Source organism: Tursiops truncatus, chromosome 13, assembly GCF_011762595.2.
Source record: "Tursiops truncatus isolate mTurTru1 chromosome 13, mTurTru1.mat.Y, whole genome shotgun sequence".
Classification (NCBI taxonomy): domain Eukaryota; kingdom Metazoa; phylum Chordata; class Mammalia; order Artiodactyla; family Delphinidae; genus Tursiops; species Tursiops truncatus.
This window is the reverse complement of record NC_047046.1, coordinates 58,714,020-58,786,108: the sequence shown is the minus strand read 5'-3', so window position 1 is coordinate 58,786,108 and position 72,089 is coordinate 58,714,020. Positions and strand designations below refer to the sequence as shown.

At 41.0% G+C, this 72,089-nt stretch overlaps 5 pseudogenes; 1 reads left to right on the top strand and 4 right to left on the bottom strand.

Moving 5' to 3' along the window:
- Positions 1-21,894: 21,894 nt before the first annotated feature.
- Positions 21,895-27,908, bottom strand: LOC109547114 (uncharacterized protein C2orf78-like; annotated as a pseudogene).
- A 3,646-nt stretch (positions 27,909-31,554) lies between these two features.
- Positions 31,555-58,213, top strand: LOC117307618 (RNA/RNP complex-1-interacting phosphatase-like; annotated as a pseudogene).
- LOC109552116 (RING finger protein 11-like) lies at positions 43,097-43,849 on the bottom strand (annotated as a pseudogene).
- On the bottom strand, positions 51,624-53,528 carry LOC141276125 (uncharacterized protein C2orf78-like; annotated as a pseudogene).
- On the bottom strand, positions 54,779-58,411 carry LOC117307617 (uncharacterized protein C2orf78-like; annotated as a pseudogene).
- Positions 58,412-72,089: the final 13,678 nt, after the last annotated feature.

Below are 72,089 nucleotides of genomic sequence, written 5' to 3'. Positions count from 1 at the left end.
AGCACAGAGCCAGAGACATTCAATTTTGACTTGTGACACATAAATCCACCATCTGCAGGATTGGGGTAACTTGCATGATTTCTCTGATTCTTGATTTCCCTCAATGTAAAATTAAATTAATAAAATCTCATAGGTCTATGTACTATGTAAAGTAAAGTAGGTACTATAATAGAGTAGGTGCTGAAAATTGTTTGGGGGCTATTGCTTTCCAGTATTGGTTTATATTTTGTTTGTTTTGGAATAGCAGTCATGTTGATGTGATTGTTTTTCTTCTTAGCTTCTTAGTAATTATCTGACTTAGAATACTACTTTAAAAATACATCTTTTTCTATCTATTCTCATTAATGGTTTTCAGAGCCAACATATTCTTCCTGATTATGGGATCATGAACTTTGAATTTCAATTTCCCTCTAGTCAGCACTTCTTTACATTTTGGGAGCTACAACCATCAGTCATCATCTGACCTTGTGTCATTTTCATAAATTAAAAGTTATAGAATAAATCTTTATAATGAAAAATGACAAGTAACCTGCAAATAACTTTTATTTTTATACTAAAAGAAAAAAGCTGCTTCATGAGTAGGTAAAATCAGCAACTTTAAAAGAGTTTTCTTCTTCAACAGAAATATTTCCCTCACTGACCTCCCATGGTGCCTGAAATTCCACCATATGCTCTCCTCCTTAAAACGTCATGGACCCAACATGAGCACATTGATATGATTATGGCTTTCATGGGCATTATATTCTCTAGGAAAGGTAACACATTTACAAGCCAATACACCAAAAGTATATCTTTCATCTCATATTGGTCACCCTGTTACTCTCCTCTAACATCATGGAAGTGCTTCAAAGGTGGTCAATGACAAAATAAGAATTATAGAAAATACCTATAGTACTTGCCATATGCCAGGTATGTAAAATTCTTATAACATTTTTTGGAGATGAGTACTAATACTACCCTCATTTTACAGTCAAAATAACTGAAGCAGAGAGAGATGACTAAGTTTAAAAAATAAGTTACAGGACTGGAATTTGATTGAACTCAGATCCTTTGGCTTTAAGTCTAGTGCTTAACCATTGCTTGAAACTATCTTGATCTATAAAATGGTTGCTTATTTCCTCCTCCATGATCAATGATGGGACCTTTTTGGGAGACATGAGGGAAATAGAAGTAGATCTGATGACAGAATTTTTTTTGCGTCTATAAGGCTTCGTCAATAATTGTGTACATCTGTGTTCCCTCCTCCTCCACCTTTGGAGATTGTAATTGCCATTTCAGGGTGGCTTCACCTGCAAAGCTTTGTAAGGCTATCAATGCTTATCTTTACCTGATCAGGGGAAATTAAAGTAGTTGCCTTCTTATGCCTGGCCTTGTTTCAAAACTTTAAAACTGAAAAGCAAACGGTATTTTATTAAAGTTTTTACAGTACACATTCAAGGTCTCCACAGCCTTGTATAGACTAAATTCTAGCCAGCAATGAAAAGCATACATTCTGTTAAAGTACTTGAACAAGGAGGCCATTAGGCTATTAAACAAGGTGGGTCTTATGACTTGGCAGCATAGGTAAGCAAACCAAAACCTAAGCTAGTCTCAATTCTTATAAATGCCTCAAGGTTAATAAATCAAAATTTAAGAAAAACTAATCACAAATAGCCAATTAGACTTTCCCAAATAGGGCAACAGCTTAAGTTATAGTCAATCAAATCATTTCCCTGTTTGCTTGTTTTGCTTCCAGTCTGCCCGATAAAAGTCTTTCCCTTAGCTCCTGCTGATGGAATATTTCTAATCATTTTTTGGCTTGTTGCTGCCTGATTCAAATAGATCTTTGCTCAAATAAAATCTTCAAAATTTTAATGTACCTCAGTTTACCTTTTAACAGTCACATTATGCTAAATCTCCTCAGAGTCTCATTTTATCAGCAAAGACCTGGGAAGATGTATATAGAAAAAGAAAGGAAAATGTCCCACATCATGTATGATTACCCATCCTGACAGAATGGAAACAAGATCAGATAACTTTGATAGGGGAAGAGGCTGAAAGAATGATGCTCAAAAGAGCATGAAAGCTCAGAATTTTTCATGAAGTAGAACATATAAAGCAGAAAGAGATCTAAAAGACAAGGCTGTAATATATGGAGGATTTGGCACATACTATCTGAAGCTTAACAACCCAGAGATTGCATATCAATAATTGTGGAAGATTATATTTTCCAATGATGACCACAACAGTATCTACCATTCCTTTGTTCTGCAATGTGACTTTGCTGCTCTTCCATCAAGAGTAAAATCTATATCTCCATACTCCCTCTTTGAATCTGTATGACATGGGGTCAGTGACTGTTATCTAATATAATCTGGTAGTAGTGACACTGAGAATCCAGTAAACATGCTGGGACATCCAAGGTGCATGGAGTAATCATGTATAGGTGTTCCCATAGACAGTCCCAGCTTCCAGCTAACAGCCAGCATAAACTACAACCACATAAGTGATCTTAGTTATCTAAACTAGTCCATTCTATCAATGGTTCCAGCTCCAGCTGTTGTCTGACTGAAGCTACGTATAAGGCCTTGAGCAAACACTGGGCTGGTAAGCTCAGTCAACCCACAAAACCACAGAGATAATAATAAATTGCTGTTTTAAACTACTAAGTTTTAGGATGACTTATTATACAGAAATAAGATAACCAAAAGAATACTGCAACCAAAGGGGGCAGAACATAATACTACCTAAAGAATTCTTAATATCTAAGAACTAAGCAGAAGAAATTCTAGGGTACTGATACACCAGCATATGACAACCACACTAGACATACCTTCCCCTTTATTGAGGTCCTATGCCCTAATTCTAATGAAGACCACCATTCTCACTTCCTTTAGCACAGAAAAGACTTAATTTCTTCTTGAGATTTTTGGCCTCTTTCTTCTGAATCAATGTACTGCAGATTTACACTGGAGGTTTTATCTCTAGGTCCTGCTGTAGTTCCTATGAGAAGTAATTCCTCCCCTGAACCCACCAGACCTAATAATAAAGACCTATCAGGAGATGGGGAGTAATGGACAGAAGATCACTTGAAACTCAGAAAGAGGCCAATAATTCCACTCCCATCTTTCATTCTTCAAATATCAATGAACATTTTTCATGAAAAAGATAAAAATAAATACAGCATTGACCAAAATAATACCTCCTGCACCAGTGAATTATTGGTGAGTTTCTCTATTTCCATCTTCATCTTCCAAATTCCTTTCAAATCTTCTGCAGGTGTGTCATGAAAATTCAAACAGGATATCTTTGAAATACTCTGGCCACTTGCTGTTGAACTTGGGCCTCTAGAACCTCCATGAAGTTATTATACTTCTTCCTATTCTCCTATGCTTTTGATGTGGCTGCTTGCAGCTTGTTATCTGTGTTCTACCCTCTCAGGTTCTACCCTTTCAGGTCTGATAGTTTCACTAGTTTAGTCAATTTATATGTATTTGATTTTTTCCTGCTTTGATTAAATGTCAGTGGCACTTCAGTTGGTAGCACAAACACATTAATGTTACCAGTAAGCTTAACAAAAAGCACAAGTTTTTCTCCAGCTTCTTAAACTTCCATTTCTATATATTATTTTGGAGAAGATTACATCATAATTCTAAGATTTTCTTTCTTATCGAAATAAAGGTACAATAATAGATCCTTTCCTGAACTCATCTATTAATAGAACTCAAAGTGTTCCTAGATACCAAATGCCAAGGTGGCTAAATAAATCACATTATTTAGATATGTAATAGATTAACAACTATCTACTTGAGTATACTTTGCTTTGAAAAGTCTACTGTGAAGTGGTCCAGGGGGTTATAAATCCCTGAGAAGCGCCTTTTTAGGCATGGTGATTCAAAGTAGAGATGGGCAGTGGCAATCAAAGAGTTGGAGCTGTCGCTAGGTGATAAACTGAGCCTAGAATTAATACAGTTCAGGAGCGAAGGCACATTTCTGCCTGGATTCTTTTCTAGCAGATAAGGTAGGCTTGGGGTTCATGAGCGTGGGTGGAATTTAACAGCAGTATAATTGCTAGTTCTCTGCTGTATTAGTTTTGGTGAAGATTGACCCTATGCTCATGTCCTTGCAAAAAAAGTTGTCCTTTTATTAAAAGCTGATGCTTGAAGAAAGTGTCCAAATTTCCTTGTGCATAGCATCATTCAGTGGCTGTGTCCACCAAGAAGAGTAACTGCTCCATGCAACTGAGAGTATGTAGAATATTTCTGTCTTGGCATAATTTGTCAATTTTATTTTTTAATCTCTTAGTGTGATCTGCTAAATAAGCTGCTTTAAAAACTAATATAAGACCCAGAAAAAAGATCATTTCATAAAATCAATACAGATTTTTAGCTCCAAAGGTAAATCTAAACAACAGATTGCCTTCAGTAAATTGCTTTTCCCACTGCACAGTATAGTTTTTGTTTTGTTGCATGTACAAGTGTGTGTGTCTTTGTGTAGGTCATAGGTCATCATCATGATGTTTTTCTTTCACTCATTAATTTACTATTCTTTTTTAAAAAAATTTGTTCAGCAAATGATTGTAGAGTACCTACTAAGTCCCTTGCTCTCTTTAAGTACTGGGATATGATATTGAATAACACGCTCAAAACCTGATCAGAGAGACAAAGGAATAGTAACAGTAGAGGGTAAGGGCTGAGAGGCAAACATGGACCTTGTGTTAAAGGAACACAAATAAGAGGGTGACTTACTTTTCCTGGAAGTGTCAGAAAACCTTTGCAGGAGTGGGAACTGAAGCGAATATTAAGGGATTTTCCAGGTTGTAAGCTATATTTTTAAAAAGTGTACATTTTAGAAAAAGAAATAGAAAAATAGAATGCACAGTGCACTTGGGGTTTAGTATGGCAAGTAACAAAGCCCCGTGTTAAAGAGGGTAAGCACCAAGCAGGCTTAATCCCTGGTCTACCTGGCTGGTTGTGGGAACTTAAATAAGCCTCTGACCTCCCTGTGTCTCACTTTCCTCATCTGGCAATAATAATTATATCTACCTCATAAGGTTGTTCAGCAGACTAAAACAGTTAGTTCCTGTCAAGTTCTTACAAAAATGAATGACTACATAAATGTTTTATTGAAACATGGTGATTCAAAGTAGAGATGGAAAAGTGACAATAAAAGACTTGATTTTTATAGATGAAATTAAGGGTCTGATTTGGGAAAGAGACGGGAATGAAATTAAACTTAGGAAGGTATAGAGCATAACTGAAGATTGTAGTATGAAGTTTGGATTTTATTTCTATCCAAGATCATGCCTTAGAAGTGCTTTTAAGTAGAATGATTGCCTAATTAAGTACTCATCTATAAAAAGTTCCTTGATGGTGATATATAGGAAGGAAACTCAATTTTGAGCTCCTTACAATAATGCAAATAAGATAAATACTTGAGCTAGAAACAAGGGAAGTGGAGGAGTGAGAATGTATATTAAAGATTATAAAGACAACCTATAGCTTTTGGGAACTATATTTTGGATTATAAGTAGCCTAAAATAATTGACATTCTTGTTTACATAACTAGATGTACAGTTTCTATTCATTAAAATAGAAAATTCAGGAAAAATGTAAGTTGAAAATAGTATGATGAGTTGGTTTTCAGACATGATGAGCTTGAAGTATTTAGGGCTATCACGGTAGGCAGCTATATGTCCTGATGTCAGGTGTTGAATATTTATTCAATATGAATCTTGAAATATAGAATTAATAATCCCAAGCTTAAGTATGGTTAAGCCATAGAAACAGTTAGATAATAAAACTAGAATTTACTGAGTACTTATTATATGCTAGGACACAAACTAATCTCTCTGCATGGATAATCCTACATGTTATAAACGTCAAAGGGAAGAGTCTTTAAAAGCTTAGGTAACTTGCGAAAGTTCACATAGCTAAAAAGTGGAGAACAGGAATGAACAAATTGCTACTAAATTCTTGTGAGTGACAGATCCCTCAACACAATAGTGAGTTAAATAATGTTAATGCATTTCCTTTTCATCTCAAATAAATCTAAAGGGACCCAATTTCCTTCTAATTTATTTCTCTGCAATACTTAGCATCTGGTGTTCTTTTCAAATTCCATTGTGTCTGTATTCCAACCAGCAGAAAAGAAGAAACTAAAGTATGTTACTCTGGTATGAACTCTCTCTAGAAGTTGGACCCAATGCTTCTTCTTACATTCTACTGGTAGTACTTAGTCACATGACATTCTACCTTCAAAGGAATCTGGAAAATGCTGTGTTTTAATTTTTCCTCCTGGGGAGCTATTGCTCAGGTAAAAATTGCAGATTTAATTACTACATAGAAATTGGAAAATAGATACTAAGACAGAAATAACAACCTCTACTTCAGGGATCCACTAAAAAAGGTAAAGTTTAGAAAACTTAACTGAATACATCAGTTAGATTCCTGGAGAACTTCAGCATTAAATGGAGAAGCTGAAGGAAATGAGTCAAAAAACATACTCAGATATCCTAGCAGACTAGGATAGGTCTGAGACTTATCATTGTTATCATCATGAGTACATTAATGGGATGAATATTGAGGCCTAATAGTAGGTTGGGCACACTGAAAAATGAATATTCTTGATAGGAACTTGGTGTACGTAATACACACAACTCTGTTGAAGAGAAACATGGAGAAATCTGGAGAGCTATAACTAGATATGTCAAGGCATCAATTTAGTTCAACCCTCACTTTAACACCACTACAAATAAACCAAGCATAATGAAACGATGATTATTTACTTATTAAATGTTTGCTCAAATTACAAAAGGATTTATCTCAAGGTTTCTGTAAATAATGAACTCCCCTAGTGCACTTAAAATATAATTCATTTTAAGACATTGAATTTGCAGGAACTTTTCAGAAACATATTTATGAGGTAAGCAAGATGTACCTAAATCTCAGGAATAGAAAGGAGTGATTGGCGCAAAGAGGATCATTGCAGGTAAGTATTTAGATTTGAGGAGAGAAACTAAGTGTTTATGTTCTGAGGGAGCTCCTTTAGGGAGAGAGGTTTTTATATAAGATGCTTACCTTGAATAGTTTTTCTTAAGAATACCTGAAAAGAATCTTCAAATAGAATTCTCCTGAATGTTCTTGGTTCTATGTCAAAGCTAATTCTCAAATGTATATTTCCATATAATTTTGAAAAAAAAGTTGTGAATGATGAAGAGGTTTTATAAATTGCCTCACAGACCTGACTTATGTGAGAGGAGAATAGAGAGGCAAATCATCACACTGTCCTGCCTATACATTTCCTGTTTTTCAGGGATACATAGATACATAAAAACATACATACATACCATTCACCTAGAAACATTTGCAAATTAAAATTGAATCAGAGATTCAATAACTGGCTTTGAATCCTTAGGATGTGTACGACAGTCCTTACATTTGTAAGTCAAAGACAGTGCCTTTTGCCCCAAAGGTAACCTGGTCTCATCCTTAGTCTAATTCTGTGTTTAAACTTTTTGCTGAAATCTAGACACATTGATTTACTACAAAAGTCTCTTTAGCACCTCCCCAAAACCCTATCCTTCATATCTGTCATTTTAGTTTGGTGAAACCTGCAATTTCATCATTACAAATGTATGGCTTTAGTTTAAGCACAATGGGATATTTTAGCTTTATACGAAGGGTTCTAGTAATAGAACATAGAAATCTCGCCACCTATTTACACCTTAGTTACCAAAGGAAGAACTAAAGTACCTGAAGATGGTGTATAAAGGGTATAGAAATATGAACTGCGAGTATATTTCTACTTCCATACTGTACTTGATATTCAGAGAGTAAATTGCAAATTGTTTAAGAGTCTCCTCAGCAGAGTTTCCTCTATGCTATTTCTTTTCTTTTTAATTAACTTTTTAGTGAGGTATAATTGACATTTAACATTACATTAGTTTCAACTGTACAACATAATGATTTGATATTTGTATACACTGAAAGATGATCACCATAATAAGTCTAGATAACATCCATCGCCATATATAGTTACAAAAATATTTTTCTTGTGATGAAACTTAATTATTTTTATTTAAGTATCCTTGACATACAATATTATATCAGTATCAGGTGTAAAACATAGTAATTAAATATTTTTATAGATTATACTTCACAAAAAGTTATTACAAAATATTTACTATATTAACTGTGCTGTATATCAAATGATTGTAACATTTATTCCGTACCTAGTACTTTGTACCTCTTAATCCCCTTCACCTATTTTGCCTGGACCCTCACCTCACTGTCCTCTAGTAAAACACTAGTTTGTTCTCTGTATCCATGAATCTGTTTCTGTTTTGTTATATTTGTTCATTTGTTTTATTTTTTATTCCATACATAAGTGAAAATATATATTATTTGTTTTTATCTGTCTGACTTATTTCACTAAGTATAACACACTCCAGGTCCATACATGTTGTCACAAATAGCATAATTTCATTCTTTTAGATGTCTGAGTAATATTCCAGTGTGTGTGTGTGTGTGTGTGTGTGTGTGTGTGTATAACATCTTCTTTATCTGTTTATCTGTTGATTTACAGCACTCAGGTTCCATATCTCAGCTATTATAAATAATGCTGCTATATCAATTGAGGGTGCATATATCTTTTCAAATTAGTGTTTTCATTTTCTTTGGATAAACACTGAGGAGAGAAAATGCTGAGTCTCATGGTAGTTCTATATGTAATTTTTTGAGGACTCTCCATACTGTTTCCATAGTGGCTGCACCAATTTACTTTATCACCAACAGTGCAAGAGGATTCTCTTTTCTCCACATTCTTGCCAGCATGTGTTATTTCTTGTCTTTCTGATGATAACCATTCTGACAGGTGTGAGGTCACAGCTCATTGTGGTTTTGATTTGCATTTCCCTGATGTTGAGCATCTTTTCATGTGCCTGTTGGCCATTTTTATGTCTTCTTTGGAAAACGTGCCTATTCAGGTCCTCTGCCCATTTTCTAATCTGGTCATTTGGTTTTTTGGATGTTGAGTTGTTTATATATTTTGAATAGTAAACTTTTATTGGATGTCATGTTTGCAAATATCTTCTCCCATTCAGTAGGTTGTCTTTTTTGATTTGTTGATGGTTTCCTTAGATGTGCAAAATCTTTTAAGTTTAATTAGGTCCCATTTATTTTTGCTTTTGTTTCCCTTGCCTAAGGACACAGATATAAAATATATTGCTAACACCAATGTCAAAGAGCATCCTGCCTATGTTTTCTTCTAGGACTTTTAGGGTTTCATGTCTTACAGGTCTTCAGGTCATACATATAAGTCTTTCATCCATTTTGAGTTTATTGTGGTACATGGTGAAAGAAAATGTTTTAGTACCATTTTTTACATGTAAGTATACAGTTTTAGTGGCACTACTTATTGAAGAGACTGTCTATTTTTCATTATATATTCTTACCTCATTGTTGTATATCCATTGACCATATGTGCATGGGTTTATTTCTGGATTCTCTATTCTGCTCCATTGATCTATGTGTCTACTTTTGTTCCAGTACCACACTATTTTGATTACTATAGCTTTTACTATACTCTGAAATCAGGGAGTGTGATACCTACATGTTTATTCTTTTTTCTCAAAATTACTTTGACTATTCAGGGTATTTTGTGGTTTCACACAAATTTAGGATTATTTTTTTTTAGTCCTGTGAAAAATGCCCTTGTTATTTTCATAGGTATTACATTGGATCTGTAGATTGCTTTGAGTAGTATGAACATTTTAACAATATTAATTCTTCCAGTGCATTAACACATAATATCTTTCAATTTATTTTTATTTTCTTCAATTTCCCTCATCAATTCTTATCAGTTTTAGAGTACATTCTTTTACCTCCTTGGTTAAATTTATTCCTGGGTATTTTATTCCTTTTCATATAATTTTATAAGGGGCTGTTTTCTTGATTTTTCTTTCCGTTTATTGTTAATGTATAGAAATGCAGCAGATTTCTGTATATTAACTTTGTATCCTGCAAGTTAACAGAATTCACTGACTAGTTCTGATAGTTTTCTGGTGGTGTCTTTAGGGTTTTCTATATATAATATTATGTCATCTGGAAATAGTAACAGTTTTACTTCCTCCCTTCCAACTTGGGTGCCTTTTCTTTTCGTTTCTTGTCTGATTACTGTTACTAAGACTTCCATTACTATGTAAAATTGAAGTGGTGAGAGTGGGCATGTGTCTTATTCCTGATATTAGAGGAAAAGCTTATAGCTTTTCACCCTTGAGTATGATGTTAGCTTGTCATAAATGACCTTCATTATGTGGAAGGAGGTTCCCTCTATAACAGCTTTGTTGAGAGTTTTAAACATGAATGGATGTTGAATATTGTCAAATGCTTTCCATGCATGTATTAAGATGATCGTATGATTTTTATATTTCATTTTGTTAATGTGGTGTATCACATTAATTGTTTTTTGGTTATTGAACCATCCTTGCATCCCTGGAATGAATCCCACTCAATTATGATATATGATCCTTTTTATATATTGTTGAATTTAGTTTGGTATTATTTTGTTTGTGATTTTTGCATCTGTGTTTATTAGAGATTTGGTCTGTAGTTTTCTTTCTTGGTAGTGTCTTTGTCTTGTTTTGGTATCACATATGCTGGTCTTGTAAAATGAGTTTGGTAGTGCTCCTCTCTCTTCAATTTGTTGAAATAGTTTGAGAAACTGTCTTTACATATTTGCTAGAATTCCTCTGTGAAGACTTCTGATGCTGGACTTTTGTTTGTTGGGAGTTTTTGATTACTGATTTAATTTTTTTACTAGTAATTGGTCATTTCATATTTTCTATTTCTTCCTAATTCAGTCATGAGAGATTGTACATTCTAGGAATTTATCCATTTCTTCTAGGTTGTTCAGTTTGTTAGTGTGTAACTGTCTATAGTGTTTTCTTATGGTTGTGCTTTTGTGATATCAGTTGTAATGTCTCCTTTTTAATTTCTAATTTTATTTTGGGGGGTCTTCTTTCTTTACCTGGAGGAGTCTGGCTAAATATTTATCGATTTTGTTTATCTTTATAAATAACTGGCTGTTAAATTTATTGATATTTTCTATTACTCTTTGGTCTCTATGTATTTCCACTCTGGCCTTTATTATTTCCTTCCTTCTGCTTACTTTGGGCTTTTTTTCCTCTACTTTTTCTAATTCCTTTAGCTAGAAAGTTGGGTTGTTTATTTGAGATTTTTCTTTTCTTGAAGTAGGACTGTATCATGATAAACTTCCCTCATAAACTTCCCTCAAAACATTTGACTACAGACCTAGGCCATGAAAGGTTTCATCTTTGTTTACTACTCTAGAAGTTTTTACTTTTGTTTAATAGTGGCTTTACTAAGATGAAATTCACATTCCATACAATCTACTCATTTAATTGTTTAGAGAACAATTAAGGTTTCTTTTTATATTTAAAGATTTACACGTATTTACAGATATGGGCTACCATATGGGCTACCAGATATGGGCTACAGATATTTACACATATTTACAGATATGGGCTACCATCATCACAGACAATTTAGATCATTTTTGTCACTTCAAAAAGAAACTCTATACACTTTAGCTATCACTCTTGTAATTCCCGATATCCCCAAGCCATAAGCAACCACAAATTTACTTTTAGACACAATTAATTTACCTATTTTGGACATTTAATAAAAATAGAATCAAATAATATATGTAATTTGTTACTGATTTCTTTTCACTAAACAATATTTTCAAGGCTTTCCTATGTTATATTTATCAGTACTTTCTAGTTTTCTGTGACTGAATAATATTTAATGGTATAGATATAAACATTTTGTTTATTCATACATCATTTGATGGATATTTAGAGGTCTTTGTTTTTCATTTTACCTTTTATATTTATATTTACCGTCCATCTGAAATTGAATTAGGTGGTGATATAAAGTAGAAATTCAAGACTTGTTTTTTTTTCCTTATGGATACTGAATTGATGCAGTACCATTTATTGAAAAGGTCATTCTTTCCTCACTACATCAATATTAGGAAGTTTGTTTGTTGTTTTACTCTTCTGTTGCTGTTTATTATCATGCACCAGATCATTCTATATGTGTGTTTGTGGCCTCTTTCTTCTGTCTCCCCTGTATTTTTTTTTACATCTTTATTGGAGTATAATTGCTTTACAATGGTGTATTAGTTTCTAGTGTATAACAAAGTTAATCACTATAGGTACACATATATCACCATATTCCCTCCCTCTTGCATCTCCCTGCCACACTCCCTATACCAATCTTCTAGGTGGACACAAAGGATCAGGCTAATTTCCCTGTGCTATGCGGCTGCTTCCCACTAGCTATCTATTTTATATTTGGTAGTGTATATATGTCTATGTCACTCTTCCATTTCATCCCAGCTTACCCTTCCCCACCCTGCGTCCTCAGGTCCATTCTCTATGTCTGCATCTTTATTCCTGTCCTGCCCTAGGTTCTTCAGAACCATTCTTGGTTATATTTAGATTCCATACATATGTGTTAGCATACGGTATTTGTTTTTCTCTTTCTGACTTACTTCACTCTGTATGACAGTCTCTAGGTCCATCTACCTCACTACAAATAACTAACTTTCGTTTCCTTTTCTGGCTGAGTAATATTCCATTGTATATATGTGCCACATCTTCTTTATCCATTCATGTGTTGAGGGACATTTAGGTTGTTTCCATGCCCTGGCTATTGTAAATAGAGATGCAATGAACATTGTGGTACATGACTTTTTCTGAATTATGGTTTTCTCAGGGTATATGCCCAGTAGTGGGTTTGCTGGGTCATATGGTAGTTCTATTTTTAATTTTTTAAGGAACCTCCATACTGTTCTCCATAGTAGCTCTATAAATTTACATTCTCACCAACAATGCAAGAGGGTTCCCTTTTCTCCAAACCCTCTCCAGCATTTATTGTTTCTAGATTTTTTTGATGATGGTCATTCTGACTGGTGTGAGATGATACCTCATTGTAGTTTTGATTTGCATTTCTCTAATGATTAGTGATGTTGAGCATCCTTTCGTGGGTTTGTTGGCAATCTATACCTTCTTTGGAGAAATGTCTATTTAAATCTTCTGCCCATTTTTGAATTGGGTGGTTTGTTTTTTTGATATTGGGCTAAATGAGCTGCTTGTATATTTTGGAGATTAATCCTTTGTCAGTTGCTTCATTTGCAAATATTTTCTCCCATTCTGAGGATTATCTTTTCATCTTGTTTATGGTTTACTTTGCTGTGCAAATGGTTTTAAGTTTCATTAGGTCCCATTTGTTTATTTTTGTTTTTATTTCTATTTCTCTAGGAGGTGGGTCAAAAAGGATCTTGCTGTGATTTATGTCACTGAGTTTTCTGCCTATGTTTTCCTCTAAGAGTTTGATAGTGTCTGGCCTTACATTTAGGTCTTTAATCCATTTTGAGTTTATTTTTGTGTTTGGTGTTAGGGAGTGTTCTAATTTCACTCTTTTACATGCAGCTATCCAGTTTTCCCAACACCACTTATTGAAGAGACCTTCTTTTCTCCATTGTATATTCTTGCCTCCTTTATCAAAGATAAAGTGACCATATGTGGATGGATTTATCTCTGGACTTTCTATCTTAATTCATTGATCTATATTTCTGTTTTTGTGCCAGTACCATGCTATCTTGATTAATGTATCTTTGTAATATAGTCTGAAGTCAGGGAACCTGATTCCTCCAGCTCCATTTTTTTTCCTCAAGATTGCTTTGGCTATTTGGGGTCTTTTGTGTTTCCATAGGAATTGTGAAATTTTTACTTCTATTTCTGTGAAAGCTGCTCTTGGTAGTTTGATAGATAGCATTGAACCTGTAGATTGCTATGGGTCATATAGTCATTTTCACAATGTTGATTTTTCCAGTCCAAAATATGGTATATCTCTCCACCTGTTTGCATCATCTTTAATTTCTTTCATCAGTTTCTTATAGTTTTCTGCATACAGGTCTTTTCTCTCCTTAGGTAGGTTTATTCCAAGGTATTTTATTCTTTTTGTTGCAATGGTAAATTGGAGTCTTTCCTTAATTTATCTTTCAGAGTTTTCATCATTAGTGTATAGGAATGCAAGAGAATTCTGTGCCACACCCTATTTGCTGGCAGAGTTTCTGCTGAAATATTAACCTTATGGGGATGTCCTTGTATGATATTTGTTGCTTTTCCCTTGCTGCTTTTAATTTTTTTCTTTGTACTTAATTTTTGATAGCTTGATTAATATGTGTCTTGGCATGTTTCTCCTTGGATTTATCCTGTATGGGATTCTCTGTGCTTCCTGGACTTGATTATTTCCTTTCCCATATTAGGGAAGTTTTCAACCATGATCTCTTCAAATATTTTCTCAGTCCCTTTCTATTTCTCTTCTTCTTCTGGGACCTCTATAATTTGAATGTTGGTACATTTAATGTTGTCCCAGAGTTCTCTGAGACTGTTCTCAATTCTTTTCACTTTATTCTACTCTGCAGTTGTTACTTCCACTACTTTATCTTCCAGGTCACTTATCTGTTCTTCTGCCTCAGTTATTCTGCTACTGATCCCTTCTAGAGAATTTCTAATTTCATTTACTGTGTTGTTCATCACTGTTTATTTGCTCTTTAGTTCTTCTAGGTCTTTGTTAAACGTTTCTTGTATTTTTTCCATTCTATTTCCAAGATTCTGGATCATCTTTACTATCATTACTCTGAATTCTTTTTCAGGTAGGCTGCCTATTTCTTCTTCATTTGTTTGGTCTGGTGGGTTTTTACCTTGCTCCTTCATCTGCTATGTATTTCTTTGTCTTCTCATTTTGCTTAACTTACTGTGTTTTGTGTCTCCTTTTCACAGGCTGCAGGTTCATAGATCCCATAGGCTTTGTTGTCTGCCCACAGTGACTAACGTTGTTTCAGTGGGTTGTGTAGGCTTCATGTTGGAGGGAACAGGTGCCTGTGTTCTGGTGGATGAGTCTGCATTTTCAGCAAATATTTGTATAACACCTTCTAAGTTGAAGGCACTGTTCTAGGAAGTAGGAAGAGAACAAAGTTCTTGCCCTTACGTACTTTACTTTCTAGTGGGGGAGAGAGGTGAATAAATAAGTCAATATATGGAGTGTCAAGTGGTGGTAAATGCTGTGGAGAATAACAAAAGAAGATGAAGAGGTGAGGGAATGTGGTAGGTGATCAGGGAAGTCCCCTCTATTAAAATGTCGATTGAGCAGAGCCTTGAAGTGAGAAACAAGCCATTGGATATGTGGGAGAGTGGAGATGGGGTGGGAGGGTGTGTCCTGGGAGAGTGGAGATGGGGTGGGAGGGTGTGTTCTGAAGCAGAAGGAATAGTATGTGCAAAGTCCCTGGGGCACGATTGTGCTTGGCATATTTGAGGAATAGTAAGGAAGCCAGTGTGGCTGGACAGGGGAAAGTGAGTGAGGGCAGGGCAGTAGAGGATGAGATCAGGGAGGCTGGCAGGGCAAAGGAGGGAGGTGGATGATGTAGGTCTTTGTAAGTCATAGTTTCAACTTATAATTCAGTTGGAGAAACAAACTGATATTTGTTTATGAAGAGTTCTCAATGCTATGCTAAAAACTTGGGCTTTATTCTGTGCTAAGTGAAGATGTTTAAGCAACAGAGCAATCCAGCCAAGTTTATATTTTAGAAAGGTAACAGCGTCACTATCCAAGACACATTGTAGACTAAGTATATAGTATGTACATAGTATGCTGCTCTTCTATAAAATACAGGATATCTGTTACATACAAATACTTACATACAAGATACAACTGTGAATGTAAGCACTTGGGAAATATCTGAAAGAGCCACACAAGAAACTGGGAGAGTGGGACAACTTTCCATGTCCCATATGATTGGAATTCTGAAGGGTACACACACGAACTAATGGACGTGTGCTACCAGCCTCCGGCTAAGGAGGGAAATTGCAGGCATGAGAATCCTCTTTACTAATCAAGTGCGTTATTCCGCCTGCGTGATGATGTCATCTCGATGCGGGGTGACGCATGCGCAGTAAAAAAGTGGTCCGCGAGCTGCGTGGGCTTGTGCCTAGGCGCCTGTGGTTCTTGGCCTTGTGCTGGCACCGGGGGCGCCGGGTTGGCAACTTTGTTACTCCTGGCATTGGGTGGGCGGTATCTTGGGGGTGACGTGAGCCAGTGGCATCATACCCGCGGGCGTTGGGGTCAACATTGCGGCTTTCCCGGACGTTCGTTCGTCAGCATGAGGAAGGGTGGAAAGCACATCCCGGAAAGGTAATATGCCTTTGGCCACTGGGCGTTGCTGGTGGAGTTCAGAGCCCCTGGGCCTGAGCTTCGTCTCTTGTGCTGTCGCCTGTCACAGTTGCCCCCGCGCGCTGCCCCGTCCGCGCTGTGCTAGGGGGTATTGGTCGTCTCGCGGCTCAGTTCACAGTAGCTGAAAGGGACAGTGTGTGATGTTCTGATTTCCCCTCATCGTTTTCAAAGGGAGGCTCTGGCCATAGCTCCTCGGGTAAAATGCAGAGGGACTGCTTTTTAAGATGGGACTGTCAGTGTTGGGGACACTCCTTAATTACCAGGATGGAATCCCCTTCAGTTCCTCAAGCTGTGTTGTTTAGGCACAGAAAACGTGCGTAATAGTTACTGGAACTAAGTTTGAGTGAAAAAACGCACCGGTAGCGCCGAATTTTCCATCGAAACAGTTGATTTGTGTTGTCTCTAGGAATTATAAAGGCCGTACTGTTGCTTCCTAACCAGTGTCATTTGAGAGATCTACCTCTGTACGTTCAAATGATTAATTTTGAGGCTGTGCTCATGTGTATAGTAAACGCTGAAATTCCCTAAGACCTTCCTTTCCTCCATCTCATACCCCATTAAGCCCGCTTCAGTTTATCTCCTGAATTTCTTCCGAATCTGTCACCTCTTCCTCAACATCCTAATACTGAACTTGCCTGTGTGCTGCAATTAGGTCCTAACTAGTGTCCATATATCTTGTTTCCTTCCAATCCATCCTGCACACAAGAAACCATAAAAGCAAGTTGGAACATTGCTCATAAACATCGCTCAAAAACATTCTTTTGAGAATAGAAAACAAACTGTTGGCCTTTAAGACTCTGTGTGGTCTAGAATCCTCTCTGATTCTCTAACCCCATCTTGTGCCACTATTGCCCTCACTTTCTATGCTTCAGATATACTGAATTAACCTTAGTTCTAACTCATCTTACAGAAGTCAGTTCAGATATTATTTTTCACTGTGATTCCTAGCATCAAGGAATTTTATTATTCAGGTTTTGTATAAGGACTAAAAGTAAATTATGAAGTGGAATAATTGAGTTTAAACTATTTCAGTCAACACGCATGTATTAATGATACCTTAGTAGTCCACACCAGGCTAGGTTCTATCAGGGATACAGAAGTTCTGGCCACCTCTGGTTTTAGATATCCCTTATTTGTTGAGACCGTTGCATTGTTTTGTTGCCTTTTATCTGTTTTCAAGATGGGAAAACAGGAACAAGGGAAGTATAGCTTATTACAAGGTGGGGTTGAATAAGTGGAGCAGCAAAGTGCAAAGCAGAAAGAAGAGGGACCTACTATAGAGGGATATGATTTCCATTTTCAAGGCGCATTCATCCTATGCAGGGAGACAGCCTAACGTAAAATTTGCCTAACAAAAAATATATTAACAGGCGGTAAGACTATCTCCCAGTTGAACAGTGGATGCCTGGGACTCGTTTCATTGCTTTCAAAGTTCCTTTAAAAAAGGTAAGCAAAAGTTAATACCGTATTCTTCCAGAAATCTGAATTCACCATATAGAGCCCTGACTCTCAACCCCATCGTACTCCATTTTCCCTTTATATAGCAAGTTATTTACTACCACTTTTGCTATCCAGAAATGGAATTCATAGATAAATACAACCTACTTTTGTACTTAATTTAAAAAAACAACAAAAACAATGGAATACCCTAACTATAAATAAAGAATATAGTAATTTATAAGAAAGTAATATGTATCTCTGTATGTAAATGCTTGGGGATGACTATACTAGAAATAAAGAAATAGTCAGTTACTTGTATCAGGAATGCAATAAACTATGGACTTTGATTGATACTAATGTGTCAGTGTTGGTTCATGAATTCTCACAAATGAAGCACACTGGTATGGCATGTTGATAATGGGGAAGGCTGTGTGGTTTGAAGGAGAGAGGGTATAAGTGGGAACTGTGTACTTTTAGCTCAGTTTTTCTGTGAATCTCAAACTGCTCTAAAACTAGTCTACTAATTTAAAAAGAAAAGTGTGTTGCTGGCACTTGAATAACCAAACAGATCAATCGAACAGAGTACATAAATAAGCCAAATACATAAAAGATTATTTAGCAGTGAAAACCATCCTTGATATAGGTAGATATTCAAGAAGTATTTATTTATGTGTCTATTCACAGGCACTCTGCTTGGAGCTGGCAGTACAGCGGTAGGCAAAATTGATGTAGTCCCTGCCTTCTGGGAGTTTACAGTCTGGTTAGGAGACCAACGTGAAATAAAGAAACAGAGAAATAAATATATAGAGGTGAGCTTATTTTCTTCCGTCTAATCTCTCTGGAAGAAAGGATCGTAATACCGCTTGTAAACTCCAGAGGAAGAAACTTTACTTTGAATCTCATATGTTAGCATCACAGAGTTTGAATAAATGGATAATATAATAAAGGATTTTAAACGCATGTTCTTTCTTACTTTATTCTTTCTGACAGAGTTTTGAAAAGAATCTTGCTCCAGAAGAATGTATTTCCACCTTGGATTTTTTTTTAACAAACTCCAAGAACACAACGAAGAACTTGGGCTGATTATTGAGTTAACATATACTCGCCGCTATTATAAGCTAGAGGTAAATGGAACCCGTAATTGAAAATGACCTTCTTTCTGATACTGTAATAATTCATAGTAGTTCAGTAATTATCATCTTATGCTAAGGTGAATCCTGACCTTCTTTCATGGGTTCAAAAAGGGAAGCTAGTCGTTTCCTTAAATACACATTTGTAATTGCTGTTTCAAAATGAGATTAAAGATATGAATTGCACTATTGTATTTGGCAGTAGGCTCTAGATATGCTTAAGAAGTGCTATAAGCTTCCATGTTCTATATTTTGAAAATGAAGTAAACTTTTAGTAAGAATAGTAGTAGCCTAAAAGGAAAGAAAGGTATGTCCATTATGTCTTTAGCACTTATTTTAAGCAGTTGCCTGAGCATGTTTAAGCATCGGGGTAAAAGACAATTGTTCTCTACGTTTTATGCTTTCTTTTCCTAATACCTTCTGATATAGTACAGAAACCCATATATTCTCTTGGCCCATGTAGGACATACCAGTGCATAAGAATTATCCTTCTTCTGACCTGTTCCATAGCTTTGGGAGACAGTAACACCTAATGTTTGTTAATATTTGTATAGCAGTTTGCCATTTATAAGGTTCTTTCATATCCATTGACTTAGTTAATCTTCACAAGAGTCCTTTGCTGTTGAAGTGGAAGTAGTACTGATACCTCCTACTGAATGCTTACTCTTCACTAAACTCAGAGGATAGACAACTACAATTACGAATTTTATGGACGATGAAACTGAGTCTCGGACAAGGAAGAATTGAAATTTCAACTCAGTTATTCCTCTTTTTTATTGTGGTTAAATATACATAAATCATATTTATTTTAACCATTTATAAATATGCAGTTCAGTGGCATTAAATACAGTCACCGTGTTGTGTAACTATCACCACTGTCTATAACCAAAACGTTTTCATCATCCTCAACAAAAACTCTGTAACCATCAAAAAGTAACAACCCCATTATCCCTCCCACCAGCCCTTAGAAACCTCTATTCTATTTTCTGTCTCTATGAATTTGCCTATTCTAGGTACCTCGTGTAAGTGGAATCTACAATATTTATCCTTCTATGTCCGGCTTATTTCACTAAACCTATTGTTTTCAAGGTTCATCCATGTTATAGCATGTAACAAAATACCATTCCTATTTTGGCTTAATAAATCCCACTGTGTGTATATACCATATTTTGTTATTCATCGGTTGATTGACACTTGGGTTGTTTCCACCTTGTAGCTATTGTGAATCTTGCTGCTATGATCATTGGTGTACAAATATTTGCTCAAATCCCTGCTTTCAGTTCTTTTAGATGGGCAGCGTAGGTAGTAGCAGAGTTGTTGAATCATACGGTAGCTCTACGTTTAATCTTTGAGAAACTGCCAAACTGTTTTCTACAGTGTCATCTTGATTTTAAACAATTATCACAAATTTTAAACATACACAAAAGTATACAAAATACTGTAAGTGTTCCTTGTATACCCATGAACTCATCCAGCTTTAATATTTACCAACTGATGGCTGTCATGTTTTATCTGTACCCCCACCTGTTTCACCCCGTTCCATATTATCTTGAAGCAGCTCCGAGACAACATGTAATTACACCTATACATTTTTTAAAATTAATTATTTAGTTTATTTATTTTTTGGCTGTGTTGGATCTTCGTTTCTGTGAGAGGGCTTTCTCTAGTTCCGGCAAGCAGGGGCCAGTCTTCATCGCGGTACGTGGGCCTCTCACTATCGCGGCCTCTCTTGTTGTGGAGCACAGGCTCCAGACGTGCAGGCTCAGTAGTTGTGGCTCAGGGGCCTAGTTGCTCCGCGGCATGTGGGATCTTCCCAGACCAGGTCTCGAACCTGTGTCCCCTGCATTGGCAGGCAGATTCTCAACCACTGCACCACCAGGGAAGCCCCAGCTATATATTTTTGGTATGTATATTTAAAATCTAGGACTTCTATTCCTTAATATCATTTTTTAATAGTAAATACCCAGTGACTGCTCAAATTTGCAGTTGTCTCCTAAATGTCATAAAAATTGTTTTTAAGAATTTTGAGTTAGATCCAAATAAGGTCCACACTTTGCCATTGATTGTTAGGTCTCTGAAGTCTTCTTTAATCTCTAGGCTCTCCCTCCATGTCTCTGTCACTTTTTTTTTTTCCTCCTTGACTTTTATTTTTAAACAAACCAGGTAATTTGTCCCATCTAGATTTTGATGATTATATTCACCTCTCTAAGTGAAGTGGCACATGAATACTGGCCTTGCCTGTCATTGCCAGGATTAACTGAATAGTTCATTAGCTGCCCTGGTGCTCAGGTGTTGAGTACATGGTGATTTACATACCAGGCCCTATTCGTGGGCCTCCTGATGCAGCAGTTCCCTTGGCTCTGCCCCTGTCGTCAGCTGCCCCTAGGATAACTCTGAGCCCTAGCCACCTCTCTGGTAGATTTCCCAATCCCCCCACTATAATCACACCTGAATAAGGCAACTCAAACCTTTCAGAGGTGTGTCCTGAACCTCTTGTTTTCTTAAATACCTATCTGGTGGTTGTGAGACTTAAGGCCAGCCTCCCCAAGAGACCTTTTCTATTTCTCCTAGTAAACCTAGGGTCACCTTCTGTCATCTTCAACTCTACTCAGATTTGGTTCTTTCAACCCTGACCTCTGACCCTGCTTTTCACTTCTGCCATTTCATCCTCACTCCTGCTTCCTTTCATAAATCCATAAATGTCTTTTGGCCTTCCTAGCCCTGGGCCAAGTTCCTTCCTCTTTCCTCAGTTTTTACCCCTTCATTCTCCTATCCAACATTCAGTTCTTCCTTTCTCATGCAGACTTTGACTCCAACTCCATCAAAAACAAAACAAAAAAACACGCCACAGTTAGCAGCATCTCAAAATTCAAAAGGTTTATTACTCATCTATTAATTCTATTACATTTTTTATTCAGTTATATTGTTTTAAAATATACCAATATAAATAAATTTATGCCTATCTTGTCTATACATGGAAGAACAGCTGGTCCCCAAGGTGGCACCAACAATCCTAGCAGCTCTTACTTTAAATATCCGTAGTAGTCAGCAATTTCCATTTCTTTTTCCCTCTCAATGAAAAATTGCAGTTTCCCCAAAGAGGTGTATTTGGCAGCATTCTCACCTTGTTGTTGGGCCCGCCTCTTCATGGCCTCCCGCTCTGGCCTCTGCTCTTTTTCGATGGGCTTTGACATTACTGCCTCAGGAACATTGCGTTCCCTCCATGGAACTGGTTGCTTGCTGAAGTCTTGGAGTAGAAATGGGGTTTGGAGCTTGGCTGGGGACTGGCGCTTAGTCACAGCAGGGGGAACAGGCTCTCGCTGGAGAGAGGTGCAAGATAAAGTTTTGTAGGGTGCAGGCCTAGGAGCAGCAGACTGAGGGACACTAGGCTGGGTACGGTCGGTCCAACCTGGTTACGTTGGGTTGGTCACAGTTGGCTGAGATGGTTTGGCAGGACCTGACAAAGAGGCAGGAGCTGGCTGGGAAGAACTGACTGCAGCAGGTTGAGCTGAGTTAGTAGAAGCAGGGTGGGTACGGTCAGCAACAGCAGGCTGATGTGAGGCCAGAGACTGTGGCCTCCAAGGAGCAGGTTGACCTTGGGGCTTGTCCCAGGCAGAAAAAGGCAGAGGTATCAACTTGACCTTCCCAGGAGGCAGCAACTCATACTGGGGTGGAGACGGACACTCTCTTTCAGCACTGCTGTCTGGTTTCTGAGCTTCGACTTGAGTTTTCTCAGGACCCTTACCCTCACGTGGGGTATTCCGCCATGGCTGGATAGCTGGGGGTGGCTGGGGGTCTTTAGGTTTGCTTGAATTTCCCAAGACCCAACAGGAGGAGAGCCCAGTTCTCTTATCATTCTTCTTCTCCAGTGCATGAAAAACCTTCACAGACTCCAGCATGCGCATGCCTATGGAGGTTCGAGGCTTTTTAAAGCTCTCTTGGATAAGCTCAGTTTGGTGTTGCTTTCGCTTCGTCTGGGGAATTGTTGGCTTCTCTTCTGCCTTGAATTTGTTCCCTGACTGCTTTTTCTCTTCAGCCTTCTTTCTTCCTCTGGTGCTATTTGTCTTTTCCTGCCCATGGCTCGCTCGTTTTGCTGATCTTTCTGGATGCAGCTTTCTGAGGTTTGCCTTTAGAATCCTTGGCCGTGTTCACAGGAGCCCTGTCACTGACTGCAGCATTGCATAGAACCACTTCTCCCCCTAACAGGCACTCGATTCTTTGGCTGGATTTTGGCCTTGGGAGCACCACTGATAGGCTCAGAGGCTTTATGTTTGTTCTTCCTGGGTTGATCAGAGGGAACCTTTATGACACTTGTCTTTTCCTGCACCTGATTCACCTTAATGGCTCTGTTGCCTTTGGCTTTGATCACGTTGGGACCTTTTGATTGATCAAAATCTTTCAAAGAATTAAAGAGCTGGGGAAGGTGAATATCCTCTGCCAATGTAGTAATGTCTGCAAAACCACTGCTAGATTCCATCCCATTTTCAACTGTCCCTTGGTCCTCAAGACCCAGGCTGTTCTTTCCCAGATCAGTATTTTCAGAACCAGGCTTCTCCTCTTGGCTGAGGGGATCAGTGCAGGCCAGGAGCTGGTGAGTATCAGGGATTTCTTGAAAACTTGTTTCTGTGATGGGTTGAGCATACACAGGGTAGTAGATTCCAGAGGTGGAAGCTGGTGGTTGGATATTTGTGGGCTGAATCTCCCTTAGTACCATTACCAATTCTGGTTGCACAGAGGCCCTACTTCCTGTGTATGACACAGAGCCATAGGATTGCAGGCAGGAGCCACGTTCTCCATACAGTAAAGACCCCAATGTTCCTTGGTTATAGTAATATATTTGCCTTCCTTCCTGGTAGGGAAGTGACAGGCTGTGTCCCTGATTGGGAATTTGAGGTGGTGTTCCCTGAGCAAGTCTGGCAGAAAGTGATGGATATAGTGGGGCCATGTTATTGGGGCCTGCAGTTTTATCATACTGGGCTGCCATAAACATGGAGGAAGCAGCTGTGTGTGGGTCAGTGACTGCCAGAGTAAAGTCTCCGAGTGAAGAAGAATTCTTTTCAGTGCTTCCTGTGATGTCCCAGTCAAGAACACCTGGATAGGAAGCAGCTGAAGTGGAGATCTGGCTCTGGTCAGTGACTCCAGATAACATAGTTGTGCTAGACTGTTGGTGAAGGTAGGCACTACACATGAGTGTCCGGAAGGAGGTACCAGTAGCTGATGCCAAACTGACGGCAGGAGCAGAGACTCTGGAGAAGTTGCAGACACTTCCTGTTAGGGAAGTTGCATTCCTCACCACAGGAAGAGAGTGCTGCAGAGAATTTAGAGTTCCAAGTACAGGTGGATTTTGGAAATTTTCTGTAAGAACAAGAGGGTAATGAAAAAATCAGGGAGATTGATAAATTCTCACTATGTTTGAGGAACAGCATTATCTTAAGATTCTTGCTATCAGGACACCTCTAACGTCAATACTTACTGAGAAACCAAAAATCAGACCGTTATGATGGTTGTAAGGACTGAGCAGTTTTACACTCTTCTGTATTAACTGCCTGTGCTCCCATGTTGGGCACAGATGGGCAGAAGACCCAAGTGGTATGGTTCAGACATTGTTCTCTAGGCTGGAAGCAACCTTCTCCCTGCCCTATCTTTCCCTTCAGCCTGCGCTAGTATTGACTTCTATGCTGTTTCCTAGACTGGAAGCATTTTAGAACTAGGAGGTCCTTAGAGAACTTCTATTTTCACAGTCTCATTTCATGAGGAAGGAAACTGAGGCTCAGAGAGGTCGGGTTGAATTGTTCAAATTCTCTCATTATGTTAGTATCCTTACCAGGTTTCAGAACCTAAGTATCCTGACTTCCTTGGCAGGACGCTACTCTGAGCATGATACTGCCAGAAAGCAGGAGAAATAGAACTTATACTATAGGCAGTTTTTTTGTCCATTAGAAAACAGTACAGCTATTACCATTGTAATCTTCAGTGTCTCACTTTGCTTGTGCAGTTCCCACGCTATTACCTAGAGTTCACATATAGCTCAGTCCACCTGGTAAATTTAAAGAGTCATTTTTACCCTCTTCAAGCCTGGTTTCTCATCCTACCTCAAAATGATTACCTGAAAGTGAATTTCTTAAGAAAGTGAATTTCTTTTCTTAAGAGAAAAGTTATCTGATTACTTCAGATTACTCATCTATAAAGTGGTTATAACACCACCACCAATAATAATAGCAGTAATAATTAATACATGAATAAACTGTTATATTGTATATGATTTATATGGAGGAAGATACAATAAGTTCTAGAAAGACAAAGAAAAATCATGAAAAACATATTACATAATGAAGACGAAATACATAGTTATGAAAACTGGGGTATGTGGCAAGTATCAAAGCATAATGAGTTTACTAACAAATGACCTTCTGTACCATACGTGCAATGTTATGAAAGTGAATTTTGTCCACTGTATTTTAGTGAATACTATTAACCAAAAAACACACTAGAAGGTGATTTTGAATGAATTCCTAGCCAATACATACAGACAGAGAAGCTATATCAGTAAAAATGCATAAAAAGCAACAAAATTCAATCAATGTGAAAGTATAGGTAGCCACAATATATGCAGACAAGTATTTCAATGAAAACTGGTACAAAGCAGACAGCAAAATAATAAGTGTAAAAGAATTTCATTATTGTGCTCATTCATATTTTTACCCAGCAAGTAACAGGTATTAAGCCTGGTAGAAATATATGTTTCAAAGAATAGAAATATATAATAAGCAGAAAGGAAGCTTAAAAAGTATCAAGAAGGTTTTTGTGTTTATCCTAGAACTTAGATTATAATCATCTTCAACATCCAAGAAGATGACATCCCAAAACCTAAAAAAACCATCATCACTAGAGTCCAATTAAAAAAGATTTTTCAAATTTAAGAACATCGAAAGGACTCCGCAATATTGTTCTAGATAAATGTGGAATTTTTTTTTTTTTGCCACGCCGCGTGGCCCTGGCAGTGAAAGCACCGAGTCCTAACCACTAGACCCCCAGCGATTTCCCTCAATATGGAATTAGAAATGTGGGGCTTGACTTTTTCTTTTTCTTCTTAGGTAGCTAAGATGTAAAAACGAACGATGGCTGTTGATCAATGTGCTCTCTGTGTTAGGAAGGAAAGAACTGTAAAGATGAAAAGCAACCTTGCCTTAGAAGCTACATATCACACAAAGGAAATAGTCCTTCTGATTCAATTTCGAAGATATCATTTAAAATGTTTAATTGGCAAAACGTCTACATAGTTTAAACATTAGAAAGAATAAAACATTGAAAAGCAGACCCCTAGATAACCACTTTGGTTTCTTGTATATAGGAAGCATCATTTCTAGGACATATTTCTAAAATGTTTATATTGAAAGCTGTCAAGTGCCAGCTGTATTCAGAGAGGCAATAAAAGAAAAAAAACTGAGTATGACTTTTCTGGTAGGCTGCCTTTCCTGGTGATACCCTCTTCTGTCCTTACTTTCCTCTTAGTCTGTTAAAATAAGGATTTGCTACAATCAACTTTGTTTTGCCCTGCTCTGAGCAGAATTCACTCTATGCTGTTTCTGCTTTAATTTAAAATCTTTGGTTCCCATCAACATTCCATTGCAAACTACGTTTTTCTGGAGAGCTCCTCAATGCTTTCCCTCTTCATTCTTATATTGTTTCCTATCTCTTGGTTCCTGTTGGTCTGTGCTGATGAAAACAATCCTAAACTTCCTTACGTTTGTCTCTGTGCCTCCCTATATAGCCCAGTACTCTCCATCCTCTCTCCCTGTTTTCTCTTTTCAACTAGTCGAAATATTAGTGGAGGGAGACCAGTAGAGATGAAACATCTTGGTATATATTGCTAGTTTTCTATGTCACCTGGCTTTTCTGTGTTTCTGTTGAAACACTCTTGAGAAGTCCCTGCTTTCATTTTCTACATGGGTACCCTTTAAGGCTCAATATTAGAGAAGAAAGGGATCAGAGTGATCAACCAATGTAGTATCCTAACGTAACAGATAAGGAAAATATCAGGCTTTGTGAGACAGTCACTGATTTGTCCAAAGTCACACAGATAGTAAAATCAAACCTGAAATTAGTTCTCCAGACTTCTAGTGCAATACGTTCCCTCATTATTCCATGCTATTTTGAATCTACTAGTAAATTTAGGGGCAAAATAAATCTAATGAAAAACTTTTAAAAGTTTCTTTTCTTACCTGACATGGTCAGAGAAGAAGAGAAAACATCAACTGCAGATACAAGGGATGAGGAGGCAACACCAGAGGATGTCTTGAGTGGCTGCAGCTGAACAGCGCATCTGTCCAGTACAAAGGTCACTGGTTACTACTCACTGGTCACTTATATGATATAGGAGAATGATGTCACAAAGCAGGCAGTTTCAAGGTATGAGATAGCCAATAGGGAGGTCCGATCCCAAACAGGAAGGTGGGGTTGGGTGGACAGAGTGTAGGAGAGCTAAAACAACACCTAAATTTCTGAGCTCTGGGGAGGAAATCCTAGAAGACAGATTTACCTCCCCCAGGCTCTTACATTAGGGAAATCATTGCAACATTTCTTACAGACGTTCATTAATATAATTTACTAACAGTTACCTATATCCTACACAGTATTATATTTTATGTATCATATACTTAGAGCTATATATATCTTATTTAATTAATATCCTTAGGAAGGCAAGAGCCATCTAGTTTGAACTATTACAGTTGCTCTGAAATCATATCTGTCTAATTAGTGAACTTATAGCAGCTTTTAAGGAGCAAAAGTAAGGATTAAGAAGCTCTTTTTGTAACTTGGTTAAAGCGTAGGGTGAAGTTCGTTGAGTGTACCTTGTGGAGAGTGTTGTGGTCCAAGGCTCTTCTCTTTTAATTTCGTCTCCTTGACTCCTACCTTCCTTGGGCTGGGCCAGGCTGGGCCAGGTTGGACTTGCGACTTACATTTCTCTTCTGCTTTCTTTTTTTTTTTTTTCCATTATGGGCATTGTTTCTAGGACAAGCCTTGATCTTACCCTCATGGATGTTACTTCCTGTCAACTTCAAGCAGCAGGAGTCTTCTTTTCAGTGTTTGATGCTTCACAAAATAGACTCTGCCCGTTGGACGCAAATACCAGAGAGCTAGGAGACAGAGCTGGTTGCAAACATTTCCTCTTGCAGCCTTTGGTTACAGTTGTTTTCCCCATAATTTGCTACCTCTAGTTCCTTGGGCCACACAGGTATCCTGCCATCCAGCTCTTTTATATGTGAGAGACATTCTGAATACTGTCCCTTTTTCTTTGCACAGAAGTATATACAGTGTGGCAGTTACTGTAATCTCCTCCTCCCCCTTGCAAACAGCCACTCTAGAATCTTGGACCTCTAGGATTCTCTGTCTTGCATGCTTGGGTGCAAGGCCAAGCAAAATGAAGAGGAGAATAATTAGAGAAGGAAGAGGACATTCGTGGAGAACTGGGAGCAGATAAGGTGAAAGGGCACAGGAGAAAAGTGATTCATGTAGATTTTTTGGTTTCTGTGGGAAACAAGTTGACACACTTTGGCCTCATTTTGTATTACCAGAACAGATAGTCATAGATGTAAGTAGCTCGATAGTGCGGCAACTGCCATGAATTCTGTACACTAAAGGGAACAGTCTTACATATATTTCTCATTTTGTTTTATGTCATATTACCTTATTAATAGCATTCACTGGTATGTTTGTAGAATACAGATTATTTTAAACGCTCTGGTTTTGTCTACATGGTTATCTCCTTGTCATATTTTTAAGGACTGCAACATTGTAAGACATATTGCATGTTTTTCTCTTGACGATTGTTTATCTCGAAGCATCATGAACGAACATGACCTGTTGGATTTTGTGGAGAAACTTTAAAAAGGGTCTGTGAAAAAGGCATTGTGGCGAGTCGCATTATGCACCCAAGCGTAAGGAGCAGATATCTGCCATCAGCCCAGCTTGGCCTGGGTGACCTCTGTTTTAGTTCCCGTGGTTAGTGCTTTGCTCCCTAACCACTCTTGTGACTGTGATAATGTGAGTAAAGGCTGAGTTGCTAATGATTTATGTTTGAGGTAAGCTGGTTTGAGGGAGGAAATCTATGGATCTAAGTCATTTTCCTTGGTGGTAAGCTTTCAGGGAGGGGTGCAAAGATTGATCTTTCTGGCGACTTTTCTAGTACCAGGAAGATATCCCATAGATGGGACCTCCAAAGACACACATTTAATATTTAGGCCTGTTTTTATTATTATGAGATACGAGTTTTTTCACTGATGGGGATGATGCTTATCTGAGAAGAAATTGTGAAAGGTGGTGTAGTATGGAGATGTGGCTTAAGATTTTAAGTGTTTTTCAAGGTTTTTCCCCTAAGCTTCCTACTTCAGATGGTCTACTTACATGATACTAGTATGTGATGTGAGCCTAACAACTTACTAAATACCTGAAAGCCAGATCAGTGTCTCTTTTCTCTATATTTCCATGGAAATCAAGGGACCCATAGCCACTGCAGGTTAGGGTGGGCGGTGTGAGATTGGGGGGAGTGTGGTAAGCCACATTTTGGGGTCAGTAAAATGTTTACATATTAAAATATTCAGTTCCAACATTCAATTCTATTTAGTTAGGCAAACCATTAGTTAGGCTTTTCCTGGTTCCGAGCCTATGTAACTTAGTTTCCCTCCCTGGTTCCAGCCATTTAACTTTAGCTTGCAGGCTCAGAATCATCTTAACCTCTAAAAGAATCTTACATGTAGGAGGAAGAAACTAAAGAGCTCTATTTCAACACTTAGGAACATGAGGCCCTACCCTGACCGAAACCTTTATTCTTACAGTTAGGGTATTGTCTTGTCCCGTATACCCACTTCCTGCATTTTGAACCCATCAGGTTAACTGAGACATGTCTTGGTGTAAACATCCCCAGTTCGTCTACCCCTGAGGCTGTCCTTAATTCTTCCCATTGTCACATTTTGATTTAATTAAATACTGGAATCCCTCAAACCCTTGCATGGTACCTGAGGCCCTATGGGATACTGGTAGATTTTGTTAGTGTCAAATACTTAGCTGTCTGATTCTCCAAATATCCCTTGTTCCTATATTTTCCATCCCAGCATACTACATACCCATTAAGGCATTATTTCATCTCATGTTGGACCCACTCCCATCCAGAGGCCTACTCTTTGCTAGTTCCCATACTTTCTGGAAACCCCGTTATGGCCAGGTCTGGATTTTTTTGTGTTCCCACCCAAAGCCTGTATCTTTTAGCAAGCTGGAACTATAAGACCAACATAGATTTTCTAGTTTCTGATAGATTTATGTCACAATTTGTACATTGTCATGTCTATAGATATTTGTATCATTTGTACTTTTTGGCCATTACATGCCTATTGGATATTTTTCATAAATTGCAAAAGAATATTTTATGACTTAGCACCAAATTGAATGTGCCTAATTGTAAGTTTGTGAACTAGGTTGTGCTAACTTGTATCTTTTCTTTATCCAAGTAGTAATTGACTACTATTGTCCCATTTGTAATTATGTGGAAGTTTTCAGAATTGTAAATAAATGCTTGTGGATTGAAACTTGGTTAGACTATGGACTGTCCCAGATACATTAAAGCCACTGAACTTTTTACTCATTCATTCATTCATTCAATAATTCTGACCTTCCTGACTCAGTTTACCCAGCTCAAATGGTTGTGAAGAAGATTACTAACAGTGTATGTCAGATACTTTCAGAAATTAGAAACTGAAAAGTAAAACTAACAAAAAACATAGGTTATTATAAATAACAATGGAATTTAGTATGCTATTATACCTTCAGACCTACTGTAGGACATGCTGTTCTTTGCTGTTCCACTTGTGGCAGGATTCATAGTTTTTCTAACAGGTACAGATCCCTATGCCTGATACTGTGAGGAAATGTTATACTTGAGCTCCACTCTTATCTCTCTCAGGCATATTTTGGTATTGTCTAAAATGTAAATCCATACTGTCAACCTCCAGCATGATACCAGGCACATAATAGAAACCCAATAAATGTTTCACTGTGAGTGGAGTATAAGTTGATAGAGTATTTTTGAAGGTTGATTAGGCAGATTAGATGGATTGAAAATCTTTCAATATTTTAAGTTTGCATCTCTTTCATTCCAGAATTTCTATGTCTAGAAATTTGTATATAGCTATACACATGTATAAAGAGGTTCACATTGCAGCCTATCTATAACAGAGGACAAAAACAAACAAACAAAACAAACAAACAAAATACCCCCAAACTGATAACAACTAAAAGTCCGTCAATATTGGACTGGCCATGTAAAGTATGTAATGTGACGCAGCTATTAAAGAGAATCGAATGGGTGTACGCAAAAATTGACTGGCAAAATCACTATCCAAGACAGATTGTAGACTATGTATAGTATGCTGCTCTTGTATAAAATACAGGATCTCCATTACGTAGAAATACTTACATACAAGATACAAGTGTGAACGTAAGCACTTCGGAAATATCTGAAAGAACCACACAAGATACTGGGAGAGTGGGACAACTTTCCATGTCCCATATGATTGGAGTTCTGAGGGGTGCACACACGAACTAATGGACCTCTGCTACCATCTTCCGGCTAAGGAGGGAATTGCAGGCGTCAGACTCCTCTTTACTAATGAAGTGTCTCGGCGTGAGGACGTCATCTGGACGGGCGGTGACGCATGCGCAGTAGAAGGAGGTCCGCGAGCTGTGTGGGCTTGTGCCTTGGCGCTTGTGGTTCGGGGCCTTGTGCTGGCACCGAGTGCGCCGGGTTGGCGACTTCAGCACTCTTGGCGTTGGGTGGGCGGCGTCTTGGGGGTCACGTGAGCCAGTGGCATCATGCCCGTGGGCGCTGGTGTCAGCGTCGTGGCTTTTCCGGAGGTTCGTCGGCCAGGAGGAAGGGCGGAAAGCACATCCCGGAAAGGTAATACGCCTTGGCCACTGGGCGTTGTTGGTGGAGCTCAGAGCCCCTGGGCCTGGGCTTCGTCTCCTGTGCCGTCACCTGTGACTGTTGCCCCCGCGCGCTGCCCCGTCCGCGCTGTGCTAGGGGGTATTGGTCGTCTCGCGGCTCAGTTCACAGTAGCTGAAAGGGACAGTGTGTGATGTTCTGATTTCCCCTCATCGTTTTCAAAGGGAGGCTCTGGCCATAGCTCCTCGGGTAAAATGCAGAGGGACTGCTTTTTAAGATGGGACTGTCAGTGTTGGGGACACTCCTTAATTACCAGGATGGAATCCCCTTCAATTCCTCAAGCTGTGTTGTTTTGGCACAGAAAATGTGAGTAAGAGGACCTGGAACTAAGGTTGAGTGAAAATACGCACGGGTACTGCCGAATTTTCCATCGAAAGGGTTGATTTGTGTTGTCTCTAGGAATTATAAAGGCCGTACTGTTGCTTCCTAACCAGTGTCATTTGAGAGATCTACCTCTGTACGTTCAAATGATTAATTTTGAGACTTTGCTCATGTGTGCAGTAAACCCTTTAATTCCCTAAGACCTTCCTTTCCTCCATCTCATACCCCATTAAACCCGCTTCGGTTTATCTCCTGAATTTCTTCCGAATCTGTCACCTTTTCCTCAGCATCCTAATACTGAACTTGCCTGTGTGCTGCAATTAGGTCCTAAGTACTGTCCATATTTCTTGTTTCCTTCCAATCCATTCTTCACACAAGAAACCTTAAAAGCAAGTTGGAACATTGCTCATAGACATCGCTCAAAAGCATTGTATGAGAATAGAATACAAACTGTTGGCCTTTAAGACTCTGCGTGGTCTAGAATCCTCTCTGCTTCTCTAGCCCTATCTTGTGCCACTATTGCCCTCACTTTCTATGCTTCAGATATACTGAATTAACCTTAGTTCTAACTCATCTTACAGAAGTCAGTTCAGATATTATTTTTCACTGTGATTCCTAGCATTAAAGAATTTTATTATCATGTTTTGTGTGAGGACTAAAACTAAACTGTGAAGGGGAAGAATTGAGTTCAAACTATTTCAGTCAACATGTATGTGTTAATGATACCATAGTAGTCAACACCGGGCTAGGTTTTATTAGAGATACAGAAGTTCTGGGCATCTCTGGTTTTAGATATCCCTAATTTTTTGAGACCTTTGCATTGTTTTGTTGCCTTTTATCTGTTTTCAAGATGGGAAAACAGGAACGAGGGAAGTATAGCTTATTACAAGGTGGGGTTGAATAAGTGGAGCAGCAAAGTGCAAAGCAGAAAGAAGAGGGACCTACTATAGAGGGATATGATTTCCATTTTCAAGGCGCATTCATCCTATGCAAGGAGACAGCCAAACATAAAATTTGCCTAACAAAATATATATAAATAGGTGGAAAGACTATCTCCCAGTTGGACAGCGGATGCCTGGGACTCGTTTCACTGCATTCAAAGTTCCTTTAAAAAAGGTAAGCAAAAGTTAATACCGTATTCTTCCAGAAATCTGAATTCACCATATAGAGCCCTGACTCTCAACCCCATCGTACTCCATTTTCCCTTTTTATAGCAAATACTTTTTAATACCGCCTTTACTATCCAGAAATGGAATTCATAGATAAATACAACCTACTTTTGTACTTAATTTAAAAAAAACAAAACCAGTGGAATGCCCTAACTATAAGTAAAGAATAATGTAATTAATAAGAGAGTAATATGTATCTCAGTATGTAAATGTTTGGGGATGACTATACTAGAAATAAAGAAATAGTCAGTTACTTGTACCATGAATGCAATAAACTATGGATTTTGATTGATACTGATGTGTCAGTGTTGGTTCATGAATTCTCACAAATGAAGCACACTGGTATGGCATGTTGATAATGGGGAAGGCTGTGTGGGATGAAGGAGAGAGGGTATAAGTGGGAACTGTGTACATTTTGCTCAGTTTTTCTGTGAATCTCAAACTGCTCTAAAGATAGTCTCCTAATTTAAAAAGAAAAGTGTGTTGCTGGCACTTGAATAACCAAACAGATCAATCGAACAGAGTACATAAATAAGCCAAATACATAAAAGATTATTTAGCAGTGAAAACCATCCTTGATATAGGTAGATATTCAAGAAGTATTTATTTACGTGTCTATTTACAGGCACTCTGCTTGGAGCTGGCAGTACAGCGGTAGGCAAAATTGATGTAGTCCCTGCCTTCTGGGAGTTTACAGTCTGGTTAGGAGACCAACATGAAATAAACAGATATAGAAATAACTATATAGAAGTGAGCTTATTTTCTTCCATCTAATCTCTCTGGAAGAAAGGATCGTAATACCGCTTGTAAACTCCAGAGGAAAAAACTTTACTTTGAATCTCATATGTTAGCATCACAGGGTTTGAATAAATGGATAATATAATAAAGGATTTTAAACGCATGTTCTTTCTTATTTTATTCTTTCTGACAGAGTTTTGAAAAGAATCTTGCTCCAGAAGAACGTTTTTTCCCCCCTTAACAAACTCCAAGAACACAATGAAGAACTTGGGCTGATTATTGACTTAACATATACTCGCCGCTATTTTAAGCCAGAGGTAAATGGAACCCGTAATTGAAAATGACCTTCTTTCTGATACTGTAAAAATTCATAGTAATTCAGTAGTTATCATCTTATGCTAAGGTGAATCCTGACCTTCTTTCATGGGTTCAAAAAGGGAAGCTAGTCGTTTCCTTAAATACGCATTTGTAATTGCTGTTTCAAAATTAGATTAAAGATATGAATTGAACTATAGTCTTCAGCAGTAGCCTCTAGAGATGCTTAAGAAAGTCTATAAGCTTCCATGTTCTATATTTTGAAAATGAAGTAAACTTTTAGTAAGAATAGTAGTAGCCTAAAAGGAAAGAAAAGTATGTCCATTATGTCTTTAGCACTTATTTTAAGCTGTTGCCTGAGCATGTTTAAGCATCACTGTTAAAGACAATTGTTCTCTACGTTTTATGCTTTCTTTTCCTAATATCTTCTGATATAATACAGAAACCCATGTGTTCTCTTGGCCCATGTAGGACATACCAATGCAAAAGAATTATCCTTCTCCTGACCTGTTCCATGGCCTTGGGAGACAGTAACACCTAATGTTTGTTAACATTTGTATAGCAGTTTGCCATTTATAAGGTTCTTTCATATCCATTGACTTAGTTACTCTTCACAAGAGTTCTTTGCTGTTGAAGTGGAAGTAGTACTGATACCTCCTACTGAGTGCTTACTCTGCACTAAACTCAGAGGATAGACAACTACAATTACTAATTTTAAAGACGATGAAACTGACTCTCGGACAAGGAAGAATTGAAATTTCAACTGAGTTTTCCTCTTTCTTTTACTGTGGTAAAATATACATAAATCATATTTATTTTAACCATTTATAAATATGCAGTTCAGTGGCATTAAATGCAGTCACAGTGTTGTGTAACTGTCACCACTGTCTATAACCAAAACGTTTTCATCATCCTCAACAAAAACTCTGTAACCATCAAAAAGTAACAACCCCATTTTCCCTCCCACCAGCCCTTAGTAACCGCTCTTCTATTTTCTGTCTCTATGTATTTGCCTATTCTAGGTACCTCGTATAAGTGGAATCTACAATATTTATCCTTCTATGTCTGGCTTATTTCACTAAACCTATTGTTTTCAAGGTTCATCCATGTTATAGCATGTAACAAAATACCATTCCTATTTTGGCTTAATAAATCCCACTGTGTGTATATACCATATTTTGTTATTCATCGGTTGATTGACACTTGGGTTGTTTCCACCTTGTAGCTATTGTGAATCTTGCTGCTGTGATCATTGGTGTACAAATATTTGCTCAAACCCCTGCTTTCAGTTCTTTTAGATGGGCAGTGTAGGTAGTAGCAGAGTTGTTGAATCATACGGTAGCTCTACGTTTAAACTTTGAGAAACTGCCAAACTGTTTTCTACAGTGTCGTCTTGATTTTAAACAATTATCACAAATTTTAAACATATACAAAAGTATACAAAATACTGTGAGTGTTCCTTGTATACCCACGAACTCATCCAGCTTTATTATTTACCAACTGATGGCTGTCATGTTTTATCTATATCCCCACCTGTTTCACCCCATTCCATATTATCTTGAAGCAGCTCCGAGACAACATGTAATTACACCTATACATTTTTTAAAATTAATTATTTAGTTTATTTATTTTTTGGCTGTGTTGGATCTTCGTTTCTGTGAGAGGGCTTTCTCTGGTTGCGGCAAGCGGGGGCCAGTCTTCATCACGGTGCACGGGCCTCTCACTATTGAGGCCTCTCTTGTTGTGGAGCACAGGCTCCAGACGCGCCGGCTCAGTAGTTGTGGCTCAGGGGCCTAGTTGCTCCGTGGCATGTGGGATCTTCCCAGACCAGGTCTCGAACCTGTGTTCCCTGCATTGGCAGGCAGATTCTCAGCCACTGCGCCACCAGGGAAGCCCCAGCTATACATTTTGGGTATGTGTATTTAAAATATCGGACTTTTATTCCTTAATATCATTTTTTAATATTAAATACCCAGTGACTGCTCAAATTTGCAGTTGTCTCCTCAATGTCATAAAAAATTGTCTTTAAGAATTTTGAATTAGATCCAAATAAGGTCCACACATTGCCTTGATTGTTAGGTCTCTTAAGTCTTGTTTAATCTCTTGGTTCTCCCTCCATATCTCTCTCACTTTTTTTTTCCTCCTTGAATTTTATTTTTAAAGAAACCAGGTAATTTGTCCGATCTAGATTTTGATGATTATATTCCATGTGTTGTTAACATATTCTTCAATCCTTTTATTTCCTGTAAATTGGTAGTTGATCAGAATGAAGCTTGCATGTTTTGTTTTGGCAAGACAGTTTCGTAGGTGATGATGTTTTCTTCCATGGAGACATATAATTGTCTCTTTCTGTGATATTAGCAGTCACTGATGATTCATACCTACATCCATTAATTCACTTGAGGCTTCAAATGTTGGTGAATTCTGTTGTTCTTTTTTTCACTTATTAGCTGGGTATATTTCTATGGGGAGAAGATTCCCCTCATCAGCTATTTGGTTGCCCAGTTGTAGAGGCATGATTCTCTTCTTTTGTTTAACAGTTTTCAAAATAATGAGTTGATTCACAAATATCCTCCAGTGGTGACCAGTTTTGTAAAATTTATTTATTCATATCACCGTGGACTCTGTTACAGTTATTATTCTAACTGAGACCCTATCTTTGGCCAGTTGGAGCTTCTCAGTGACTCCTGAGTCCTTTTGACATGGCATCAGTTTTTTCTAGACTTTTTCAGTGGTCAGAGCTAGGAAATAAGTATGTTTGTTTTTAATATTTTTAAAATATGTCATAGGTTCATACTGCTACTTTCCATTTAAATTCAGAACTAGAGAATTTTCATTTATCCTTTTCTGTCTTCTATTGATAGTCTATTTCTCCCATGCCAGGCATACCATTTGTCAACAATGCCTGAAATTTGCTCTATTTCCTAATTCGAATCCAAGTTCTTCTGACTCTATTCTACTATTCTACTTAAATCACAGCTGCTTTATGGCCCTTGAAATGTAAGATAGAACATAAATGTAAGTAGAACTGTTTATATCATTTTGAGTTACATGTGCATTCATTCACATAGATTTGCTTTTCCTTTTGCATGCCTAGTAACTGTCCATTCTGCAGTTTTAATGAAAATCAAGTGATAATTACTGGTTAAAACAGCTTTGGAAAAAATGGCTCTTATCAGAATGACTGACATACTAAGTTTAATGTACTCTCCTGGTTTATATTCTGCCTTCTCTAATGAATATTTTATTCTTTCCCTACAAAGGAAATAATACATACTTTCATGGTTTTGCCTTATAGGACTTACCAGAAACTATTCCTTATTTAGAAATTTGTACAATTGGGTATCAGGTGCCAGATGACGACACTAGTTTTAAATTCCAGTGTGCTGTTAATGGGTTTCTGAAAGAAAATAAAGATAATGGTGAGTTGTTTTTGTTTTTGTTTTCCTTTACCAGAACTTTGGTATGCATTTTGAGTGGGGTTGGGGATTTTTAACATTTTTAATACTTCTGACATTAGGCCTGTTGTGCTTGGTAACATTAAGGTGGAAATGTCAGATGGTGCTAATAGAGGACGGTGTTTTTCCTGTTCATGGTCACAAACAATTTAGTTTGGAAAGTGATTTTGTGAGAAATATGAACTGAACTAGCTTACTTATCTCTTTTTTAAAAATTTGAATGGAAAATACATAAAAAAATAAAAATGTTCTTTTGTCCTATTTATTGGTTGAGCGGTGGAAGAAAAGGTTAAGACTCTCAGGTTCTTAGCGTATATAAAAGAGAAAACATAAAGCAAAGGTTTGCAGTGAGACAGATCCCTAGAGGCAAAGCAAAACAAGTGGACCAGAAGAGTGGCTTCCTCATCATACTTGTTTAAGATATTTTTGCTGCCTTTACACTTTGGGTGCAAGTGAGGAAGTACACTACCACCTCTTATTCTCATCTTCAGGCAGGAAGAACTTAAAAGGCTGGTGTTTTATTGTTTCTGCTTTAGGATCTACTCTGTTGATAGTAGGTCTTAAAAGCATGTGAATTTTAAGGATCCACATGCCTTTTTCTAGCATCTATCTATCAGAAGGAACATGGTGTTTGCCATGTTTTAAGACTGAGGAATCTTTTGTCTTTGGAACGCCACTCACCCCCATGAGAAAGTGTTCATTTTGTCCTCTTTCTAAATTGAGCCTGAGGAGTGTGCACTTTATTAAATAAATCTAACAGACAGTAAATATTCCGTGTATATATAAAATGATGCACATATATACATAAAACAGGGAGTAGGGGAGAAGGAATAGAGATGGAGGTGGGAAGATAGGGGAAAGGAGGTGAGAGAGAGAGGAAGAGACTGGAATTTCAAGATAAATTTTCATTCTATAACCTGGTGGCTTAATGCAGGTACTAGCTCTTAAATATCTTAAGCCCTATTCACAGATTGTCCCTGTACTTTAGCTTTAAAACTTTACAGGCTTGGCCTTGCGTGTGATAACCAGAGTGTCTAGAAAGGAGGCAAATTATCTGATTTGTGTAAGCTGTAGTCACAGAAATGTTACCTCTTAAGATGTTAGGGTGCAGCTGCTGGCGAACTTGCTTCCTCCAGCCTCCTTTGTGTGTGTGTTCTGTCTGTTCCCCATGGGCTAGAAGATCCTTACAAGTGCATGAGAACACGTTTGTAAACCTTGATTGTTCACATGTTATACCAAGTGTAGTCCATTGCATATGCTGACTCCTCTGTGGGTCTTCTGCCTCCAGTGAGCTAACTTCACCATACTCTCTGCCATTGCAGTCTCAGGACCTTAGTTATGATCCTTTGGTGACTTCCTCTGCTATAAGCCCCTCCCACAGATGCCAGGCTCATTGATAATGAGGAGGAGACTATACTATCCACTCCCTAGAATTGGTAGAGACTCAGAAAATAAATTGTTTCAGTAAACACCGAGAGCCTTATAGGTTTGTTGTTACGGCACGGGGATACAGAGGTGAGTAGAAGTCTTTGTTCAGTAGCAACTTACAGTTATCTAGGAAGATAAACATGTAGTGACTATAAGTGGGTTAATTATGATAAAAGAATCAAGTGCATCAGGAATATAGAGGAGAAATTGAGGAAGGCCTGACTGAGGAGACAGCGTTTGAGCTGGGCTTGGGGTAAGAGGATTTTGCGGAATGAGGAAAGGACAGCCCAGGTATTGGGAACAGGTACAAAAGGCACAGGGCTTGAACTTGTGCTCTGGAAGGGCAGCCTCTGGTGTGACTAGAGGGTAATGTGAAAGGGCAAAGAATCCATACATTCATTTTCAGCAAATATTTGTATAACACCTTCTAAGTTGAAGGCACTGTTCTAGGAAGTAGGAAGAGAACAAAGTTCTTTCCCTTACGTACTTTACTTTCTAGTGGGGGAGAGAGATGAATAAATAAGTCAATATATGGATTGTCAAGTGGTGGTAAATGCTTTGGAGAATAACAAAACAAGATGAAGAGGTAAGGGAATGTGTTAGGTGATCAGGGAAGTCCCCTCTAATAAGATGTCGGTTGAGCAGAGCCTTGAAGTGAGAAACAAGCCATTGGTTATGTGGGAGAGTGGAGATGGAGTGGGAGGGTGTGTTCTGGGAGAGTGGAGATGGGGTGGGAGGGTGTGTTCTGAAGCAGAAGGAATAGTAGGTGCAAAGTCCCTGAGGCACAACTGTGCTTGGCATATTTGAGGAATAGTAAGGAAGCCAGTGTGGCTGGACAGGGGAAAGTGAGTGAGGGCAGGGCAGTAGAGAATGAGATCAGGGAGGCTGGCAGGGCAAAGGAGGGAGGTGGATGATGTAGGTCCTTGTAAGTCGTGGTTTTTTTGTGGGTTTTTTTTTGCAGTACGCGGGCCTCTCACTGTTGTGGCCTGTCCCGTTGTGGAGCACAGGCTCCGGACGTGCAGGCTCTGTGGCCGTGGCTTATGGGCCCAGCCGCTCCGTGGCATGTGGGATCCTCCTGTACCGGGGCACGAACCCGTGTCCCCTGCATCGGCAGGCGGACTCTCAACCACTGCGCCACCAGTGAAGCCCGTAAGTCATAGTTTGAACTTATAATGCAGTTGGAGAGAGAGATTGATACTTGTTTGTAAAGAGTTCTCAATGCTGTGCTAAAAACTTGGGCTTTATTCTGTGCTAAGTGAAGATGTTTAAGCAACAGAGCAATCCAGCCAAGTTTATATTTTAGAAAGATAACATCTTCCATGTTGTGGATTAGTTGAAATAGAAGAGATTTTTAGAATTGTAGGGCGATAGTAATCCAGGCAGGAGATGACGAATGCCAATCACCACATAGTCACAGACATATCTTTTGCAGAGATCAGCTACGTGTTGTTGTGTTTTATTTACTTTCTCATATAATTTTTTTAAGTGCTGGACCACGAAATACTGTGGCATAGTTGGGAAAACCTGAGACTCAATTCTAGTCTTTTTTCTGTTTGCCTGCTGTGCAGCTTGGGCTTACGTCTCAAGCCTTACTTTTTCATTGTGAAACAAAAACGGTACTAGTTAACCTGGGAACTCCACAAGCACATAGACCCGTGGCATGTGAGGAGCACTGAATGAGAGAAGGAATGGAAGTGCTTTGGGACCCCAAGAGCCCTTCAGAAACCGTTTGTTCTTTTTAATATTGAGCATTGAAAGTGAAGGCATTCCATCTGTTTCACTCAAAAACAGATGCTATTCTTCTGGTAACCTGTTTTTTTTTTTTTATCCACTCCCTTTTTCTATAGTCACATAAATTCCTGATGGGCATTCTCCAGTCCACGCTACTGCATCTGATTGGAGGCTATGCAAAATTTCCCAGAGACAATGAATTTTGACATATAGTAGTTAATTCTTGATAGTACATTCCTGCAAAAACACTCTTTTCTTCAGAGTTTTTCCTTTTCAGGATAGTGGTAGTGTTGTGGTAACTAATAAAGGCTACTCTTCAGAAAATTGTATAACTTGGTTTTAGTGTATTTACTTTGCTTACTTAATTCCATATTCCCTGTTTTATAGACAGACTTATTGGTGTCCACTGTACCCATAATTTAAACAGGACTGGCTACCATATCTGCAGGTGAGTTGCCAACCCCAAGAGGCAGACCATGTTTAAATTGTTCTGTTTACAGCAGTAATGTAAGCTAATGTAAGCTGAATGCAAAAAATGCAGTCATAGAAATGTATGAAGTGGAAGGCAATTGTGCCCCCTACTCAGAGGTTACCACCAGTAATAATTTAGCACATATTTTTTCAGATGTAAAAAATGCAGATAGAAGCATATATAGTGGTCCCTTGGTATCTGCAGGGGTTTGGTTTTAGGACTTCCCATGGATACCAAAATCCTCCGATGTTCAAGTCCCATATGTAAAATGATGTAGTATTGTCGGCCTTCCATATCTGCAGGATATGGAACTGTTGGATATACAGCACTGACTGTACATTTGATTTAATGGTATGGTATTTAGACATTCTGGTTTATAATTTAATATATGGTGGACATCTTCCTATGAAAATATTTGGAGACCTCAATCTTATTTATTTATTTATTTATTTATTTATTTCCCTCCAAATTTGCTTTATGTAGTTGGATATAAATTAATGAACCAAAACTTAAGCAAGATACATGTAAGGATTTAATAGAACCTGATACTCTAATTCTTTCAGGTTTTCTCAAACTCATCATGGGACTTGTAAGAAAATTAACCAACATGGATACTACTACAGTTGAATGTCAAATCCTTAAGTGCTTATGACATACTAAATTCTTCTATAATGCACTTATGAAGAACCCTTCAAGAGACTTGTGTTTTGTATGTAGAAAAGTGTTGATTTCTTTGAGGAGAGAAGAATTCAGCTTTCGTGGATAAATCCTTGTTAGACTGAGGCAATCATTATCATATCCCTCCTTGCCATGAATTGTCTTATGAATGGTCATATCAGTCTGTTTTGGCAAATGAGTAATTAGGGGAAGACTGTTATTGTGCTTATGAGAATGATATTTTTCTCTGAAGAAAGATAAATATGCATTAGGAAAATGACCGTTGGGACTCTTTTTCTGCTTCCTCCTTGTTTTGTTAGAATATGATACTTGGTTTTACAGCAGCCATCTTGTGACCCTGAGATGATCGTATGCCAATAATGACAAATGGTAGATTAGAAAGAACCAGCAAAGACAGAAAACAGCAGCATCAATAGGAACAACAATCACAGCAAAAGAACAATGGGACCTTAACTTGTGGAGTTCCTATAAAGTAAAAAATAAATGCTGTATGTTTATTCTAAAAAAAAAAAGAACTATGCAAAAAAGCTTAAAACTACTTTTTTTGTGCCAGTGTTATAAAATGTAGCTTTAAATAAAACCTTGACCTAAATGCCAGCAACTTCAGAAAAGAATTTGGGTAGGGGAAAGAAGAAAGATATCTCACTTAGGAAAAACAACCACTATCTTTATCCTAATCTTCGACACACAACTGAAACATATATAGCTGCTGTAACACTTTACACAAATCGTATGTACTGGAGCAATAACAAGATCTAAATACAATTATATTTTTAAACACTGAGCGAAGGCTTTACATAAAAATAGCATCCTACTTTTCCCCCTAAATTTCTGAACTATTACGTACTTTTCCCCAACATCTGCAGCCGTTCAGGAATTTTTAGGAAACTTTCATGCATGATCTTATTCCTAATCCCCCGCTCTTTGGGCTCAATGACAAAAGATCAAAACCACCAAAAATGATGGTTCTCTTGAAGTCAGGTGAGAGACACTGGCTCAGTTAGTCTCGTAGGACAAAAGCAGTGCTGCATCAACTGTCTCCATGCAGGAGGGGCACGTGAAGGATCTCATCAGCCAGTCATCTGTACAGCCCAGGTGATCTGCATACACAGCAGAAATCAAATTGGGTTCTCATAAACAAAGTCCATCATACAGATCACACACTCCCGGATCTTTTTTTATAATATTTGTTTTATTCTATTGATTGATTTTTTTTTTTTTTGGTTGTGCTGGGTCTTAGTTGCAGCCAGTGGGCTCCTTTGTTGTGGCATGCAAACTCTTAGTTGCGGCATGCGTGTGGGATCTAGTTCCATGACCAGGGAATGAACCCGGGCCCCCTGCATTGGGAGTGCAGAGTCTTTATCCAGTACACCACCAGGGAAGTCCCCCAGATCATTTTTTCTGATCCATTTCTTCCAGGGTCATAAACTGCTTTAGGCTGATGCTGTATGAGGCCTGTTCTTTTGAGCTATCCTATTTTGTTCCTCTCAGCTGAGTTGCTAGGCAAGTCTGGCTAGGTGTTGGATGATAGACTAAAACTGGAACTTGATCCAGATATGGCAGCAGCGGCTCCTGATCCAGCTCCGTCCCCTTGCCAAAGCTAGCCCAGTCGGACTGAGACTTGTGAGGCAGGGAGATGTCATCCAAAGTGGGGGACTTACGGCACTTCCCCATCTTCCGGGGCTTGAGTATGTGATCTGTGTGCTGTTTTGACAGTCTTCCAACCTCATTCTTTTTTTTTTAATTATTAATTAATTAATTAATTTTTTATTTATTTATTTTTGACTTTTAAAAATTTATTTATTTTTTATACAGCAGGTTCTTATTAGTTATCTATTTTATACATATTAGTGTATATATGTCAATCCCAATCTTCCAATTTATCTCACCACCACTGACCCCCGCCTTGCCCCGCTTTCCCCCCTTGGTGTCCATACGTTTGTTCTCTACATCTGTGTCTCTATTTCTGCCTTGCAAACCGGTTCATCTGTACCATTTTTCTAGATTCCACATTTATGCATTAATATACAATATTTGTTTTTCTCTTTCTGAATTACTTCACTCTGTATGACAGTCTCTAGGTCCGTCCACGTCTCTACAAATGACCCAATTTCATTCTTTTTTATCTCTGAGTAATATTCCATTGCATATACGCACCACATCTTCTTTGGCCTTTCATCTGTCAATGGGCATTTAGGTTGCTTCCATGACCTAGCTATTGTGAGTAGTGCTGCATTGAACATTGGGGTGCATATGTCTTTTAGAATTATGGTTTTCTCTGGGTATATGCCCAGTACTGGGATAGCTGGGTCACATGGTAATTCTATTTTTATTTTTTAAGGAACCTGCATACTGTTCTCCATAGTGGCTGTATCAGTTTACATTACCACCAGCAGTGCAAGAGGGTTACCTTTCCTCACACCTTCTCCAGCATTTGTTGTTTGTAGATTTTCTGATGATGCCCATTCTAACTGGTGTGAGGAGATACCTCATTGTAGTTTTGATTTGCATTTCGTTAATAATTAGTGATGTTGAGCAGCTTTTCATGTGCCTCTTGGCCATCTGTATTCTTCTTTGGAGAAATGTCTATTTAGGTCTTCTGCCCATTTTTTGATTGGGTTGTTTGTTTTTTTAATAATGAGCTGCATGACCTATTTATATATTTTGGAGATTAATCCTTTGTTGATTCGTTTGCAAATATTTTCTCCCATTCTGAGGGTTGTCTTTTTGTCTTGTTTATACTTTCCTTTGCTGTGCAAAAGCTTTTAAGTTTCATTAGGTCCCATTTGTTTATTTTTTTTTAAGGCTGCATTGTTGCTTTGCTCACTGATGAACATATAAAAGTCCGAAGTTTTTGATATTATAAAACGTCATAGTAATGAACATTGCTGTGTGAACACCTTTGAATATATATGCTTTATCTCAGTTAACTTCACTCAGAATGGGACTTCTGCATCAAAGAATTGATGCCCTTATGCTTTTTGTGGATGTTGCTACACTGTACCAATTTATGGTGGTTCATGCAGGAAATACTTATTGAGCATGTGTTATGTTTAAACACTGTGCTGGTTGCTAGCAAAAAGACTTGTGAAATTTTGTGAGTGAAGAGACTTGACCTGTCCTTTGTGAATTCTAACAGTCCAGAGAGGGAAGAATAGATATTCAAGAATCATACTCTGCATGTAGAATTACAACTCTGACAAGTGCCAAGGAGAGGAACATGGTACCATGAGAGCATATTTTAGGGAGGATTTGATCTCATCATGGAGATTAGAGAAGGTTTATTTAGGGATGTTTCAGCTGATATCTGAAGGATGAGTAGGTATTAAGCAGATAGGGACGTTTCGGAGAGATTTCTGAGCATAAGGAATAACAAAAGACCCTATAAGAGGAAAGCATATGTTGTGTTGGAGGAACTGGCCAGGAAGGTGGGGCTGTTGGGGGAGCATGTGATTATAATGGAGCTACAAGTGAGGGTAGGAGCTCAATCGTGCAGGCTTATGTTTAAGGTTTCAGACTTTAGGAGTAATAAGAAACCATTGAACTTTTTTTGTTGAAGATGAGTGTGTGGAACATACCCAATTGCATTTTCAACCTATCATTTTGCTACCGAGTGGAGAATACACTGCAGGGAAAAAGAATGGAAGTGAGGAAACAAGTTAGGAGACTTTTGTAGAAATTGGGCATAATGGTGGCTTGAACCAGGGTATGGTGGTCATTTTGGTGGAAAGATGTGGATAGATTCTAGAGGTATGTAGGCAGTATCATTGTTAGCACTGGTGGTGGGTTGAGGATGAGGGTGAGGGAGAAATAGCTGTCAGTGATGGTGATTCCTAAGTTTCTGGCTCCTATGGTTGGTTAGGTAGGGTTTTTTAGATATGATGTTAATATTTATCCTAATTTGTCTTTTGTTATTTGTTGGTTCTTGATGAATACTCTGTCATATTAAGTCTCCTCTTTTTAGCGTACAGAGCATTTTCACCGAAACTGTTGCATGTTATCAGATAACTTTTTAACATCTGCCAGTTTGGTCCTGTATTTTATTCTCTTTCATTTATTAGTTAAGTTGTTGTATTAATGTAAATAATTATATTAATAGAGTTTCTAAAGTTGCGTTAGCCTTGCATCCTTGGAATAATGCCTTTTTGTAGTCCTGGTGTATATCATTCTTTAATAATTATTGATTAGATGTGCTGATAGTTTCTTACGATTTTTATATCTATATTTGTAAAGTGAAATTGGACCTTTTTTTGCAAAACCTTGATTTTCTTTTCTTTTTATTTACAAATAACTCGAATTTTGTTGTTTTGTAGATATTTGATTGATGTAGAAGGTATGTGGCCAGATGATGCAATTGGATGTAAGTATAACGGTTGTCACTACTTTTCCCTTTTTATAAAATTTGAAGGTAGAAGTGTAGGGGAATTTCTCAAATTTTGGACAAAAAGAAAAATTTGTAATTCATTTGTTCTGACATAAGATAACCTTTTACCAAAAGTTTTTAAAGGGATGTATCTGGAAATAGCAGGATATAACAGCCTGAATAATTAGTCAGTGGATTTCAGCATTTTTTTTTCTTTTTTAATTAATTACTTTATTTTTGATACTATATCCACTGCACCACCAAGGAAGTCCCTTTTTCTTCCTTCCTTCCTTCCTTCCTTTCTTCCTTTCTTTAAAGCTCCAAGTCATTTAAAATATCTGACTTCTTACTAAAAATCTCCAGTTCATATAACCAAGGGGTTTATAACTTCTCCTCTAAAAGTTATATTCCTGGGACTTCCCTGGTGGTCCAGTGGTTAAGACTCTGCATTTCCAGTGCAGCAGGCATGGGTACAATCCCTAGTTGGGGAGCTAAGATCCCACATGCTGCGTAGCCAAAGAAATTTTTTTAAAAAGTTATATTCCTGTATTATTGAATTTAGTGGTTTAGATTTTCTTTTAATGTTTAGAAGATTTCAATTTATTTACCAGGAACAAACAAAACAAAATGTAAAAATAGTTTTCCGGAAACTATTTCCATCATTCTCTTCTCCCCTTTCTCCTGCAGACTGGTGTTTTATCTTTACAAGTTCTCCATCATTCCATAAGAAAGCTGCTCTTCTTCTGGTTTCATAAGAGATGGTGAACAGTGGTAAAATATCCAGTTTACCTAAATTTCTAGAGTACACTTCGGGGAACGAATGATGGGGTGGGATGTTGGGGCAGAGTGAGAGATACAGATTCTGGTGAGACAGAGAGTCATTCACAGAAATTACTGGGCTGTGGTGAAGGGAGAACAAAAATAAATCAGGTTCCTGCTGGTGGACAGGAAGCCAAAATGAAGAAGAATAGTGCGTAGCTGGGCAGTATAATTAGGCCCATAAGTGCTGTGTCTTCTGATGATAGTAATTATGAACAGAAACCAACTAATAATTACTAATAACATGTAGGTGACCAATCCTTGAGAGCTGAGGCAGAGAGAAGGAAAGATGGCATTATACCTTGTCTCTGGTTCATTGAGTTTCCCAGCCTGGTTTGTGACCAATCTTGGGTGAAACCATAACTAAATCATTTTTGCTAAGGTGATCAGCTTTCGTGGGGTCCTTTCTCTGCACTCTGTCCAATGATAAAGCCCACTGGTTTATGCCTCCTGGAAAACAGTTATTTCAAAACAGTATAAGTAGGGCTTCCCTGGTGGCACAGTGGTTGAGAGTCTGCCTGCCGATGCAGGGGACACAGGTTCATGCCCCGGGAAGATCCCACATGCCGCGGAGCAGCTGGGCCAGTGAGCCATGGCCACTGAGCCTGCACATCCGGAGCCTGTGCTCCACAACGGGAGAGGCCACAGCAGTGAGAGGCTCGTGTACCAAAAAAAAAAAAAAAAAAAAAAAACACCAGAATAAGTGAAGCATTGATGAAACAGCCATGAGGAACATGTTTCCACATGGCCTCGCACCTCCTTTTCAAAGTGCTTTAAACCTATTTTCATCCAAAAATCAATAAAAGAAAAGGATTGGGATCAAATCCCGTACAGAGGTAGTGTAAGGGAAAAGAGAATAAGAATAGCATCTCTTCAGACAATAAAATAAATTTGGAAAAGACAAGTCCACAAAACAGATCAAAACTGTAACCTATTATTTCAAAGTGGGCTAAAAGACGTTAGGAAAAACAGTGGAAAAGATTAAAGAACATGGATCGAAGAGGGAATGGGAAGTTATTGTTTAATGGCTCTAGAGTCTGTTTGGGATGGTGAAAAAGTTCTGGAAACGGTAAATGCTGATAAATGCCACCTATGGGTGTTTGGTTTTAGTTGATCTTCTTCCATGAAAGGGTTTGGAGAGATTCTGCCTCCATCTTTCTGAGGTCCTGCTCAATCTTTAGACATAATTATTTTGAATTTGGATAGTGGTGATGGTCACACAGCATTGTGAATATATTTAATGTCACTGAATTGTATACTTGAAAATGGTTGAAATACTAAATTTTGTTTTATATATATTTTACCATAATGAAAAAAAGGTGAACGAACAGCATAAACCAGAATTAGGTAAGATGTTAGAACTCAGGACAGAATTCAAAATAAAGGAAAAAAATTCAGAAATGAGGACTAAATTTAAAATAATACAAGAGTGGGGACTTCCCTGGTTGTCCAGTAGTTAAGAATCTGCCTTCCAATGCAGGGGATGCAGGTTCGATCCCTGGTTGAGGAACTGAGATCCCCCATGCCGCAGACAAACTAAGCCCGCACACTGCAACTACTGAGCCCACGTGCTGTGGAGCCCACGCGCCACAACTAGAGAGCCCACGAGCTGCAAGGAAGAGCCCACGCACTGTAACGAAGAGCCCACATGCTGTGACTAATACCCGACACCTCCAAAAGTAAATAATTTAAATAAAATCATATGAGTGAATGAACATAATACCTTAAGAGAAACAAACAGGAAAACGAAAAATTATTTTTGAAGATAAAAAGAATTTTAGAGAAATGGAAAACATAAAAGATAGGCAAAAAAGAGTCAGGACAGCTCTGAAAAGAGTAATATAAATATGTATAAGAATCTATTATAGGGCTTTCCTGGTGGCGCAGTGGTTGAGAGTCTGCCTGCCGATGCAGGGGACACGGGTTCATGCCCCGGTACGGGAAGATCTCACATGCCGTGGAGCGGCTGGGCCCGTGAGCCATGGCCGCTGAGCCTGCGCGTCCGGAGCCTGTGCTCCACAACGGGAGAGGTCACAACAGTGAGAGGCCCGCGTACCGCAAAAAAAAAAAAAAAAAAAAAAAAATAATCTATTATACCATAAAAGTGACATTTCAAATCAGTGGGACAGGTTAGTCAATAAATTGTGATACATACATGTTGAGGTATAAATTGTTCTCTGGAAGGATCCACAGCATGGCAAAAGCAGATGTCTCTGAGGAGGGAAATGTGTGGCTGGGGAACATGGGGAAAAGGGTGACTTTTCATTGAATACCCTTGTGTACCTTTTCTAATGTTCTGTCATGTGAATTTATTACCTCTGAAGTTCGCCTGAGTTCAAACCCCAGTTCCCCAAATTACTAGCTCTTGATCTTGGGCAAACTCTTCACACTCTCCAGGCCTCTTCATCTGTGAAATAAGGTCAGTAACTTAGCCTGGTGCTGCCTGGCACAGAATAAACTGTCAATAAATGGAGATTATTAGTGTAAAAAAACCAAATGCCCATCAATGGATGAATGGATTTTTTAAATGTGGTGTATATGTGAAATATTATACAGTCATAAAAAGGAATGAAGTACTGACACATTCTACGACATGGACGAACTTGAAAACATTATGCTAAGTGAAAGAAGCCACACACGGTGGTCACATTTGTATTATTTCATGAAATGTCCAGAAAAGGCAAAACTATAGTGACAGAAAGGAAATTAATGGTTGCAGGGACTGAAGGAGGAGGGGATGAAGAGGGCCTGCTGATGGTTACGTGGGGTTCTTTGTGGGGTGATGAAAACGTGATGGGTTAGATGACGGTGATGGTTGCATAGGCTTGTGAATGTACGAAATGACACTGAATTTGCAGTTTCAGAAGGTGAATGTTATGGCATGTGAATAACATCTCAAAAAATTAATTTTGAAAATGAAAATTGCCAGTTTTCCCATGGTCACTATCCACTATCCACTGTCTCCATCTCTCCCTTCTCCCCACTATATTCCTTTTGACGCCCACCCCTGCCACTCTCTCCCATCCTCACTCCCTCGACCTGCCCCACAAGGCCTCCCAGGGAACCCGTGAACCGCTGGGCATCTGGGTCCTGTGGCTGTTGGAGCGACTGCCCAGTGTGCGTGCCTCCACCGCTTGCACCCGTGAGAGTGGACGCTTCCGTCGGATTTTTCTTGTGCGTTTCAGTTGATGGTGATGTTTACAGAAGGCGGCACACGCCCTGGTCAATGGAGGAAGCCCCTCAAGATAATATTTAGGCCCGTCCAGAAGTTTGATCTCGTCCACCAGTAACCTCAGGATGCTGTGCTCTGAAAGCCAGGTTGGCCGCCTGCAGGCACTTGTAAATACTGAGGACTTCGGAGGCATCTGGGCCTCCAGTTGAGGCCTTGTACCTCCACATGCGACGTGACCTCAGCCCTTTGCTGCACCTCTCTAAGTGAAGTGGCACAGGAATACTGGCCTTGCCTGTCGTTGCCAGGATTAACTGAATAGTGCATTAGCTGCCCTGGTGCTTAGGTGTTGAGTACAGGGTGATGTACATACCAGGCCCTATTCGTGGGCCTCCTGATGCAGCAGTTCGCTTGGTTCTGCCCCTGTTGTCAGCTACCCCTAGGATAACTCTGAGCCCTAGCCACCTCTCTCGTAGATTTCCCTATCCCCCCACTATAATCACACCTGAATAAGGCAACTCAAACCTTTCAGAGATGTGTCCTGAACCTCCTGTTTTCTTAAATACCTATCTGGTGGTTGTGAGACTTAAGGCCAACCTCCCCAAGAGACCTTTTCTATTTCTCCTAGTAAACCTAGAGTCACTTTCTGTCATCTTCAACTCTACTCAGATTTGGTTCTTTCAACCCTGACCTCTGACCCTGCTTTTTACTTTTGCCATTTCATCCTCACTCCTGCTTCCTTTCATAAATCCATAAATGTCTTTTGGCCTTCCTAGCCCTGGGCCAAGTTCCTTTTTCTTTCCTCAGTTTTTACCCCTTTCCTTCATTGTCCCATCCAACTTTCAGTCCTTCCTTTCTCATGCAGACTTTGATTCCAACCCCATCAAAAAAAAAAAACAAAAAACAAACACACACCACAGTTAGCAGCATCTCAAAATTCAAAAATTTTATTACTCACCTATTAATTTTATTACATTTATTTATTCAGTTTTATTGTTTGAAAATACATCAAAATAAATAGAGAAATTTATACCTATCTTATCTATACATGGAAGAACAGCTGGTCCCCAAGGTGGCACCAACAATCCTAGCAGCTCTTACTTTAAATATCCGTAGTAGTCAGCAATTTCCATTTCTTTTTCCCTCTCAATGAAAAATTGCAGTTTCCCCAAAGAGGTGTATTTGGCAGCATTCTCACCTTGTTGTTGGGCCCGCCTCTTCATGGCCTCCCGCTCTGGCCTCTGCTCTTTTTCGATGGGCTTTGACATTACTGCCTCAGGAACATTGCGTTCCCTCCATGGAACTGGTTGCTTGCTGAAGTCTTGGAGTAGAAATGGGGTTTGGAGCTTGGCTGGGGACTGGCGCTTAGTCACAGCAGGGGGAACAGGCTCCCGCTGGAGAGAGGTGCAAGATGAAGTTTTTTAGGGTGCAGGCCTAGGAGCAGCAGACTGAGGGACACTAGGCTGGGTACGGTCGGTCCAACCCAGTTGGGTTGGGTTGGGTTGGTCACAGTTGGCTGAGATGGTTTGGCAGGACCTGGCAAAGAGGCAGGAGCTGGCTATGATGAACTCACTAAAGCAGGTTGAGCTGAGTTAGTAGAAGCAGGGTGGGTACGGTCAGCAACAGCAGGCCGATGTGAGGCCAGAGACTGTGGCCTCCGAGGAGCAGGTTGAGCTTGAGGCTTGTCCCAGGCAGAAAAAGGCAGATATATCAACTTGACCTTCCCAGGAGGCAGCAGCTCATACTGGGGTGGAGACGGACACTCTCTTTCAGCACTGCTGTCTGGTTTCTGGGCTTCGACTTGAGTTTTCTCAGGACCCTTACCCTCACGTGGGGTATTCCGCCATGGCTGGATAGCTGGGGTGGCTGGGGGTCTTTAGGTTTGCTTGAATTTCCCAAGACCCAACAGGAGGAGAGCCCAGTTCTCTTATCATTCTTCTTCTCCAGTGCATGAAAAACCTTCACAGACTCCAGCATGCGCATGCCTATGGAGGTTCGAGGCTTTTTAAAGCTCTCTTGGATAAGCTCAGTTTGGTGTTGCTTTCGCTTCGTCTGGGGAATTGTTGGCTTCTCTTCTGCCTTGAATTTGTTCCCTGACTGCTTATTCTCTTCAGCCTTCTTTCTTCCTCTGGTCCTTGTGGTCCTTTCCTGTCCATGGCTCTTCATTTTGCTGATCTTTCTGGATGCAGCTTTCTGAGGTTTGCCTTTAGAATCCTTGACCATGTTCACAGGAGCCCTGTCACTGACTGCAGCATTGCATAGAACCACTTCTCCCCCTCTGGATTCTTTGGCTGGATTTTGGCCTTGGGAGCACCACTGATAGGCTCAGAGGCTTTATGTTTGTTCTTCCTGGGTTGATCAGAGGGAACCTTTATGACACTTGTCTTTTCCTGCACCTGATTTGCCTTAATGGCTCTGGTGTCTTTGGCTTTGATCACGTTGGGACCTTTGGATTGATCAAGATCTTTCAAAGAATTAAAGAGCTGGGGAAGGTGAATATCCTCCGCCAGTGTAGTAATATCTGCAAAACCACTGCTAGATTCCATCCCATTTTCAACTGTCCCTCGGTCCTCAAGACTCAGGCTGTTCTTTCCCAGATCAGCATTTTCAGAACCAGGCTTCTCCTCTTGGCTGAGGGGATCCGTGCAGGCCAGGAGCTGGTGAATATCAGGCATATCTAAAGGGAGTAGTGGAGGCTCTTGGTTTTCTCTTGGGATCTGGTAGGCATCCAGAGGCTTTGAAAGCTTGGTTGTAATATCCTCCAAGTGCTTCCTGTCTATTTTTCCCTGGCTTGGAGCTGGAGGCAGGGCCAGGAGACTACTGGCACTCTGGACTGGAGCTGTCCCTGAAATGTCCCCAAGTTCAGGTGGTGGGTTACTCTCAATTATCTGAATATTTCTGCCCCTGCAGGACTTGGGGAGTTCTTGAGTTTGTGTCACACAAAATGTCTGGCTTGGAGGCTGCAATCCCAGGGAATTTTTCATCACCAGGGAAGTCTCCATCCCTACAAAGGAATCAAGGTAGAAGTCATTCCCTGGTAAGTGAGATGCTCCCCCTAAACACCAACACAGCAATCACGTACCTTTCAAGGTACGTGATTGCTGTGTTGGTGCTTAGGGGCAAGATGGGCAAGGCATTTCTACTAACTCTTCTTAAGAATCACAGTGCCCTATGCTACGAGATAAGCGGAGACTGTTGTAATTCTTACTGGTGATCATTTCATGTCACTGATTTCTTGGCTTTCTTTGTATTTCATAGGATTGTTAGAAGTCAAATAAAAAATGAGTCTTATTTTTTTAAAAATGAAATGTTTTACAAAGCCTAGCATTCTCATATAGAGTCCTTTCAATTCTCCCCACTTTCCTGAAAGGCTAAGAACACTTCACACCATGAACTAGGAGAGGGAGTAGAGCCCTTCCTGATGAAACATATAAACAAAGACAGAGTCTTAGCCTACTTGCTCTGGACAGGATCCCGAACCACAAGGTCTTAAATCCTCGTATAATTTAAGGAAGTGAGGACAGGTAAACTGGCACTATCATAATAAGAGATCTGAAACACCTTCCAAAGAGACTCTAGCAGTAGATCAGGGAAGGGAGTGATACACTGTGGTAGTACAGGGGGAATGATCGGCTACAACAGTGAAAAATGTGGTACCTATTGGTATGTTCTCGGGGTTCTTGTACATGTAGCATAGATGACCTTTAGAGAGTCCCTCCCACCTTCCCACCTCAATTAGGTGTGCTTTTTTTTTAATTTATTTTTATTTATTTTTTTTGCACTTATTTATGTTATGCATGAATTTTTTTGGCTGCACTGGGTCTTCATTGCTGTACACGGGCTTTCTCTAGTTGTGGCTAGCGGGGGCTACTCTTGGTTGCAGTGTGCGGGCTTCTCATTGCGGTGGCTTCTCTTGCTGCGGAGCACGGGCTCTAGGCACGTGGGCTTCAGTAGTTGTGGCTCACGGGCTCTAGAATGCAGGCTCAGTAGTTGTGGCACATGGGCTTAGTTGCTCCACGGCATGTGGGATCTTCCCAGACCAAGGCTCGAACCCGTGTCCCCTGCATTGTCAGGCGGATTCTTAACCACCGCACCACCAGGGAAGCCCTAGGTGTTCTAATATACAGTCTAAAAACAGAGAGCCCTGAGCGAAGGTAGTGGTTATTAAAGGCTCAGGATCTAAATTCTACCTGTCTGTACACCACTTTCCAGCTGTAGACTTGATCCCATTTTTTAATGCTGACCTCATTGTTCAACTTTCTTGCTGTTTGTACTCACCTTGAAAACTTGTTTCTGTGATGGGTTGAGCAGGCACAGGGTAGTAGATTCCAGAGGTGGAAGCTGGTGGTTGGATATTTGTGGGTTGAATCTCCTTTAGTACCATTACCATTTCTGGTTGCACAGAGGCCCTACTTCATGTGTATGACACAGAGCCATAGGATTGCATGCAGGAGCCAAGTTCTCCATACAGTAAAGACCCCAATGTGCCTTAGTTATAGTAATATACCTGGCTTCCTTCCTGGTAGGGAAGTGACAGGCTGTGTCCCTGATTTGGAATTTGAGATGGTGTTCCCTGAGCAAGCCTGGCAGAAAGTGATGGATATAGAGGGACCATGTTATTGGGGTCTGCAGTTTTATCATACTGGGCTGCCATAAACATGGAGGAAGCAGCTGTGTGCTGGTCAGTGATGGCCAGAGTAAAGTCTCCGAGTGAAGAAGAATTCTTTTCAGTGCTTCCTGTGATGTCCCAGTCAAGAACACCTGGATAGGAAGCAGCTGAAGTGGAGATCTGGCTCTGGTCAGTAACTGCAGATAACATAGTTGTGCTAGACTGTTGGTGAAGGTAGGCACTACCCATGAGTGTCTGGAAAGAGGTAGCCGTAGCTGATGCCGAACTGACGGCAGGAGCAGAGACTCTGGAGAAGTTGCAGACACTTCCTGTTAGGGAAGTTGCATTCCTCACCACAGGAAGAGAGTGCTGCAGAGAATTTAGAGTTCCAAGTACAGGTGGATTTTGGAAATTTTCTGTAAGAACAAGAGGGTAATGAAAAAATCAGGGAGATTGATAAATTCTCACTATGTTTGAGGAACAGCATTATCTTAAGATTCTTGCTATCAGGACACCTCTAATGTCAATACTTACTGAGAAACCAAAAATCAGACCGTTATGATGGTTGTAAGGACTGAGCAGTTTTACACTCTTCTGTATTAACTGCCTGTGCTCCCATGTTGGGCACAGATGGGCAGAAGACCCAAGTGGTATGGTTCAGACATTGTTCTCTAGGCTGGAAGCAACCTTCTCCCTACCCTATCTTTCCCTTCAGCCTGCGCTAGTATTGACTTCTATGCTGTTTCCTAGACTGGAAGCATTTTAGAACTAGGAGGTCCTTAGAGAACTTCTGTTTTCACAGTGTCATGAGGAAGGAAACTGAGGCTCAGAGAGGTCGGGTTGACTTGTTCAAATTCTCTCATTATGTTAGTATCCTAGCCAGGTTTCAGAACCTAAGTATCCTGACTTCCTTGGCAGGACGCTACTCTGAGCATGATACTGCCAGAAAGCAGGAGAAATAGAACTTATACTATAGGCAGTTTTTTTGTCCATTAGAAAACAGTACAGCTATTACCATTGTAATCTTCAGTGTCTCACTTTGCTTGTGCAGTTCCCACGCTATTACCTAGAGTTCACATATAGCTCAGTCCACCTGGTAAATTTAAAGAGTCATTTTTACCCTCTTCAAGCCTGGTTTCTCATCCTACCTCAAAATGATTACCCGAAAGTGAATTTCTTAAGTGCTTTTGGAAAGAAAAAAGTTATCTGATTACTTCAGATTACTCATCTATAAAGTGGTTATAACACCACCACCAATAATAATAGCAGTAATAATTAATACATGAATAAACTGATATATTGTGTATGATTTATATGCAGGAAGATGCAATAAGTTCTAGAAAGACAAAGAAAAATCATGAAAAACATATTACATAATGAAGACGAAATACATAGTTATGAAAACTGGGGTATGTGGCAAGTATCAAAGCATAATGAGTTTACTAACAAATGACCTTCTGTACCATACGTGCAATGTTATGAAAGTGAATTTTGTCCACTGTATTTTAGTGAATACTATTAACCAAAAAACACGATAGAAGGTGATTTTGAATGAATTCCTAGCCAATACATACAAACAGAGAAGCTATATCAGTAAAAATGCATAACAAGCAACAAAATTCAATCAATGTGAATGTATAGGTAGCCACAATATATGCAGGCAAGTATTTCAGTGAAACTGGTACAAAGCAAACAGCAAAATAATAAGTGTAAAAGAATTTCATTATTGTGCTCATTCATATTTTTACACAGCAAGTAACAGGTATTAAGCCTGGTAGAAATATATGTTTCAAAGAATAGAAATATATAATAAGCAGAAAGGAAGCTTAAAAAGTATCAAGAAGGTTTTTGTATTTATCCTAGAGCTTAGATTATAATCATCTTCAGCATCCAAGAAGATGACATCCCAAAACCTAAAAACACCATCATCACTAGAATCCAATTAAAAGAGATTTTCAAACGTAAGAACATTGAAAGGACTCCACAATATTGTTCTAGATAAATGTGGAATTTTTTTTTTTTTTGCCGTGCCGCGTGGCCCTGCCAGTGAAAGCACCGAGTCCTAACCACTAGACCGCCAGCGAATTCCCTCAATGTGGAATTAGAGATGTGGGGCTTGACTTTTTCTTCTTAGGTAGCTAAGATCTAAAAATGAATGATGGCTGTTGATCAATGTGCTCTCTGTGTTAGGAAGGAAAGAACTGTAAAGATGAAAAGCAACCTTGCCTTAGAACCTACATATCACACAAAGGAAATAGTCCTTCTGATTCAATTTAGAAGATATCGTTTAAAATTTTTAATTGGAGAAACATCTACATAGTTTAAAAATTAGAAAGAATAAAACATTGAAAAGCAGACCCCTAGATAACCACTTTGGTTTCTTGTATATAGGAAGCATCATTTCTAGAACATATTTCTAAGATATTTATATTCAAAACTGTCAAGTACCAACTGTATTCAGAGAGGCAGTAAAAGAAAAAAAACAGAGTATGACTTTTCTGTGAAAAGTTGATGAAAACTATCCTAAACTTCCTTACATTTGACTCTGGACCTCCCTATAGCCGAGTACTCTCCATCCTCTCTCCCTGTTTTCTCTTTTCAACTAGTCGAAATATTAGTGGAGGGAGACCATTAGAGATGAAACATCTTGGTATATATTGCTAGTTTTCTTTGTCACCTGGCTTTTCTGTCTTTCTGTTGAAACACTCTTGAGAAGTCCCTGCTTTCATTTTCTACATGGGTACCCTTTAAGGCTCAATATTAGAAAAGAAAGGGATCAGAGTGGTCAACCAATGTATTATCCTAATGTAACAGATAAGGAAAAAATCAGGCTTTCTGAGAGAGTCAATGATTTGTCCAAAGTCACACAGTTAGTAAATGCCAAAATCAAAACTGAAATTAGGTCTCCAGAGCTCTAGTTCAATACTTTCCCTCATTATTCCGTGCTGTTTTGAATCTACTAGTAAATTTAGGGGCAAAATAAATCTAATGAAAAACTGAAAAGTTTCTTTTCTTACCTGACATGGTCAGAGAAGAAGAAGAAGCATCAACTGCAGATACAAGGGATGAGGAGACAACACCAGAGCATTTCTGAGTGGCTGCAGCTGAATGGCGCATGTGTCCAGTACAAAGGTCACTGGTTACTGGTCACTGGTCACTTGTGATGATCCAAATTTATTTACAGACAACTCAACGGAAACCCCAAGACTCTACCAAGTGGTAGTGGGTTTGGTAGGAGAATGATGTCACAAAGCAGGCAGTTTCAAGGTATGAGATAGCCAATAGGGAGGTCTAATCCCCAACAGGAAGGCGGGGGTGGATGGAGAGAGTGTAGGATAGCTAAAACAACACCTAAATTTCTGAGCTCTGGGGAGGAAATCCTAGAAGACCAATTTACCTCCCCCAGGCTCCTACATTAGGAAAATCATTGCAACATTTCTTACAGACATTCATTAATATAATTTACTAACAGTTACTTATATCCTACAGAGTATTAATATTTTATGTATCATATACTTAGAGCTATATATATCTTAATTAATATCCTTTGGAAGGAAAGAGCCATCTAGTTTGAACTATTACAGTTGTTCTGAAATCGTATCTGTCTAATTAGTGAACTTATAGCAGCTTTTAAGGAGCAGGTGTAGGGATTAAGAAGCTCTTTTTGTAACTTGGTTAAAGAGTAGGGTGAAGTTTGTTGAGTGTACCTTGTGGAGAATGTTGTGGTCCAAGGCTCTTTTTTAGTTTCGTCTCCTTGACTCCTACCTTCCTTGGGCAGGGCGAGGATGGGCCAGGTTGGACTAACATTTCTCTTCTGCTTTCTTTCTTTTTTTTTTTTTCCATTATGGGCATTGTGTCTAGGACAAACCTTGATCTTGCATTCTTACCCTCATGAATGTTACTTGCTGTCATCTTCCAGCAGCAGGAGTCTTCTTTTCAGTGCTTGATGCTTCACAAAATATACTCTGCCTGTTGGAAGCAAATACCAGAGAGCTAGCAGACAGAGCTGGTTGCAGACCTTTCCTCTTCCAGCCTTTGGTTGTTCTGATTCTTTGGGCCACACAGGTATCCTGCCATCTAGCTCTTTTATATGTGAGAGACATTCTGAATACTGTCCCTTTTTCTTTGCACAGAAGTATATACAGTGTGGCAGTTACTGTAATCTCCTCCCCCTTGCAAACAGCCACTCTAGAATCTTGGACCTCTAGGATTCTCTGTCTTGCATGCTTGGGTGCAAGGCCAAGCAAAATGAAGAGGAGAATAATTAGAGAAGGAAGAGGACATTCGTGGAGAACTGGGAGCAGATAAGGTGAAAGGGCACAGGAGAAAAGTGATTCATGTAGATTTTTTGGTTTCTGTGGGAAACAAGTTGACACACTTTGGCCTCATTTTGTATTACCAGAACAGACAGTCATAGATGTAAGTAGCTCGATAGTGCAGCAACTGCCATGAATTCTGTACACTAAAGGGAACAGTCTTACATATATTTCTCATTTTGTTTTATGTCATATTACCTTATTAATAGCATTCACTGGTATGTTTGTAGAATACAGATTATTTTAAACGCTCTGGTTTTGTCTACATGGTTATCTCCTTGTCATATTTTTAAGGACTGCAACATTGTAAGACATATTGCATGTTTTTCTCTTGACGATTGTTTATCTCGAAGCATCATGAACGAACATGACCTGTTGGATTTTGTGGAGAAACTTTAAAAAGGGTCTGTGAAAAAGGCATTGTGGCGAGTCGCATTATGCACCCAAGCGTAAGGAGCAGATATCTGCCATCAGCCCAGCTTGGCCTGGGTGACCTCTGTTTTAGTTCCCGTGGTTAGTGCTTTGCTCCCTAACCACTCTTGTGACTGTGATAATGTGAGTAAAGGCTGAGTTGCTAATGATTTATGTTTGAGGTAAGCTGGTTTGAGGGAGGAAATCTATGGATCTAGTCATTTTCCTTGGTGGTAAGCTTTCAGGGAGGGGTGCAAAGATTGATCTTTCTGGCGACTTTTCTAGTACCAGGAAGATATCCCATAGATGGGACCTCCAAAGACACACATTTAATATTTAGGCCTGTTTTTATTATTATGAGATACGAGTTTTTTCACTGATGGGGATGATGCTTATCTGAGAAGAAATTGTGAAAGGTGGTGTAGTATGGAGATGTGGCTTAAGATTTTAAGTGTTTTTCAAGGTTTTTCCCCTTAGCTTCCTACTTCAGATGGCCTACTTACATGATACTAGTATGTGATGTGAGGCTAACAACTTACTAAATACCTGCAAGCCAGATCAGTGTCTCTTTTCTCTATATTTCCATGGAAATCAAGGGACCCATAGCTACTGCAGGTTAGGGTGGGCAGTGTGAGATTGGGGGGAGTGTGGTAAGCCACATTTTGGTATCAGTAAAATGTTTACATATTAAAATATTCAGTTCCAACATTCAATTCTATTTAGGCAAACCGTTAGTTCGGCTTTTCCTGGTTCCGAGCCTATGTAACTTATTTTCTCTCCCTAATTCCAGCCATTTAAATTTAGCTTGCAGGCCCAGCATCATCTTAACCTCTAAAAGAATCTTACATGTAGGAGGAAGAAACTAAAGAGCTCTATTTCAACACTTAGGAACATGAGGCCCTACCCTGCCGAAACCTTTATTCTTACAGTTAGGGTATTGTCTTGTCCCGTATACCCACTTCCTGCATTTTGAACCCATCAGGTTAACTGAGACATGTCCTGTTGCAACATCCCCAGTTCATCTATCCCTGAGGCTGTCCTTAATTCTTCCCATTGTCACATTTTGATTTAATTAAATACTGGAATCCCTCAAACCCTTGCATGGTACCTGAGGCCCTATGGGATACTGGTAGATTTTGTTAGTGTCAAATACTTAGCTGTCTGATTCTCCAAATATCCCTTGCTCCTATATTTTCCATCCCAGCATACAACATACCGATTAAGGCACTGTTTTATTTCATGTTGGACCCACTGCCATCCAGAGGCATACTCTTTGCTAGTTCCCATACTTTCTGGAAACCCTGCCAGGTCTGGATTTATCTGTGTTCCCACCCAAAACCTGTATCTTTTAGCAAGCTGGAACTATAAGACCAACATAGATTTTCTAGTTTCTGATAGATTTATGTCACAATTTGTACATTGTCATGTCTATAGATATTTGTATCATTTGTACTTTTTGGCCATTACATGCCTATTGGATATTTTTCATAAATTGCAGAAGAATATTTCATGACTTAGCACCAAATTGAATGTGTCTGTTTGTAAGTTGGTAAACTATGTTGTGCTACCTTGTATCTTTTCTTTATCCAAATAGTAATTTACTACTATTGTCCCATTTACAATTATGTGGAAGTTTTCAGAATTGTAAAAAATGCTTGTGGATTGAAAATTGGTTAGACTATGACTGTCCCAGATACGTTAAAGCTACTGAACTTTTTACTCATTCATTTATTCGTTCAATAATGCTGACCTTCCTGACTCAGTTTACCCAGCTCAAATGGTTGTGAAGATTACTAACAGTGTATGTAAGGTACTTTCAGAAATTAGAAATTGAGACAGGAGAAGATGGTGGAAGAGTAGGACGCAGAGATCACCTTCCTCCCCACAGATACATCAGAAATACATCTACACGTGGAACTGCTCCTATAGAACACCCCTGAACGCTGGCATAAGACCTCAGACCTCCCAAGAGGCAAGAACCTCCCCCACGTACCTGGGTAGGGCAAAAGAAAAACGAAAAAACAGAGACAGAAGAATAGGGATGGGACCTGCACCAGTGAGAGGGAGCTGTGAAGGAGGAAAGGTTTCCACACACTAGAAGCCCCTTTGTGGGCAGAGACTACGGGTGGCAGAGGGGGGAAGCTTCAGGGTCATGGAGGAGAGCGTAGCCACCAGGGTGTGGATGGCAAAGCGGAGAGTTTTCCGCACAGAGGATCGGTGCCTGCCAGCACTCACCAGTCCCAGAGCATTGTCTGCTCACCCGCCGGGAAGGGCGGGGACTGGGAGCTGAGACTTGGGCTTCTGAGCTTAGATCGCAGGGAGAGGACTGGGGTTGGCGGCATGAACATAGCCTGAAGGGGTTAGTGTGCCACGGCTAGCCAGGAGGGAGTCCGGAAATGTCTGCAGCTGCCAAAGAGACAAGAGACTCTTTCTTGCCTCTGTTTCCTGGTTCGCGACGAGAGGGGATTATGAGCACTGCTTAAAGGAGCTCCAGAGAAGGGCGTGAGACGTGGCTATCAGTGAGGACCCCAGAGACGGGCATGAGCCGCTAAGGCTGCTGCTGCAGCCACCAAGAAGCCTGTGTGCGAGCACAGGTCACTATCCCTACCTCCCCTCCCGGGAACTTCTGCAGCCCGTCACTGCCAGGGTCTCGTGATCCAGGGACAACTTCCCCGGGAGAACACACAGCGCGCCTCTGGCAGGTGCAACATCATCTCGGCCTCTGCCGCCGCAGGCTCACCCCATATCCATACCCTTCAGTCCACACGGCCTGAGTGAGCCAGAGCCCCGGAATCAGTGGCTCCTTTAACCCCGTCCTGAGTGAAGAACAGACACCCTCATGCGACCTACATGCAGAGGAGGGGCCAAATCCAAAGCTGCGCGAGCACTTTCACCATGAGCACTGTCACCATGGGTACAGTCACCATGGGCACTAATACCGTGAACTATATTCCCGTGAGCACTATAACCGTGAGCTCAGTCACTATCGGTACTGTCACTGTGAGCACTGTCACTGTGAGCACTGTCAACATGGTTACTGCAACCATGAGCACTGACACCATGAGCACAGTCACCATGGACACTATCACTGTGTGCACTGTCACCATGGGCACTGTCAGCATTTTGCACTGCCACCATGTGCACTACCATCATGGACACTGTCACTGTAGAAACTGGCACCATGGGCACTATCACCGAGAGCACTGTCACCATGGGCATCGCCACCATGAGCACAGTCACCATGGACACTATCACCATGAGCACTGTCACCATGGGTATAGCGACTATGGGCACTGTCACCATGAGCAATATGACTGTGACTACTGTCACCATGGACAATGTCACCATGTGCACTGTCACCATCGGCACTGCCACCATGAGCACTGTCACTGTGAGCAATGTCAACATGGTTACTGCAACCATGAGCACTGACACCATGAGCACAGTCACCATGGACATTATCACTGTGTGCACTGTCACCATGGGCACTGTCAGCATTTTGCACTGCCACCATGTGCACTACCACCATGGACACTGTCACTGTAGAAACTGGCACCATGAGCACTATCACCGAGAGCACTGTTACCATCGGTACTGTCACCATGGGCATTACCACCATGAGCACAGTCACCATGGACACTATCACCGTGAGCACTGTCACCATGGGTATAGCGACTATGGGCACTGTCACCATGGGCAATATGACTGTGACTACTGTCACCATGGACAATGTCACCATGTGCACTGTCACCATCGGCACTGCCACAGTGGGCATTGTCACCATGGGAACTGCCATCATGGGCACCGTCACCATGGGCATTATCACCTTGAGCAGGGTCACCATGGGCAATGTTACCATGTGCGCTGTCACCATGGGCATTGCCACCATGGGCACTTCCACTGTGAGAACTGTCTCCATGGGCACTTCAACCATAAGCACTGCCACAATGAGCACTGTCACCATGGGCACTGCCACCATGAGCACTGTCACCATGGGCATTGTCATCGTGAGCATTGTCACCATGGGCACTGTAACCGTGAACCCTGTCACCATGGGCACTCTGACCCTGGGCACTGTCACAATGGCCACTATCACCATGGGCAATATCACAATGGGCACTGTCACTGTGGGCACTGCCACTGTGACTATCACCATGAGCACTGCGACTATGGGCACTGCCACCATGGGCACTGTCAGTATGAGTACTATCACCATGAGCACTGTTCCAAGAGCACTGGCACCATGGGCACTATCACCCTGAGCACTGACACCAAGAGCACTGCCACCATGAGCACTGTCACTAAGAGTACTGTCACCATGAGCACTGTCACCATGGGTGCTATCACCACGAGCACTCTCACCATGGGCGCTGCCACAATGAGCACTGTCACTATGAGCACTGTCACTATGGGCACTGTGACCATGGGCACTGCCACCATGGGCACTGCCACAGTGGGCATTGTCGCCATTGCAACTGGCACCATGGGAACTGTAACCATGGGCATTATCACCTTGAGCAGTGTCACTGTTGGCACTATTACCATGGGCACTATCACCATGGGCACTGTCACCCTGGGCACTGCTACCGTGAGCACTATCACCATGAGCACTATCACCGTAAGCACTTTCAATGTAAGCACTGTCACCATGAGCAATGTCACCATGGGCATTTTCACTGTGAGCTCTCTCACCATGGGCAATGTCACCATGTGCACTGTCACCATGCACACTATCACCGTGAGCACTGTCACCATGGGCACTGTTACCATGGGCACTATCACTGTGAGCACTGACACTGTGGTCACTGTCACCATGGACACTGTCACCATGAGCACTGTCACCATGGGCACTGCCGCCATTGGCACAGTCACTGTGAACCCTGTCACCATGGGTACTGCAACCCTGAGCACTGACCCCATGAGCACTGTCACCATGGGCACTATCACCATGATCACTGTCACCATGAGCAATGTCACCATGGGTACTTTCACCATGAGCACTGTCACCATAAGCACTGTCACCAGGGCGCTATCACCATGAGCACTATCACCGTAAGAACTAGCACTGTAAGCACTTTCACCGTAAGCACTGTCACCATGAGCAATGTCACCATGGGCATTGATACTGTGAACATGGTCACCATGGGCACTGCCACCATGGGCACTGTCACCATGGGCTCTATCACCATGAGCACTATCACCATGGGTACTGTCACCATGGGCACTGCCACCATGGGCACTGTCACCATGGGCACTAAGACTGTGAGCACTCTCACCTTGTGCACTATCACAGTGGGCAATGTGACCATGGGCACTTTCACTGTGAGCACTGACCCCATGGGCAGTATCACCATGGGCACTGTCACTATGAGCATTTTAATTGTGAGCACTGTCAACATGGGCATTGTCACTGTGGTCACTGTCACCATGGGCACTGTCACCATGAGAACTCTCACCATGGGCACTGTCACCATGAGCACTGTCACCATAGGCACTATCACCATGGGCACTGTCACCATGGGCACTGTCACCATTGGCACTGTCATCGTTAGCACTGTCACCATGGGCATTTTCACTGTGGGAAATGTCACAATGTGCACTGTCTCCATGCACACTCTCACCATGGAGACTGTGACCGTGGGCACTGTCACCATGGGAAAAGTCACAGTGGGCACACTCACCATGGGAACTGTGCATACTGTCACCCTGAGCAGTGTCACCAGGAGCACTGCCACCGTGAGCAATATCATTGTAAGCACTGTCACCATGGACACTGAAACCATTGACAGTGTCACTGGGAGCACTGTCAACATAAGCACTATCACCATGAGCACTGCCACAATGAGCATTGTAACCATGGGAACTGCCACCATGAGTGTTGTCATCATGAGCAATCTCAACATGAGCACTCTCACCATGGGCACTGTCACCGTGAGCAATATCACCATGAGCACTCTCAGCAAGGGCACTGTCAACATGGCCACTATCACTGTGAGCTCTGTCACCTTGAGCGTTATCACTGTGGGCAATGTCACCATGGGCACTTTCACCGTGAGCACTGTCACCACTGGCACTATCACCATGGGCACTGTCACAATGGGCAGTTTAACCATGAGCACCATCACCATGGGCATTGTCACCATGAGCACTGTCACCATGGGCAGTGTGACCCTGGGCACTTTCACCATAGGCACTGTCTCCATGGGCACTTTCACTATGGGCACTACCACCGTGTGCACTATCACCATGAGCACTGTCACAATTGGCACTGTCACCATGGGCACTGCCACCATGGGTACTATCACCGTGAGCACTGTCACCATGGGCACTGCCACCATGGGTGCTATCACTGTGTGCACAGTCACCATGGACACTGTCACCGATAGCACTGTCACCATGGGCACTACCACCATCAGCAGAGTCACTGTGAACCCTGTCACCATGGGTACTGCAACCCTGAGCACTGACCCCATGAGTACTGTCACCATGGGCACTGTCACCATGAGCACTGTCACCCAGGGTGCTATCACCGTGAGCACTATCACCATAAGCACTAACACCGTAAGCACTTTCACCATAAGCACTGTCACCATGGGCATTGACACTGTGAACATGATCACCATGAGCACTGCCACCGTGGGCACTGTCACCATTGGCACTGCCACCTTGAGCAATGTCACCATGAGCACTGCCACCATGGGCACTATCACCTTGTCCAGTGCAACCATGAGCACTGTCAGCATGAGTACTGTCAGCAAGAGTAACGTCACCATGGGCACTGTTACCATGAGCAATATCACCATGAGCACTATCACCTTGAGAACTGTAACCATGAGCACTGTCACCATGGGCACTGAAACCATTGACACTATCACCGGGAGTACTGTCACCATGGGCACTGTCAGCCTTTTGCACTGACACCATATGCACTAAAACCATGGGCACTCTCACTGTAGACACTATCACTGAGAGCACTGTCACCATGGGTAGTGTCAACATAGGCACTGCCACTATGTGCACTGCCACCATGGGCATTATCTCTGTGAGCACTGTCACCATGGGCAGTGACACCATGGGCACTGCAACCATGAGAACTGTCAACATGGGCACTGTTACCGTGGCCACTGCCACCATAGGCACTATCACAGTGAGCACTGTCACCATGTGCACTGTCACCATGGGCACTGTGACCGTGGGCACGATCACCATGGGCACTATCACTGCGGGCACTGTCACCATGGGAACTATCACTGTGGGCACTGTCACCATGGGAACTGCCACCTGAGCAATATCACCATGAGCACTGCCAACGTGAACACTATCACCATAAGCACAGTCACCATGGGCACTATCACCTTGAGCACTGTCACTATGGGCACTGCTACCATGGGCACTATCACCGAGTGTACAGTCACCATGAGCACTGTCACCATGAGAATTGTCATGGTGACAGTGCTCTTGATCACAGTGCTCATGGATATAGTGCCCAATGTGATAGTACCCATGGTGGTAGTTCACATGGTTAGTGCACAATGGTGAGATTGCCCATGGTGACAGTGCACACGGTGATAGTGCCCATGGTGGCAGTACCCATAGTGACATTGCCCATGGTCACAGTGCTTATGGTGATAGTGCTCACAGTAGCAGTGTTCATGGTGATAGTGTCCACGATGACAGTGTCCATGGTGAGAGTGCCAACAATGAGAGTGCCCATGGTGGGAGTGCTCACGGTGACAGTGCCCATGATGACAGTGACCATGGTGACAGTGCTCATGGTGAGAGTCCCCATGGTTCCAGTGCCCATGGTGAGAGTGCTCATGGTGACAGTGCCCATGGTGATAGAGCCCATGGTGACAGTGCTTATGGTGATACTGCTCACAGTGGCAGTGCTCATGGTGATAGTGCCCATGGTTGTAGTGCCTACGGTGACGTACACTATGGTGTTGGTGCACACGGTGACAGTGCCCATGGTGACATTGCCCAGTCACAGTACCCATGGTGACAGTGTTCACAGTGGCAATGCGCATGATGAAAGTTCCCATGGTGACACTGCCCATGGTGAGATTTCTCACAGTGACATTGCCCATGGTGAGAGTGCCCATGGTGATAGTGCCCATGGTGACAGTGCTCATGGTGATAGTGCCCATGGAGACAGTGCTCACGGTGATAATGCCCATGTTGAGAGTGCTCACGGTGATAGGGCCCATAGTGACTCTTCCCACCATGACAGTGCCCATGGTTATAGTTCCATGGTGACAGTGCTCACAGGGAAAATGCCCATGGTGAGATCACCCAGGCTCACAGTGCTCACAGTGATAGTGCTCACAGTGACAGTGCCCATGATGACAGTACCCATGGTGACAGTGCTCATGGTGACAGTGCTCATGGTGGCAGTGCCCATGGTGACATTACCCATGGTGATAGTGCTCCTGGTGACAGTGCCCATGGTGACAGTGCTTATGGTGCTAGTGCTCACTGTGGCAGTGCTCATAGTGATAGTGCACATGGTGACAGTGCACATGGTGACAGCGCTCACTGTGATAGTGCCCATGGTGAGAGTGCCAATGGTGGTAGGGCACATGGTGTCATTGCAAAATGGTGACACAGCCCATGGTGAGACTGCTCATAGTGATAGTGCCCATGGTGACTGTGCTCATGGTGACTGCTCACGGTGACTGCTCACAGTGACACTGCTCATGGTGGCATGGTGCTCATAGTGCTCACGGTTGCAGTGCCCACAGTGACAGTGCCAATGTGGACAATGCCCAAGGTGATACTTCCCATGTTGACATTGCCCAAGGTGAGAGTGTCCATAGTGACAGTGCCCAAGATTACAGTGCCCATTGTGAAAGTGCCCTTGGATAAAGTGCTCACGGTGACAGTGCCTATAATGACAGTGCTCACAGTGACAGTGCACATGGTGACAGTTCTCATGGTGATAGTGCACATGGTAATAATACACTTGGTGGCCGTGCCCATGGAGACAGTTCCCAAGCTGACAGTACACATGGTGACAGTGCTCATGGTGATAGTGTCCATGATGACAGTGCCCATGGTGGTAGGGCCCATGGTGTCATTTGAAAATGGTGACACTGTCCATGGTGAGAATACTCATGGTGATAGTGCCCATGGTGACAGTACTCATGGTGACAGTGCTCATGGTCATAGTGCCCATGGGAACAGAGCTCACGATGAAAGTGCCAATGGTTAAAATGTCCATAGTGCCAGTGCTCAAGGTGATAGTGGCCATGTTGAGAGTGCCCATGGTGACAGTGCCTATGGTGACAGTGCTCATGGTGACAGTGCCCATGGTGGTAGTTCACATGTTGGCAGTGCAACATGGTGACCATGCCCATGGTGGCATATACCATGGTGACAGTACCCATTGTGGTAGTGCCCCTGGTGAAACTTCTCATGGTAACAGTGCCCATAGTGACAGTGCTCATGGTATTGGTGCCCATGGGGACAGTGCCCATGGTGAGAGTGCCCATGGTGACATTACTCACAGTGGTCATGCCCATGGTGACAGTGCCCACTATAACAGTGCCCACGGTAAAAGTGCCGGTGTTGATAGTGCCCATGATATTTGATATTTACCATGGTGGCTGTGCCCATGATGGCAGTGCCCATGGTGACAGTGTTCATGGTGATAGTGCCCATTGTGAGAATGCACATAGTGTCCGTGCCCATGTTGATGGTGTCCACTATGACAGAGCCCATGGTGACAGTGACTACAGTGATAGTGCCCATGGTATCAGTACCCGTGTTGATAGTGCCCATGGTGACAGTTACCATGTTAGCTGTGCCCATGATGGCAGTGCCCATGGTGACAGTGCCCATGGTGGTAGTTCATATGTTGACAGTGCAAAATGGTGACAGTGCCCATGGTGACAATGCTCATTGTGACACTGCTTATGGTGATAGTGCTTACGGTGATAGTGCCCATGATGACAGTGCTTTGGTGACAGTGCTCATGGTGATAGTTCCCATGGTGACAGTTCTCACTCTGATAGGGCTCAAGGTAACAGTACTCACGGTGATAGTGCCCATGGTGATAGTGCTCACGGTGATAGTGCTCACTGTGACAGTGCACACCATGATAGTTCCCATGGTGGCAGTGCCCATGGTGAAAATGCCCATGGGGACATTGCACATGGTGACACATTCATGACAGTGCTCACTGAGATAGTGCTCTTGGTGACAATGCCCATGGTTAAAATACCCATGATGACAGTTCTCATGGTGAAAGTGCCCATGGTGGCAGTGCGCGTGGTGAAAGTGCGCATGGTGACAGTGCTCATGGTGGCAGTGCTTGTGGTGAAACTGTTCATAGTGACAGTGCCCTTGGTTGCAGAGCTCACGGTGTCAATTTCCATGGTGACAGTGACCACGAAGACAGTGCTCACAGTGACAGTGCACACCGTGATAGTGCCCATGGTGGAAGTGCCCATCTTGATGCTGCCCATGGTGACAGTGCCCATGGTGACATTGCTCATGGTGACAGTGCTTACGGTGATAGTACCCATGATGACAGTGCACATGATGACAGTGCTCATGGTGACAGTGCACACCGTGATAGTGCCCATGGTGGCAATGCCCACGGTGACACTGCCCATGGTGACATTGCCCATGGTGAAAGTGACAATGGTGACATTGTTCATGGAGATAGTGCTCACAGTGACGGTGCCCATGGTGAAAATACCCATGATGACAGTTCTCATGGTGAAAGTGCCCATGGTGGCATTGCGCGTGGTGACAGTGCTCATGGTGACAGTGTTCATGGTGAAACTGTTCATGGGACAGTGCCCATGGTCACAGTGCTCATGGTGACAATTCCCATGGTGATAGTGACCACGATGACAGTGCTCACAGTGACAGTGCCCATTGTAACAGTGCACATGGTGGCAGGGCTCAGGGTGACAATGCTCACAGTGACAGTGCCCATGATGACAGTAACCACGGTGACAGTGCTCACGGTGAAAGTGTCCATGGTTACTCTGCTAGTGGTGACACTCCCAATGATGTCAGTGCCCATGGTGACAGTGCCCATGGTGACAAAACCCATGGTGACAGTGCTCATGGTGAAAGTGCCCATGGTGGCAGGACTCATGGTTACAGTTCTCATTGTGACAGTGTTCATGGTAGCATTGCCCAAGGTGGCATTGCTCGTAGTTACAGTGCACATGGTGACACTTCACATGGTGGCAGTTACCATTGTAACAGTCCACATTGCGGCAAAGACCATGTTGACAGTGCTCATGGTGGCCGTGCCCATGGTGATAGTGCCCATGGTGGCAGTACCCATTGTGATAGTGAATTCGGTGATAGTGCCCATGGTGACAGTGCCCATGGTGGTAGTGCACATGGTGAGAGTGCAAAGTGTTGACAGTGCCCATGGTGACATAGCTAATGGTGACAGCGCTTATGGTGATAGTGCTTCTGGTAATAGTGTCAATGGTTACAGTGCACACGGTGACAGTACTCATGGTGACAGTGCTCACAGTGATAATGCACATGTTGAAAGTGCGCATGGTGACAGTGCTCACTGTGACAGTGCACACCGTGATAGTGCCCATTGTGGTAGTGCCCATCGTGAGGCTGCCCATGGTGACAGTGTTCATGGTGACAATGCTTACAATGATAGTCCTTACGGTGATGGTGCGCATGCTGACAGTGCACATGATGACAGTGCTCGTGGTGACGGTGCTCACGGTGATAGTGCCCATGATGAGAGTGCTTTGGTGACAGTGCTCATGGTGATAGTTCCCATGGTGACAGTTCTCACTGTGATAGGGCTCACGGTAACAGTGCTCACGGTGATAGTGCTCACAGTGACAGTGCACACCATGATAGTTCCCATGGTGGCAGTGCCCATGGTGTCACTGCCCATGGAGACATTGCCCATGGTGAAAGTGACAATGGTGACATTGCTCACGGAGATAGTGCTCACAGTGACGGTGCTCATGGTGAAAATACCCATGATGACAGTTCTCATGGTGAAAGTGCCCATGGTGGCATTGCGCGTGGTGACAGTGCTCATGGTGACAGTGCCCTTTGTTGCAGTGCTCACGGTGACAATTCCCATGGTAACAGTCACCACGATGACAGTGCTCATGGTTACCATGCATATGGTGGCAGTTCCCATTGTAACAGTGCACACTGTGGCAAAGACCATTGTGACACTGCTCATGGTGACAGTGCCCATGGTGGCATTGCCCATCATGACA